This window comes from Budorcas taxicolor, chromosome 4 (genome assembly GCF_023091745.1).
Source record: "Budorcas taxicolor isolate Tak-1 chromosome 4, Takin1.1, whole genome shotgun sequence".
NCBI lineage: Eukaryota > Metazoa > Chordata > Mammalia > Artiodactyla > Bovidae > Budorcas > Budorcas taxicolor.
Window position 1 is genome coordinate 79,165,846 of NC_068913.1, and position 72,089 is coordinate 79,237,934.

The 72,089-nt window shown below is 42.8% G+C and overlaps 1 protein-coding gene across 1 annotated transcript; it reads right to left on the bottom strand.

Annotated features, from left to right (window-relative positions):
• Positions 1-4,632: 4,632 nt before the first annotated feature.
• On the bottom strand, positions 4,633-41,452 carry BLVRA (biliverdin reductase A). The gene is made up of 7 exons (XM_052638557.1): positions 41,422-41,452; positions 27,889-28,010; positions 24,801-24,920; positions 20,490-20,587; positions 15,229-15,336; positions 11,064-11,235; positions 4,633-6,355 (listed from the first exon to the last, which is right to left on the bottom strand). The coding sequence occupies exons 1-7, from the start codon at positions 41,431-41,433 to the stop codon at positions 6,097-6,099; spliced, it is 891 nt and encodes a 296-aa protein (XP_052494517.1). The 5' UTR covers positions 41,434-41,452; the 3' UTR covers positions 4,633-6,096.
• Between the last annotated feature and the right edge of the window lie 30,637 nt (positions 41,453-72,089).

Consider the following 72,089-nt stretch of genomic DNA (forward strand, 5'->3'; position numbering starts at 1 on the left):
CCTGCCTCTCTTCCTGGGCATCATTCTCTCACCAGGCCACCTACCCATCCCCCCTCCTTGCCAAGCGTTTTGTTAATTACTTGTGATGGATTCCAGCTTCTCCCACATCCAAAGTATCTAGCCCAAGAAGTCTGCTCTTGAGTGGCTGACAAACCCCTGTCCCCTCCCTCCAAGCCTGACTGCCTCCTTCTGAAGGCACTTTTATGGTGGGGGCACCACATGTATACAGCTGGCGGTGGGCTGTCCTTCCTGGTCCTTTGTTCCCCATGGGCTTTCAGCTCAGCTCAGCCTGGTCCTTCCTTTGAAACTATAGCTTCTTCAAAGAACTGTTTTGTACTCCCTTTTTTCAAGGATGAGGTTACCCATTCTGTAATCCAGGCAAGCATCTCAGTTTTAAGTTTTAGTTTCTCCTGGAAATCTGAGTCGAGTTCCCTGATGTGAACAGGAGTCCAAGGTCCCTGGAGATCTTCAACAACCTGTAACATCCTCCCTTGCTCTGTGAGCTGCTGAAAACTAGTCCTCCACCTAGGGCAGCACAGTAACAAGGCAGGCAGCGGACTAGAGGTGGGTTAGCATTGATTGGATAAGTCTCTCATGCCCCCACGTGGAACGAATGAGATATGGACTGACTATCTCGCAAAGAAAGGACCATTAAGAGGGTTCTTGACTCCGGCTGCAGTTCCCATACAGGGTACAAGTGGCCACTGCCATGGGAGCTTTATATCCATGTGAAGAAATCTGCCACAGGCTCAGGAAGGAGGTACAAGGGTTAGGCAGTGAACACACTTTCTGACATGCTTTTCTGTAGCTGTGCCCTCTTCTCAGCAACTCTGCCATCTTGCCTAAGTTTTCCTCCTACCTCATGCTGAGCCTAAACTTTCTAGATCCTAAGATAAAGAAAGTGAAAGTGAAGTCACTCAGTCATGTCTGACTCTTTGCCACCCCGTGGACTGTAGCCTACTAGGCTTTTCCGTCCATGGGATTCTCCAGGCAAGAATACTGGAGTGGGTTACTATTTCCTTCTCCAGGGGATCTTCCCAACCCAGGGATTGAACCCGGGTCTCCCGCATTGGAGGCAGATGCTTTAACCTCATTCCTGGGCCCTAGTTGCAGCCTCTTGATATCTTATCTCCACTGTTTCTCATTCAGTTCAGTCACTCAGTCATGTCTGACTCTTTGCGACCTCATGGACTGCAACACGCCAGGCTTCCTTATCCATCACCAACTCCTGGAGCTTTCTCAAATTCATGTCCATCGAGTCGGTGATGTTCTCATTCTTTGAGGCCTCTCTAACCTCCATAGAAATATCCCAAATTACCTTTCTGTGAAGGTCAGTTCTGTTGATCAAGATTCAGCAAAGAGATCTTGGGGTTGACTTTTTTATGGAAGATACTTCAGCTATGGCTCAGTGTGTTGCTTCTGTTTCTTTAACTCAGCTGTCATCATGTGAAAGCCTCTTCCTCTCCCAGGCGAGAGACTGTCTTTCAGTCACCTGCCTGGGGAGAACACAGGGGTCCCAATCCCCTCCTCAGGTTTCATCAGCCCGAGGTGCAGCTCGACTCGTGTTACTTTCTTGCTCATAGCCCTCCTAAAAGGGATGAAGATGATCTGCTTTCCTGTCCCTTCTCTTAAGATGTGGAAACCGAACCCCAGAGACACTGACCTTTTTCTTAAACCAAGGTTGCAGCTCCCTTTAGTGAAGTGCCTGGGGCTGCAGCCAGCCTTCTGCCACTCTCCTGAGCTTCCACCCTCTCTCACCCTGGAGTCTTCCAGGTTCAGCCCCTTCCTGCCTCTTGGCCTGGTCTCCCACCATGCTCTTCTGTGCTATCAAATTGCATGGCTGACTTTCCCCTAACGTTCCTTGTTCTCCTACTTTGTTATTGGGCTCAACCCCAATGCTGCTTCCTCCCAGAATTCTCACACACAAGTGCTCCCTCCTCTGGGGTCCCTTGGCTTCAGGCTGCCTGTCCTAGGACATGAAACTCTCAAGCTGGCATGAACCCTTCCCTTGTAAGCTGTCAGCATCCAGAGGCTGAGTCTTCATCACTGCAGTCTTCCTGGAGCCCAGTACCAGCAGTGTTCACACAGTGCAGACCTCTCAAACGTTGTTGTTCAGTCACCAAGTTGTGGCCAACTCTTCATGACCCCATGGAATACAGCACAACAGGCTTCCCTGTCCCTCACCATCTCCCGGAGTTGGCCCAAGTTCATGTCCATTGACTCAATAATGCCATCTCAATCATAGCTAAATACAAACGAATGAATCTTGGATGCATACTGAAACCAGGAAGTTACAGTGAACTTTGGGAAGTGTGTTCTAATTGCCCACTGTGATTTCCAGACTGTAGTTTGGACTTTATGACAGTGGCTTTACCTTTTACCTTGACATGAGTGGGTTCATGGGGACTGAACAGAAAAGTGCAGCCAGAGGGACCCAGAGCTCAACACTGGGAAATCTTTGCCATAAAGGGCCAAATGGTAAATATTTTCAACTTCATGGGTCATACAACTACTGTCAAAATGACTCAACTCTGTTGTTGCAGCATGAAAGCAACTGTGCCCACTACATCAACGAATGTGACTGTGTTCCCACCAATCTTTACAGTCAGTGAACCCCAGATGTGGCCTGCAGGCTGTACATTGCTGACTTAGATGAGGGAACCTGGCCATGTGGCTTAAATTCTGAGTCTGTTTTATCATTTGTTAAAAAGATTGAATGAAAAGTCCTTGTGTGTAAATGACAAGAGTAAGTGAACTAGGGGAGGTAAAACTCTTAGCACCAAGCCTGCAGCATCTTGCTTGCTTCAGTTCAGTTCAGTTCAGTCGCTCAGTCGTATCCGACTCTTTGCAACCCCGTGAATCACAGCACACCAGGCCTCCCTGTCCATCACCAACTCCCGGAGTTCACTCAGACTCATGTCCACTGAGTCGGTGATGCCATGCAGCCATCTCATCCTCTGTTGTCCCCTTCTCCTCCTGCCCCCAATCCCTCCCAGCATCAGAGTCTTTTCCAATGAGTCAACTCTTTGCATGAGGTGGCCAAAGTACTGGAGTTTCAGCTAGTCAATAATTCATATGGTTAAATGTCAGCCAGAGACTTTCCAATGTTAGCAGATCATTCTCATCCCACAACTTAAAAAAAAAAAAAAAAGAAAGAAAAGCTAGGCTTAAAGCCACTGGAAATTAATAAAAGTAACTTCAGATACCTGAACCTAATCCATCCAGGGCATGCTGGCCTCAGGCCTTGCTGGACACAAGTTTTGCACATGTTCTTCCTTCTGCCTGGAATGTCCTGCCCTCCCTCGCTTGCCTGTGCCTGCGGCGAGTCCTTCTCAACCTCCAGGCTTCAGCATATTCTTTCAGGAAGCCTTCCCTGACTTCTCACTTAGAAAATCTTCTCCCTACACAAGCTTTTATTTTTTAAAAAAAATATTTGGCTGTGCCAGATCTTAGTTGTAGCACACGAGAACTTTTAGTTACGACATGTGGGATCTAGTTCCCTGCTCAGGGATCGAACCCAGGCCCTCTGTCTTGGGAGCATGAAGTCCTAGCCACTGGACCACCAAGGAAGTCCCTGTCCTATTTTTCAGATTCTACTTGTCGTTTCTTTTGTGAGGAGCTGTGACTGGAGAGTTGAGTGCAGCCTTCAGAGAGAGGAGAATCTGGAAAAGGCGTCAGTGGGGGGTGGCCGGGGTGGGGCAGGAAACCAGGATGGTTCCAGATGCCCCGGAAGGCGAGGGCAGCTGTAAACGGAAGAGTAAGACCGCTGCTCTGTCTTCTCTCTCGCCTCTGTTTCCTCCCGTCTCCTCTTCCTTCTCCCTCTGCCGTTCCTTCCAGTTAGTACAATGAATGAATGTTTCCATCTTGGATCTCTTGACCAAACACAAAACAAGCTGGATTGTCAATATCAATTAGTAATCACATAGCCCATGACAAAAACTGTTTTCTGGACCAGGTTTAGTAAGGCTGCTCTGAACCCTCTGCTCAACTAGACCTCAACCTTCTGGCTTCCCCGTCTGTCTTTCCATTGCCCGGTTTTAGCAAGAATCCTAATAAATTCCTCAATAGCTGATCAGATTCCTCATCCCTCACCCTTCATATCTGATCTTGCCAGCCTGCCTTCGGCAAGAATCATCTCAAGTCAGAGTAGTCAAACCCCTCCCTCTCCCCGCCAACACCTGATGTTTCCTCTCAACGATTTTTCATCCACTGACCTGCTCATGGCTATAAATCCCCACTTGCCCACGCTCTGTGCAGAACTGAGTCCTGTTCTGTACTGAGGTCTCTCTTCCCCTTTTGCAACTGTTCTGAATAAAATCCGCTTCTACCTCTTTACTGTCCAGCTCTGGTCTTCTTTGCTACCCACCCTACTTCCAGTATCAAATAGGTCCAATATTTTGAAACAGTCAAGTTAAGAAGCCCAAATGGGAGAGACTACAGCACTGTATTTTGGTTATTGAATCTGTAACACTTACCTCATGCTAGATGCAGCTGAGCATACAAAAACAGATACCATACTTCCTGGCCTTGAGCAACATTTGATGTGGATAATAAAACAAGAGAACCAGTGGGCCAATATTTATTACAAATTATTTTATGCGGCAAATGAAAGAAAAACCGTGAGGATTTTTTTTTTCAGATTTAATATATTTGCCTGCTTTACCAACTAAGGTGATGGAGCGATAGAAACAGAGGTAGAAAATGGAGTTTGCCTCCATCTCACAGATTCCAAAATAGTTACAGATCACAAAGGCAAGTAGGGAGCAGGAACAAACCGAGAGAGACATTGACAGAAGCAAGACTCTTAACGCCAACTTAGAAGATGCAACAGGGCCACCAGTGACACGAAAGAGCAGCTTCCTGGGACTCCACTCTGCCTCAAGGTCAGCAGACAGAACCGGACATGAGTCCAGAGGAGCCAAGGGCTGCAGCTACAAACACGCGTGGCTTCCCTGGCCATCTCCTCCTGGGTCTCCAGTCTCCTCTCCAGGCAGCCTTCTTAATTCTCTACCTAAACCAGAAACCTAACCACGCACACCCTCGCCCCCCTGCTTTAAGTAACACCTTTTGGTGCCTCTGCACAGCCTAATAACTCCCCAGCCCTTCACCTGGTCTACAGGGCCCCCACCATCAGCTCTGCCTCCCTGGGACTCCCACTTCCAGACCCAGTGCCCCAGGGCACCGGCCAGGCTGTTCCTCACTCCCTTCTGTTCACCCTGCTCCCGGCCACAATGCCCTCTCCTCTGACCTTCACATGGTTGAGCTCTTCATCATCAGGACCTGGCATGGACATCTTCCCTGAATCCTTCTCCAGATGGCCAGGAGCACTCTGGACCTCCGGCAATGACTAGTTTATGTGACTTGCTTCCCTCTGGACATTGAGTTTTTGAAGGCAATGGCTACATCTTACTCATTTTTGGGATCCCCAGCACTAGGCATGATCACCCAGTGTGGTGGGACAGGGGTGGGGGGCACGTGGGTGGAAAGAAGGCTTTCCTGGTGGCTCAGATGGTAAAGAATCTGCCTGCAATGTGGGAGACCTGGGTTTGATCCCTGGGTCAGGAAGATCCCCTGGAGGAGAGCATGGCAACCCACTCCAGTGATCTTGCCTGGAAAATTCCAGGAATACAGGAGCCTGGTGGGCTACAGTCTATGGGGTCTCAAAGAGTGAGACACGACTGAGTGACTAAGACTTTTCCAAGGCAGGGAATAGGGGTCAAGGCACTGTTTCTTGGTGATTTAGCATATGAATGGGCTTTAAAGGCTGGTTCTGCTGTTTACTATCTGGGTGACTTCAAATAAGGTTTTCAAAGATACTAAGGAAAACATATCTGATAACACTCATCTGGCAGGGCCACTGGGAAGCCTGAGTGAAACCAGGCATCTTAAAGCATTTAGCGCTGCTCAACCAAGGTTGGCTGCTTGTTTTTTTTCATTCCCATGGGAGCCCCCACTGGAGGCCCCAACATAGCTGGTGACAATAAGCAAATCCTGTTTACCCAAGACATGTTTAATAGTAAGAATAGAGAGAAAGGTCAACTCTCGATAAAGATCAGGCTCCGGTTTTGCTGAGCAGAGCAGCACTGCCCCGTCCCCTCACTGCTTCGAGCAGCAGTGTTTCTGGATCTCTCCTGCAAGCCACAGGCAGTGCAGGATGCGTTTCTTCTCAGCAGCCAGCTCCTCTTCCGAGAACTGGCCCAGGAGTTTCTGGACAAATATATTCTGATCTTTCAGGAAAATATTCTTATTGATGCCTACGTTGGGCATATTCTCCAGGGACCCAGATCTGAAATGGAAGCTTAAACGTCTGTTTCGCTTTAGGCCAGGTGCTTTCTCTTCAATCCAGGTCAGCGGGCTGCGGAGGCGAGAGGCACAGTGTTAAATTCACTGAGGGCACATGGATGCTTGCTGGCACCTGAGCACCCCCTGCTAGATCCTCCTGTGAGCCCATCTCTCCTGCAGCAGCTGCATCCCGACCTCCACCAGCTCCCCAGAAGCCATGGCGACTGTTGGCAACTCTACTGACCAATGGTCCTTTTATTCAGTTTTGCCACCAGGCAGGGGAATCTGTGCAATGATTTTGGTGTGAATATCAGTTCATTATTCAGGACTTTCTACCCTGAGCGCTTAGGATGCAGACCTGAGGTTCTGGAGCAAACTGCTGTTTCCAAGTATATGTGCATTTTTATGGGAAAGAATTCTTAGAGTGCTTTCATCCCATTTCACAGAGGTCTGTGATCCCCCGCACATGCCAGAAAAGACTAGACACTCTCTGCCTGCTCGCAAAGCATTTGTTTCCATTTTACATGTGCCCCCCAGGTCAAGGTCAAGGTCAGCACTCAGAAAAATCTCCAGTCCTAATGGGACATACCCCACTTCTCTAAAGTTTCTCCTTTCTCTGGGTTTACCTCTTCTGTCTTTATAGTAGATAATAACTGTGTTACCTGCTTAATCAGAAACAGAGAAGCCTAATTAGGCCTTTGATCTAAAGAAGCTTCACTGAATAATATGACAGCAAAAATACAAAATCTGCTTTAAAAAGTATTCTAAAAACAATACAGCATTGATTTAAAGACTTTTACAAGAAAAAGAAAAAAAATCCATAATTCTTTCACCTAAATAAAAACCTCTTCAGTTTGAGACAATCCTTTCAAGTATTTGTCTATAGTCAAGGCTATGGTTTTTCCTGTGGTCATGTATGGATGTGAGAGTTGGACTGTGAAGAAGGCTGAGCACTGAAGAATTGATGCTTTTAAACTGTGGTGTTGGAGAAGACTCTTGAGAGTCCCTTGGACTGCAAGGAGATCAGCCCTGGGATTTCTTTGGAAGGAATGATGCTGAAGCTGAACCTCCAGTACTTTGGCCACCTCATGCAAAGAGTTGACTCATTGGAAAAGACTCTGATGCTGGGAGGGGTTGGGGGCAGGAGGAGAAGGGGATGACAGAGGATGAGATGGCTGGATGGCATCACTGACTTGATGGATGTTGAGTTTGAGTGAACTCCAGGAGTTCGTGATGGACAGGGAGGCCTGGCGTGCTGTGATTCATGGGGTCGCATAGAGTTGGACATGACTGAGCGACTGAACTGAACTGAACTGATGTGGTATATAAACCCTAAAGTATAACTAATTTTTGACTATGTTTATTTAAAAATATCATCCTACAGATACTGCTATCTGCATATCATGGACAACTGATTATATAATTCATTTACTATTTTATTATTGCCAAATATTCAAGCTCTTTCCAATTTTAATTTAATATGGATAGCCTGCATTCAAACTTTTCACACATATACACGTAAGTTTTCCTTCCTTCCTCTGGGAACAAAGTTTCAGGAAGTCTTAAGAGGACTTGCTCTGGCTACTTCTCTTTGCCTTCCCGTCCTTACTTCTCCTACAGGGCTGAGTCAGGGTCAAGGACAAGGCAATCTGGTTGGACGGCTGTGATATGAACAGAGAAAGGGTTCAATCCTCAGCAGGCATCAGGGTCTTGTCTCCCATTACCCTTCCTCGGATTCCTTCCCCCTTCCCCCCAGGGTGCAGGCGGGCAGGTCCAGAATGGGCAGTTTAGACCAGTGTTGCTAATGGACAAAGCGGAACTACCTTTTGTTTGTTCTCTGCCTCTAGAGGGATGGGACATAATAAAGCTAAATATACAGGTATGGGGGGACTTCCCTGGTGGCCCAGAGGTTAAGACTCTGTACTTCCAATGCAGGGGGCATGGGTTCGACCCCTGGTTGGGAAACTCAGGGAACTAAAGTCCTACATGCTGTGAAGCATAAAACAAACAAACAAACAGATATAAGGTATGAGGTTGCAAGAAAGGGGCCCAGACGGATCACTTAAGATTCTTTTGAGTGCTGCAGGAAGCTCAGGGTAAACGAACCCTCCCTTCAGCTTACCAAGACCTACACTAGAGAGTGAGTAAAATGTTTAAGAGAAAAATATGTGAAGTATATAAAGGGGGAACCATGCCAACACCCACACATGCTGGGAAACATCAAGAGAGATGTGGACAGAGAAACTTCCTCCTTTTGTGGTCCCGCCTACTCAAAACTTGGTTATGCTGTTTCCTGTTCATATATATATGTGTATATAAATATATATATATAATTTTTGGCTGCACCATGCAGCATATGGATCTTAGTTCCCTGACCAGGGATTGAACCTCCGCCCACTGCATTGGAAGCGGGGAGTCTTAACTACGAACCATCAGGGGGAGTCTCCCTGTTCACATATTTAAGTGAGGACATCAGCTGTTGGGGCTTTACTGTCAATTAGAGAGGAGCTAAAGGTGGCCCCGGGCCCATCCATGTTCTGGGCTTGGACAGCTCTTAGCTCTAGGCCTCCCGACCCAAACCACAAGCTTGGACTCAGATGGCTCCTCTGGTCCTCTCTGGAAACCTCCACTTGCAAATATCTGCATTCACGAGCCTGAGCTCTGACTACCTGCAAAAATGCTTCTTGCTTCTCACCTTCCACAGGAAGGTGTATACCCACAGCCACACTCCTCTAGTCAGCATGTGTCTCAAGCACTGCAGAGGTGGCAATTTCTAACTGTGTTCTTCTAACAGGATGAGGGGGTGGGGGGTGCACCTGGCTCTAGTCCCAGCCCTACCAACCAGCTTCAACAAGAGGACTGAAATGTGCACCTCTTCTATATAGGTTTGGGTTGAAAAAGTGTTTGAATGCTTATTTTTACAAAGTTTGGAAACTGCTAGTAAAATGGAAAGAACACAGGCTTGGAATTGAGCTGCATTGGGTTTTCCTGGATGATCTGGGGCCTGAGGCTAACGATACCTACTTCACTGATAGGTAAGGATGAGGTAAAGATAAGGCCTGATGTGTTTTCAATGATACTCCTTTTTTGTGCCCTTCCTGTGCATTGTGGAGGAGAAGGTGTGATCATTCGAGGACTGCAGACAGGCTGCTTGAGCATGATTTTCACATAATCATTTATTAGCTGTGTGCCCTTAGCGAGTTTCTTAACCTCTCTGAGTCTTGGGTGATCATAATTTCCCAAGTGATCATAATAATGCCCGTTCCAGACAGTTGGTATAAACATTATATGAGAAAATTCTTGTAAAAGCGCTAGGCCCTGGCACATTGGCGAAAACTCAGTAAACGTTAGCAAATACTAGCACTTTGTGCAACAGGGCTTCAGGCAATGACCCTGGTCTCACTGGTCCTTTTACTGTGACCTTTCAACATCATGCCTCCCCACCTCCTCAAGCCCTGCTGCAGCTCTGCTCTGTTCCACTATGTTGTTAGAAGGCGGCTCTAACTTAAGGAATTGTGTCTGCAAACAACTCGCAGAGGCTCCTAATGTTTTAAAGACTTGTTATGAAGCTTTTTATCTTGAAGGGTTGTTTGCTGGTGAAAGAGCTGCATTTTGTACCAGATGGGACCCATCATGATGTTGGTTTCCCAAATGGACCAAGAGGACTTGGTTTCGAAAAACAACACATCAAGGCTATTCAGGTAAAATCTGCAAACAGTTAGTGATTATTTCTGGCGTTGTGTTTTCTGTCATTTATCAACGTGCAGCAGTTTATGGAAGATGCTGGGAATCAAAGAGTATCACTACTACCCAACTGGAAGAATTATCAGGGTGTGTAATGAACCAGGATCAAATGGAGGCTTTAGCAATGGAGGAACCAACAGACACCACCTCAGTATGATCTTATAGTCAACTCGAACATCTTTGTACTATTTTAAAGTCTCTTGAACATTTTTAAATGAAAAAAAAAAAAAAGACTTGGTATGGAGAATAAAGAATCAGTATTTGGGGAACATTACAACAGTATGATGTGATAAAGCTGATAAAGAGCTGGGCATGATACAGGCAAGCTGAGTACAATATTAATGGCAAGATCTAGGTGGTAGCTATACAGATGCTCACTGCAGAGTTCTTTCAACTTCACCAGTGCCTGCAACTTTCACAATAAAATGTTGGAATGAATGCAGGTCACAGATATAACTGGACTTCTGCTCCTATATCTGATATTGTTCACTGTGTGGCTTAGGCAACCCGCTCATATCTGTGTGTTTTGTCTGAGTCGCTCAGTCATGTCTGACTCTTTGTGACCCCAGGGACTATAGCCCACCAGGCTCCTCTGGTCATGAAATTCTCCAGGCAAGAATACTGGAGTGGGTTGCCATTTCCTTCTCCAGGGCTCTCATAGGGAAAATTAGAATTGGATGCCTCAAGTCCCAATTACAATTGGGAGCTCCTGGGGACATCTTCATTACTAGAGTGTTCCTCCTCTGTAAGGCCTTCTGACTTCCAGATTGTTTAATTGTGAGCCATTCGGGGGCTCTTCTGATCTAAACATATCCAACATATCAGATCTGTATGCTTCTTTTAACCTTATGGGGCTACTAGGAGGAAGGCGTGAAGCAACGTAAGTGAGATTTCAGCACCTGTCCCACTGCAGAAGCAGATGGCTCTTCTGGAGTCGGGGGTTGGGGTTTAGGTCCCTGAGTCTCCCCGAATTCTCCCTCATGAACACACAAGGATGTCCTTATATTGCCCACTCCTCACAGCTTTTCCCGACCTACCCTTTGTTCTCTGTCTCCAAGCACACAGTCATCTTCATATACTGGTCTTCCTTTCGCTCTTCCAAAGTGGCAGACACGAGAGAAAGCTCCCCGAAGAGGGAGACCAGCCAGGTCAGGCGAGAGATGCCGCTAAATGCAGGGAAGCCAAACCGCTCTTCTTCCAGTGGGGCAGCTGTGGGGAAACACAGACAAGTCGGGGACTGGAGGGGAAAGGCTGATGATTTGGGGGTGACAGGGAGCCAACAGATGTGGCTGGGGATCAGAACACACAACCTTGCCTTATAGCGGGGGTATGCGAGATGATTCTTATGGAGACTTTCAGAGAAACGTCTCCCTTTGCTCCTGCTTGTGAAATTCAGTTTGTTGGTAAAATAAAATATTTCATTGGATATTGCAGGTTATCTGGCCCACAGGGAAATAAAAATGTTTCAGGCTTCTAACATGTATATGTTATGTGTGTATGCGTGTATATATATATATACACGCACACACACACACATATATACACATATATATGTGGTACACACATATACATCTATATTCTCTTAGTAACTTGAAGTAAAAGAAGAATTAACATATTTTAGTCCTGCAAGCCTATATTCCTATAAATATATAACTGTGTAAATTATAAGAGGGCGAAGGAATCGTGATAGCTGTAAGGAAAACAGTAATACCTATCGACTACATCAATATCAAGATAATTGATACAGTGGTGTTTTCTTAGACTTCAATATCTATCATCTCAGGTACAACAGTACATTCCAAAGAGGATCTGGGTGAGAAACCTGGTCAAGATGTTACTCTCCTCTGTTCCCAGTCTAAATTTTAAACATAACTTCAATTTATAAGATATCATATCTGTTACACTGATCTTTAAACCACAGATTTCTTGTAACTTGATACTGACTTAAAACAACTCATGAGTATGTTCTAAAGAAGATCACAAGCAAATCAAATAAAAAGGTAAATAACAGCAAACCAAGACTGTAAGTTTCATAGACTACATGGTTTGAAATAACTAGGACCTAAGTGTCAGACTTACACAGGAAACACAGCTCCCTCTGGGCTGGTCACTGTTTGCTCCTTCTCTTTGCAGAGGACTGAGGAGCTGTCACAAATCTGAGCCCCAAAGTCATAACTGTTGGGTCAACTCTGTGAAGCTACCCACCTCTGAACTTCATTAAAAAAAAATCTGTATGACAGGGGTAATGAATACCCACTTTATGGGATTATCCTATGAATTAACATGAAATAATGCATGTCACATACTTAGCACAATTCCTTGTGCAGATTGATGGTTATTATTTGTTGCCACAATGCTCATTAGATGGTCATTTTAAAGGATGAAGATGGATCTCAGCCTTGGAGAATGAACTTCTACAGTGGGGAAGAGAGTAGGGATGAGATGGTTAGGGTATTTGGGATCGACATGTACACTCCGCTGTATTTAAAATGAATAACCAGCAAAGTCCTACTGTACAGCTCAGGGAACTCTACTCAGTGTTATGGCAGCCTGGATGGGAGGGGAGTTTGGGGGAGAATGGATACATGTATATGTATGACTGAGTTCCTTTGCTGTCCACCTGTAACTATCACACATTGTTAAACGGCTATGTGAAGTGAAGTCACTCAGTCGTGTCCGACTCTTTGCGACCCGTGGACTGTAGCCCACCAGGCTCATCCATCCATGGGATTCTCCAGGCAAGAATACTGGAGTGGGTTGCCATTTCCTTCTCCAGGGGATCTTCCTGACCCAGGGATCGAACCCAGGTCCCCCGCATTGCAGGCAGATGCTTTAACCTCTGAGCCACCAGGGAAGCAATAAAGAGTTTAAAACATACAAAGCCACAGTCATCAAGACAGTATGGTACTGGCACAAAGACAGAAATATAGATCAATGGAACAAAATAGAAAGCTCAGAGATAAATCCACACACCTACGGACACCTTATCTTCAACAAAGGAGGCAAGAATATACAATGGATTAAAGACAGTCTCTTTAACAGGTGGTGCTGGGAAAATTGGTCAACCACTTGTAAAAGAAAGAAACTAGATCACTTTCTAACACCACACACAAAAATAAACTCAAAATAGATTAAAGATCTAAATGTAAGACCAGAAACTATAAAACTCCTAGAGGAGAACATAGGCAAAACACTCTCTGACATACATCACAGCAGGATCCTCTATGACCCACCTCCCAGAATATTGGAAATAAAAGCAAAAATAAACAAATGGGACCTAATTAAAATTAAAAGCTTCTGCACAACAAAGGAAACTATAAGCAAGGTGAAAACACAGCCTTCGGAATGGGAGAAAATAATAGCAAATGAAGCAACTGACAAACAACTAATCTCAAAAATATACAAGCAACTTATGCAGCTCAATTCCAGAAAAATAAACGACCCAATCAAAAAATGGGCCAAAGAACTAAATAGACATTTCTCCAAAGAAGACATACAGATGGCTAATAAAGACATGAAAAGATGCGCAACATCACTCATTATCAGAGAAATGCAAATCAAAACCACAATGAGGTACCATTTCACACCAGTCAGAATGGCTGCGATCAAAAGTCTACAAGCAATAAATGCTGGAGAGGGTGTGGAGAAAAGGGAACCCTCTTACACTGTTGGTGGGAATGCAAACTAGTACAGCCACTATGGAGAACAGTGTGGAGATTCCTTAAAAAACTGGAAATAGAACTGCCTTATGACCCAGCAATCCCACTGCTGGGCATACACACCAAGGAAACCAGAATTGAAAGAGACATGTGTACCCCAATGTTCACTGCAGCACTGTTTGTAATAGCCAGGACATGGAAGCAACCTAGATGTCCATCAGCAGATGAATGGATAAGAAAGCTGAGGTGCATATACACAATGGAGTATTACTCAGCCATTAAAAAGAATACATTTGAATTAGTTCTAATGAGGTGGATGAAACTAGAGCCTATTATACAGAGTGAAGTAAGCCAGAAAGAAAAACACCAATACAGTATACTAATGCGTATATATGGAATTTAGAAAGATGGTAACAATAACCCTGTATGCGAGACAGCAAAAGAGACGCAGATGTACAGAACAGATTTTTGACTCTGTGGGAGAGGGCGAGAGTGGGATGATTTGGGAGAATGGCATTGAAGCATGTATAATATCGTATAAGAAATGAATCGCCAGTCTAGGTTCGATGCAGGATACAGGATGCTTGGGGCTGGTGCACTGGGATAACCCAGAGGGATGGTATGGGGAGGGAGGTGGGAGAGGGGTTCAGGAGTGGGAACTTATGTACACCCCTGGTGGATTCATGTTGATGTATGGCAAAACCAATACAGTATTGTAAAGGGAAAAAAAAAGTTTAAAACATACAAAAAGGAATAAAATAAAGGATGAAGATGGATTCTGAAATGAGATTAGAGATGAATGGTTTTCCCACTTAACAATGTCACACTTCCCTTCCTGTAATGCAAGTCCGCAGGAAAGGTGGCCCAGATGCCTTAGGGTGCAGAGCTGGAGGCTCCAGCTTGTTAATTTCCTACTGCTAATGCCTTAGGGTACAGATAAATCTAAGGAGTCCGCCCAAAGGAGACTGCAGAGCTGGAAGCTCCAGGTCGTTCATTCTCTACTGCTAATGGCGGTGCTCCCAGAAAGACCAACATAAATAGCTGGATATATAGTAGACTGGATATTTTGGCTGCAGCTACTGTTCTGATAACTTGTTGGAGGAAGGAAGGGGCTATGCATATTCTATTTGCTGCACAGAGAAGTATAAAAATATTCTCTTCTCCAAGGAACCTTTTTCTCAGTCCTTTTTAAAAGAGAGCCTTCATTTTTAATCTGTAGAATATAATCTCCAATTCGTCAGGATTTCATGAGAGAAGCTTCTGTCTAATCGACTGGGCCAAAAGTATAAATGTGCTTCAGATTTCTAACACATATTTTACCCAAGGCCCACCAAGCAATCAAATCTCATTTGAGGAAAGAAGCAAAATAGATATTTTTATTGTCTGTGGCTATTTGGGAAAATTAAATTGGCCCGCAGAGACTCTTTGGCAGAAATGAATCCAAGATCACATCCTAGAGAGCTAGGAAAGAACTCAGCCTCCCCACCTCACCCCACCCTGCCTCACCAGTTACATATGACCTGTGATCTCACCAAGGACTGACCTGTGAAGAGGAGAGACCCTTTCAGCAGGTCCTTCCCCACCACTTCTTTCTTCAGGAATGCAAACTCCTCCATCAAGAGTTCAACATGCTCCTCATGCAAGACTTTCCCTGTCATGACCAGGATGGAGTGAAAAAGGCAGTTATCATCAACTGTGTTATTTGTAGGATATACACATGAAATTATTAGGGGATCAGCTGGGCAACTTACTCTTACATGATTCAAGAAAAAGTAGTTCTCTGTACTGTATTATATTTACTACTCTTCTGTAAGTCTGTCATTATTTCAAATAAATAATCTTCCACAAAACAAACAGTTATAGCAACAAAAATATGAGAGCAAGCCAGAAACAGCCATGGATTATGAAATAAGAACTTCTTAGGAGAAAATGAAAGGGCAGCTTGCAATTAATGGACTTGAAGTCTCAACTCATTCATTTTCTCACACATATTTCAGCAGCTTTCTAAAATAACTACTAATTTATGAAATTCTCAAGAACCATTTTGGCCTCATCTTTCAAAATAGAGTGTTTTGTCTATCTTAGAAATAATAAGTGTTTTTAAATTTGGGAGGAAAATGAGAAGTAACAATACCATGATCCTATTTAACAGAAAGAACCACTACTAAGATATTGGTTTATTTCCCTTTCGTCATTCTGCTGTGAATTATTTTTCATGATTGTGATCATACGTAGAAACAAAATTATTTTTAGTTTTAAAGTATAAACGTAAATTCATGTCATTGTAGAAAATTGAGAAAACGTGAAAGAGCATAAAGAAACAAATGAAACCACTCAGAATGCTACCAGTTAATCATTGTTGCCATTTTGTTTCATTTGCTTTTTTTCCCCTCCAGTGTATGTGACATGATGTTGACACTGATGTTTAAGCAATACAGAAAAGATCTCAGGTCCTAGCTGAGAGAGAATCGGAAAGGTAGTTTGGTAGTAGATAATCAATGTTACTGTGGGTATAAATGACCGACAGGACATGGGCACTAGGGAACTTTCTGGAATAATAAAAATGTTCTGTATCTTGACTGGAGTAATCATTACATGGGTATATATACTCTGTCCAAATTCATTTAACTCTGCACTTAAAATCTCTGAATTTATCACAAGGCAATTCTGTCTCAAATTACAAAAACTCAGATAATCAGATGAACACCAGAATTATTATTCAATTTCTTCAGTGGCTTTGGTGTTAAGCTACTTTTGTAGAATAAATAAAATGTACTTCTCAGAAATTCTTGGGTCATAGGGTTCGTGATTTGTAACTAGTTTAACCACTGATTCAAGTGCTAGAAAAGCTTATCTCACTCGTTATTTAAGTATGTCAGACTTGGCAAGCTATCCCATCTGATTGGTGAGGAAACAGATGGGGCTAGAGATTCATTTTATGTGTGCCCGCCCATGAAAACAGAAATATGATTTTCCATTATATTTGTGATATTTAAAATGCAAATGGTACTCTTAACCAGTAGTAAACTATATGATACCAATGCTGAAACTATTTTCTATGGCATCCTGGGTAAATATGTTGGAACAGTTATGATTCTTAGAAGAAGATGAGATCCATCTCTATAATTCTACCCCCTACCAGAAGAAGCAATACAACATAAATTTATTTTCTCTTTCTATGGAGTGCTTTTATTTTATCTTAATGTTTTTTCCTTTACAGTAAATATTTAAATTTCTCTAGTGATTTGTCCAAATTATGTGTAACTTTTTAAAATTTGTTTTTGTTTTGGGGGGCTATACTATATATACAATTTAGCACCTTCTTAACAGTTTTTAAAAATGTTTTATTTCATATTACTAAAACAAATTATGCTCATTATAGGAAACATGAAAAATAAAGAAAAATAGAAAGTAAATAAAATCATCCAAAATACCACTACCAAGAAATAACCACTATCAAAACAAATTGTCCACATATCTGTATTTGTTTTAAAGTGATACTACATGTAGTTCTGTTACTGTTTTGTATTTAGTCATGTATCATGTACCTTTTTTATGACAGTAAGAATCTGTGACTTTTAGAGCCTGAATAGTATTCATCAGATGAAAATACCATAATTAACCATTAACCATTCTCTTTTGAATACTGAATTTGCATGCCAATTTTTGCTCTTAAAATGTTGGCATGTACACTTCTGTACAAAATAATTTTTTAATGTATTTCTGTAAAATTAGGTTTACAAAAGATCTGAATTTTTTACTATTCTTTGATACATATTTTGACTTGCCCAAATTGTTAAATTAATGATGTTGCATTTGGGGCTTTCTAATTATTGTGCATCAACATTCCACTTGAGGTCAAATCCTCTCTTCAATTTTGATTGCTCTGATTCTTCTAAGTTTATTTTGTTTTTTAAAAAATTGTAGTAAGATGTATAATATAAAATTTACCCTATTAACCAATTTTCAGTCTATAGTCCAGTAGTATTAACTATAAGGACACTGTGTACTAAAGATCTTTAGAACTTTTTCACTTTGCAAAACTGAAATTTTGTACACAACTAAAATAACTCCCTCTATTCCTCCACACCACTCCCTAGCAGCCATCCTTCTATTTTCTGTTTCTACAAATTTAACTATTCTAGATACTTCATATAATCTCTTTGTGACTAGCTTATATTACTTACCATAATATTCTCAAGATTCTTCCATGTTGTAGCTTGTGACAAGATTCACTTCTTTCTTAAGGCTGAATAATATTCCATTGTATATATTCACCACATTTTCTTTATCCATTCATTCATCAATGGACATCTGAGTTGTTTCTACTTCTTGGTTATTGTGAATAATGTGCTATGAACCAGAGTGTGCAAATATCTCTTCCAAATCCTTTAAAGTCTTTTCAGATTATATCCAGAACTGGGATTGCTAGATCATATGCTAATTCTATTTATAAATTTTTCAGAAACCTCCATACAGTTTTCCAGAGTGGCTGAACCATATTATATTCCCACCAATAGGGCACAAGGGCTCTAATTAATTTCTCCACACTCTCACCAGCATTTGTTGTTTTGTTTCGTTTTTTTGTTTTGTTTTGACCATACTGTGTGGCACGTGGGATCTTAGTTCCCTTGCCAGGGATCAAACCTGTGCCCCCTACATGGAAGCTTTGAGTCTTAACTACTGGACCAAAAGGGAAGTCCCAGTTTCGTTTTGTTTTTAATAGTGGCTGTCTTCATGGGTTTGAGGAGATATTTCAATGTGGCTTTGCTTTGCATTCCTTTAATCCTTAGTGATGTGTGCTCAGTTGCTCAGCCGTGTCCAACTCTCTGCGGCCCAGTGAACTGTAGCCCACCAGGCTCCTCTGTCCATGGAATTTTCCAGGCAAGAATACTGGAGTGAGTTGCCATTTCCTTCTCCAGGAGATCTTCCCGACCCAGGGATCGAACTCACATCTTGCGTCTCCTGCATTGGCAGGTGGATTCTTTACCAGCTGCCATGTAAGTTTCTGTACCAATTATGGTTTCCCTGGACCCAGTGGTCTTGCAAACAGCAACATTAGCTCAAAGAATCGTGGCCATCACAAAGTATGGTTCTTTTAGAATTGAGAAATACATGCCCTTCAATAGTGCCTCAATACTCTATAATCTCTAATTTGAGTAAGGAAAAAATTCAGGCTGCTCTCAGAAGCACTCGGAAGTGAGATTCAATTCAGATCGATGGCCCCTCAGTTTCCTCCAGTGACCCTATGCTGAACAAGGAAATTGCAAATTCCATGTTCATCTATGCCTTTCTCTAGGGTGAATTCTCCAGTGTTCAAACAGATTTGCTCATAAAATATTTCCCACACTTAGTGTACTCTTAAGGCCTTTCTCCCGTGTGACAATCTTTATTGTATGCTTGTTGGTCATTTGCAAATCTTCTTCGGAGAAGTACCTTTTCAGGTTCTTTGTGTATTTTAAAATCAGGTTATTTATTGTTGTTGTTGAGTGTTAAGCACTCTTTATATAATCTGGATATTAACCCTTATCAGGTACCTGATTTGCAAGCTCATTCTCCCCTTCTGTAGGTTGCCTTGTCACTCTGTTGACTGCCTCCTTCTTTGTGCAGAAGCTTTTTTTTAGTTTAGTGCGAAATCCCACGTCTACTTTTGCTTTTGTTGCCTGTACTTCGGGTGTCACACCCAGAAAAAAAGTCACTGCCATGGCCAATGTCCAGAAGCTTTTCCCTACATTTTCTTCCAGGAGTTTTATACTTATTACACCTTACATTTAGGGCTGTGTGAGTTAAACTGGTATAAAGTAAAGGTACAACTTCATTCTTTTGCATGTGGCTATCCATCTCTCCCAGCACTTTCTGTTAAAGACTGTCCATTCCCTCTACTGTGTGATCTCAAAGACCCCTGTCAAAGATCACTTGCCATCTATATACGCAAGGGTTTGTTTCTGGGCTCTCTATTCTATTCCACTGGACTACATGCCTTTTAAAAAATGTTTCTTTATATTTGACTGCATCAGGTCTTACTGGTGGCATATGGGCCTCTCTCTAGTTGTGGTGTTCAGCAAGGCTCAGAGGGAAAAACGTGGACTTCAGAGCCCAAAAGGATTGAAATCAAATCTCCACCTCTCATTTAGTGGTCACATTACTAGCTTTGTGACCTGGTACAAAACTTTTTTTTAAAAGTATAGTAGATGTACAATATTATATAAATTACAGGCATACAATTTTTGAAGGTTATGCTCCATTTCTGGTAGAAAATTTTTGACTTCTGTGAGCCATGGATTCCTATACATAAGCTAGAGAAAATACCTACCTCCAAGGAGTTCTAAGAGAATTAAGCAAAATAACATATGCTTAGAAGAGTTTCCAAGTTCCCAGTATTAATACACAGTGCTCCTCTTGAGAAACAACAAAAACTATAAACTGTGCACATCAGACAATCAATTACCCTAATCTAGGCATTTTTCCATTAGCAATACAAGTATCACATGAATAAAAGCAAGATAATATTAGCATAAGTAGAAGCTAATTCATATTTTTCATTAGAGTAAAAGAAGCTGGTAAGTCTTGAACAAAAGTCTGCAAATTCCCATCCCTCCCTCTGCCCCGTGTTCCTCCACAAACACACCCCCACCCCCGCGCTTTATGTGCCTACAGTATGGGGACTGGGCTGGGAGCCCCTGGGCCAGTAACGTATCTGACACACGGTTGTTTATAAGGCATGAAGATGGTACCATAGAAGTCTTAGAGGCAGGAATTCTTAGTAAGAGGGTGTGCGCTCCAGACGCACAGAACATACATCACCTTTCTGCTCGGCCAACTCCCACAGGTCCTTAGCTGCCACCCAAGACAGTGTCATGGGGTATTCCACAAGGACATGCTTTCCAGCATTCAGGAATTGCCTTTGGAAAAGAGGGATAAATACAGATAAAATGCACTTCAATTAAACTTTGCTTAAGTACCCTGCAGGACAGACTGTGAAAAATGCACACAAGTCTCCGGGTAAGTGTGTTATGACAGAATGCAGATGAGAGTCAGGGCCAGGGGATGGGGAGGATGAACTGCATCCAAGCTATTTTCTATTAAGCAGTAAGAGAAAGGCGTTCTAGTTATGTGCTCACTTGAACATTCACCCATTCGTCCACTGACATATCCAACCAGGTACTGTTTACCAGTTATTCTGGAGGAGAAATACAGCCGTGTCAACAGGTAAATTGTCTATTACCACAGACAGTTCCCAACTCTGGGAGTTGGTGATGGACAGGGAGGCCTGGTGTGCTGCAGTCCTTCGGCAGCGACTGAAAGTGACTCAGTCTTGTCTAACTCTTTGCGGCCCTTGGACTGCAGCATGCCTGGCCTTTCTGTCCATCACCAACTTCCGGAGCTTACTCAAATTCATGTCCATGAAGTCAGTGATGCCATCCAACCATCTCATCCTCTGTCGTCCCCTTCTCCTCCTGCCTTCAATCTTTCCCAGCATCAGAGTCTTTTCAAATGAGTCAGCTCTTTGCATCAGGTGGCCAAAGTATTAGAGTTTCAGCTTCAGCATCAGTCCTTCCACTGAATATTCAGGACTGATTTCCTTTAGGATGGACTGGTTGGATCTCCTTGTAGTCCAAGGGACTCTCAAGAGTCTTCTCCAACACCACAGTTCAAAATCATCAATTCTTCAATGCTCAGCTTTCTTTATGGTCCAACTCTCACATCCATACATGACTATTGGAAAAATCATAGCCTTGACTAGATGGACCTTTGCTGACAAAAGTAATGTCTCTGCTTCTTAATATGCTGTCTAGGTTGGTCATAACTTTTCTTCCAAGGAGCAAGCGTCTTTTAATTTGATGGCTGCAGTCACCATCTGCAGTGATTTTGGAAGCCCCCCAAAATAAAGTCTGTTACTGTTTCCACTGTTTCCCCATCTATTTGCCATGAAATGATGGGACTAGATGCCAGGATCTTCGTTTTCTGAATGTTGAGCTTTAAGCCAACTTTTCACTCTCCTCTTATATTTTCATCAAGAGGCTTTTTAGTTTTTTTTCACTTTCTGCCATAAGGGTGGTGTCATCTGCACATCTGGGGTTATTGATATTTCTTCCAGCAATCTTGATTCTAGCTTGTGCTTCATCCAGCCCAGTGTTTCTCATGATGTACTCTGCATATAAGTTAAATAAGTAGGGTGACATTATACAGCCTTGATGTACTCCTTTCCCAATTTGGAACCAGTGTGTTGTTCCATGTCCAGTTCTAACTGTTGCTTCTTGACCTGCATACAGATTTCTCAGGAGGCAGGTCAGGTGGTCTGGTATTCCCATCTCATTAAGAATTTCCCACAGTTTGCTGTGATCCACACAGTCAAAGGCTTTGGCGTAGTCAATAAAGCATAAGTAGATGTTTTTCTGGAACTTTCTCACTTTTTCGATGATCCAATGGATATTGGCAATTTGATCTCTGGTTCCTCTGCCTTTTCTAAATCCAGCTTGAACATCTGGAAGTTCACAGTTCATGTACTGTTGAAGCCTGGCTTGGAGAATTTTGAGCATTACTTTACCAGCGTGTGAGATGAGTGCAACTGTGTGAACAATTGTGTGAACATTCTTTGGCATTGCCTTTCTTTGGGGTTGGAATGAAAACTCACCTTTTCTAGTCCTGTGGCCACTGCTGAGTTTTCCAAATTTGCTGGCATATTGAATGCAACACTTTCACAGCATCATGTTTTAGGATTTGAAATAGCTCAACTGGAATTCTATCACCTCTGCTAAGTCGCTTCAGTCGTGTCCGACTCTGTGTGACCCCACAGACGGCAGCCCACCAGGCTCCCCATCCCTGGGATTCTCTAGGCAAGAACACTGGAGTGGGTTGCCATTTCCTTCTCCAATGCATGAAAGTGAAAAGTGAAAGTGAAGTCGCTCAGTTGTGTCCGACTCTTCGCAACCCCATGGACTGCAGCCTACCAGGCTCCTCCGTCCATGGGATTTTCCAGGCAAGAGTACTGGAGTGGGGTGCGATTGGCCTCTATCACCTCCAGTAGCTCCATTACCACATGACAGCTATAAATAAAGACTACAAAACTTGTGGCAGCCAGCTCTGTCTGAGGCAACTGGAAAACATTTCACTAAGGCTCTGAACTGGGTCTTGAAATGTAAACAGGCATTTTCCAGGTGCCAGGGGATGAGGATATTTCACGATAAGCAGCATAGGCAGGGGCTTGGGCATTTATGGGGCTTTGTCCATTAAGACATGGTGTGAATTTCAGCGTTTCTGTGTGGCAGGGGAGGGGAGAGAGAGAGAAACGAGGTCCTAAGAGGAGCTGGGAGTCTGATGTAAGGGAAGGACCCAGAGTGCTGTGCTCAGAAGTTTGGCTTTCATGCTCCAGATATTCTAGGGGACAAACATTGATAAGTATGGGAATTATATGATTACTTCGTTCAGGTCTTCTCTGGTGCCAAAGAAGGTTAAGGGGCTCCACATAAAGGCGCTTCTGTCCACATTTACAGTGAGTATAATAAAGGGACAGCAGCTGACTTCTGGGCAACCACACTGTGGAAGTAGCTGTAGTTTAATGTCAGGACCTAAACAGAAAGCTGAGCTCTAGGGGCAGGTGGCACTGCCTTGCTGGCTGCCAGGTCTTCCATGGGGCTCTTCCTTCCAGGCTCCATTCCACCAAATGCCTGGAGAGCTGTAGGCTTTGCATTCAAAGGTGGGGCAGGGGGTAGGGTATGTGTGGGGGAAACATTTCATTTCTCTTACTCTATGAATATAATGCGACCTCCCCAATCTTCAGCTCAGTTCAGTTCAGTCGCTCAGTCGTGCCTGACTCTTTGCGACCCCGTGAATCGCAGCACGCCAGGCCTCCCTGTCCATCACAAACTCCTGGAGTTCACTCAGACTGACGTCCATCGAGTCAGTGATGCCATCCAGCCATCTCATCCTCTGTCATCCCCTTCTCCTCCTGCCCCCAATCCCTCCCAGCATCAGAGTCTTTTCCAATGAGTCAACTCTTCCCATGAGGTGGCCAAAGTGCTGGAGTTTCAGCTTTAGCATCAGTCCTTCCAAAGAAATCCCAGGGCTGATCTCCTTCAGAATGGACTGGTTGGATCTCCTTGCAGTCCAAGGGACTCTCAAGAGTCTTCTCCAACACCACAGTTTAAAAGCATCAATTCTTCGGCACTCAGCCTTCTTCACAGTCCAACTCTCACATCCACACATGACCACAGGAAAAACCATAGCCTTGACTAGACGGACCTTAGTCGGCAAAGTAACATCTCTGCTTTTGAATATGCTATCTAGGTTGGTCATAACTTTTCTTCCAAGGAGTAAGCGTCTTTTAATTTCTTGGCTGCAGTCACCATCTGCAGTGATTTTGGAGCCCAAAAAGATAAAGTCTGACACTGTTTCCACTGTTTCCCCATCTATTTCCCATGAAGTGATGGGACCGGATGCCATGATCTTCTAGGCCACCACTATTTCCTTAATCAACTCATGGCAAAAAACACTTCCTATTAAAGAACTCCTAGAGATATTTTCAGAGAGATTTCATGTTGTTTAAAGTACAAAGGATAAAATTTTGGAAGCTGAAAGAACTATGGCATTTCTCCAAGGCACAAAAAAGACATTGGCTCCATATCCTAAGTTATACGCTGAGAAGAAGGCAAATGTTGGTCGCTCAGTCGCTTCTGACTCTGCAGCCGGTGGATTATAGCCTGCTAGCCTCCTCTGTCCATGGAATTCTCCAGGCCAGAATACTGGAGTGGGTAGCCTTTCCCTTCTCCAGGAGATCTTCCCAACCCAGGGATCAAACCCAGGTCTCCCACATTGTAGGCAGATTCTAAGAAGGTAGGCACTAGTCAAACTACTCTCAATAAAATTTTTACAATGAAATAAGGCACTATAATTCTTTATGTGTCTAATGTTTTTAATTATGGTGAACTAAATATTAGTTCTATATTTTTCATGTCCTTATACCTTTATAACCCATATTGAGAGTTAACATTTTGATGATAATTTTTCAAAGTCCTGGATCCATCCCACTGATTATTAAGATCCCTGTGTAAGACGCTAGCCCAGGCATTTTCACCGTCCTGTACTACTGTGCAAGCAGAGGACTTGAACACCCACCTGATGTAGTCCTCGTGGCTGGAGCTCTCACTGCAAATAAAAGCAACCTCGACCTCTTGACTGGAAAGAGCCTCTTCCAGAGAAATTTGCGGCACCTCATCAATGCTCCCCAGCTCTCGTCTGTTTGAGAAGAACAGACAAGTGGAACTCAAAGCAGGCAGAACATCGGCTGAGAATAAATGAGTGTCATCCTGCTCCCCAGCTCCCAACAATGTCCTGGTGATCAGTTTTTGGAAATGAAGAAAGCAATTTCTTCCATCTCATTTCCAGGACACTTCCAGCACAAAGTAAGAAACAGAGCCTCCAGCACAGAGTAAGAAATTGGGGAACTGGCACTGAGTGCTGATACCACCGCTAACAGCCTGTATGATGTGGGAGCCTTTGAATTTATGTCATCTCTAAAATAAAAAGAATGGATTTCCTGTTATCTCATAAGAAGTAATCTCTATGGTCACTGCCACCTCCAAGCACTTGGCCAGACACTAGGACTGTCAAACCTAATCCAGATCCAAGACACTAACACTTCTGAGGGGCACAGTGCTGTGTGGCTTTGAGCTCCTTCACGTACATCATGGCCTTGTGTCCATCCAGCAGAAGGCGGGCGTCACTGCCTCCTTTATAGCCAAGCTGACAAAGCCCAGAGAGGCAGGGGCTCCACAGCTAACTGTAGTAGGGGCAGGACAGGAGCCTGAGCCTTCTGACTCCCACACAGTAAGAAGGACCCCTGCTTTAGAACACCTGAGAGTGCTGGCTGCACGTTGCCCCGGGGCCGAGGCTGGAGCAGAGGAGCAATCCTCCAACAGAGGTTGTCACAGAGGAAACGGGGCAGCTGGCAGGAGGCTTGAGGGCAGCGCAGAGCCCCCTTGAGTGGCAGCAGCCAGAGGGCAGCTGGGGGAGTTTGGCTGCTGAAAACATTCTGGTAGGTTCTTTCCTGTGGGGGCCACCCCATCTGCACTGCTTGGTCTGACCAATGCCTCTTGCTTGCCTCCCTGTGCCTTCCCAGTAGGGAAGCTGTGGTGAAGAGGAAAGGTTAAAATTTTACATAACCTCCTGCTCGTTCTGCCTCTGTAACTCAGCTTGCTCCTTGCAAAGTCTGGATCACAGAGGTCACGTAGTCTCAGAAAGACTTACAACACTAGGAACTGGAGCTTATCTCACTCACCCTTGTCCTGCTGTTTGCAATTGCCCAACCCTGCAAACCTGCTTAATCATGCCTGTCCATGTAAAGGTCAGGCATCCCCCTCCCCATCTTGACTACTGTTCCCACACTCACGAAACCCCTTAAACCACCCTATTAGCAGCTAGATTTGCCCACTATAGTCTGTCTACAAAAACTCTGTAACCCCTTTATTCGGGGCTCAGAGCTTGTAGTGTTGACTCTTTCGGGCTCACCGGCATAATAAACCTGAGCTCTCCAATTCTCCAAGGGTGGTGCTTGGTTTCTCGATTACTGGATTCTGCAACAGTGGGGAATGAACTAAAGTCCTCAGCTTCTAGCAAGCTTGGTCTGGTAGAGGGAGGAAGAGACTACATAACTACAACACAAGAATAACAGGTGGTGGGGTCTTCCCTGGTGGTTCAGTGGCTAAAACTCTGTGCTTCCAATGCAGGAGGCACGGGTTTGACGCCTGGTTAGGGAACTAAGATCCCACAGGCCATGCAGCATGGCCAAATAAAAATAACCAGAGGAATGCTGTGCCAGGGGTACAAGTGGGAGATTCCAGGAAGGCAAGGAACACCCAGTTCAGGGTTTCAGAAGAGGATTCCTGGGGAGGTGACAGGCCTTAGCAGGTAGGTTGTGAGGAACAGAGCATGTGGCGAGGGGACAGTGTGATAACAGCAGAGGGGTGGTAAAGCGAGAGGGAGGGAGGATGATGGCCATCCTATGGGACCGGGGTAGGTCAGGCATAGCACCAGCTTGCAGAGGAGGGCTGATGGGGAAGCAGAAGCCCCCCTTCAGCCCGGAGCCCTTGTACGTGAGACCCCAAATGCAGGCAGGGGAGCAGGGGGAGGAACAGTGCTGCTAAGCATGATGTCGAGTCTCCCATCTGTGGTGCTCCCTTAGAATCCTCCTGCGAGGGGAAGACTGACCAAGGGCAGGTTGCCAGCACTTCTGGGTTGCCTCTGTGCCCCCAAATTCACTTTAAGTCCTTAAGGAAGGGCTAGGTTCTGAGACAGGCAAACTGGAAGAAGGCAGGTCCCATAAATCAAAATAGGAAAGAACTTCTACATGGACCATCATGATGGTTACTTACGCTGGTCTAAGTACTGACATTTAGGTGATTTGTCTAAAGCACTAAAAAGCAGAGACCTGCCTGACTTGCTCTCTGCCCCAATGCCTGGGCTGATATAGGGCCTACCTCAGGTTCACAATGACTGCTGATAACTGATGTTACATGGTGTGAGTATTGTTAAGTAGTGTGTGTGGAAGTGGTGGGGGTCAAGGAGGAGCTGAGGGTGAGTAAGGGAAGAAGAAACGCAGTTAAAGTTAGGTTTTGGCTGAGTTACAGGAGATAAATGATAATCCTTAAAAGCAGGGTTCGGAATTATCAAAGGGGCAATGAATGCACGGTGTTTAAAAGCCAGGCTTTGGAATCGGATAGACGTGCACCGTCGTCCAGCTCTTCCACTTCTCCAGCTGTGTGACATCGGGCAAGTTACTTAACCTCTCTGAGGTTCAGCTTCTGGATCTGTCAAGTAGGTTGACATTGGCATTGATGTCAAATAACTGGTCAGGCTTACAAAGCCCAGGGCCCTGGAAGGCTGTCATAGTTAACTGATGGAACACACCTAAAGCCTTCTTTCAGGCCAGCCCACGTGAGTTCACTGCACCCCTCCTGTCACCGTCAGGCCCTGTGCTCACCTTCCCCACCTCTGCCTTTGCAGTCCCCTATAGGATGACTCACTGCACATCCCAGTTGCAGGGCCAGCACTGTTTACTTCCCAGACCTGTCTGAGATCTTGTGGGGCTGACCCTGCACAGTTCCCTGGAATGACCCCAGAGCTGGCTTGCTCTCTCTGGGGTCTGGAGAACCCTAATCCATTGCACCCAGCTCCCGGGGAATTACAGGGCACAAAGCAAAGCCACCTGGACACGAAGCCAATGAGGTTCAGGAACGCTGAGGAAGCGTGTGGACTCCGCAGGTCCCGGATCCGTACGGAGCCGGCTCTGCCGACGCCGACCACCACCACGCCAAACTTCCTCTCGGGCTGAAACACACGGGATTAGGTGGGGTTTAAAAATGGTCCAGGCTCATACTTACAATGTTTAACTTGAGTATTTGTGTCCTCCCTGCCGTGTATGGATGCTGAGCTTGTTTGGCTTGAGTACAATATCAACTGAAAAGACCAAATATTTTTCATTCTGAGAAAATTTAAAATCCAATAAACATTTATTAAAATCTAAAAGAACACCCCCCAGATGAAACAGTCTGGGCAGATAGCATAGAACAGCAAAACAGACACGTGGGCAGGACCAGTCAGGGACCAGACAAGCAAGCCAGGAGCCAACACAGATCACAGAAGCCACAGCAGGGAAGGGGAATGAGACTCCCTGAAATGCAGGGTTGGAGAGAAGGCTTCCCCCCAAATATTTCTGTGGCTGCTCTGACCTGTGTCATCCATGGAAAAGGCTCCTTGCACACTTGGCTCTCCACCCACTTCTACGGCCACCTCCCCCCTAATGAAAGATCTTCATCTTGAAGCTGTACCCAGCCCTAAGCTGGTACCTCTGTCCTCCCTAAATTTCTCCTCCAGTGGACGTACAAATCTGACGCAGCGGAGAGTCATACAGAAGTGACGGTGCTCAGTGAGATTCGGGGGGACGGGGCACATGGGCACACGGTCACCTTATTTCAGACTCCTCACCACCCTGGCTTTCTGGGTTCCAACTAAAGTCACTCTCACCCTACTGTGACAGCCTACTCATTATCTGGGTACAATGCATATAGTATTAGAATGAAAAATCAACTCAAGTTTTTCAAGTTATATAGCAACCTACTATAATCCAAACTGATAAAAATCCTCTATATATAAACTTCAAACCCAGTTCTTTTTGGATGCCTCCAAACACAGACACTCCAATGTCCCCCTTAGAGTCCCCTTTTCTGCCCCTTTGTCATCTGGGTATCACCATTTCCTACAGAGTTTGCCCCTCTTCCTGCATCCACTGCTCTGGTCTTGGCCCAGGACTTCTTTGCATCCTGCCTAATGATTTGATAAATCCTCCCCTGGTCTCACCCTTCCCATGGCTGGTACCCTGGGCTGCCAGAGCAGATGCTTCAGATGAAAACTAAGTCCTTCCCCTGATTAAAGCTCTTCATTTTCCCAACTGTTACAGACTGAATGACTGTATCCCTCAAAAGGCATACTGGGATCCCTGTCCCCCAATATGATGGCAGTAGGAGGTGGGGCCTCTGGGTAATCAGGGTGAGATGAAGTCACGCGGGAGGAGCCCCCACGAATGGGGCTGGCACTTTTCTAAGAGTCACAAGACAACCTGACTCCTCTCCCTGCTCTCTGCCCATGTGAGGACATAATAAGGAGTCAGCAGTCTGCAGCCCACAAAGGGGGCCCCCATATCTCAGCCTGATCTCAGACTTCTGGACTCTGAACTTCAAGAGAATTTCCGTGGCACTGTACAGCAGCCCAAACCATGAGACAGTTTGTAAGAAAACAACTGAAGGGGAAAAACAATCCAAGACCATGTTATACCAAACACGAGTCCTTCCACAACCCAGCTCCAGCCTGCTTCTCCAGCACTGCCTTTCAGTCACCTCCTCCACTTTACAACTTCAGGCTTTCGACCTTCCGAGAACACACAGGACTGTTCACTCCCTCCCAGTCTTTGCAAATCCTGTGTTTGCCTGGAAGGAGGTTCTCCCTACCATCCACAGGGGGATGCCTTCAAAGCTTTCAAGACTTGGGCAAATTAAACCATATGAAGGCTTTCCTGATGCTATCAGTTAGATTTTTTTTTGCATATAATAAAGATCACCCATTTCGTGTACAGTTCTATGGATTCTGACCAACACAGACTTACATACCTACCACAATCAAGATAGAGAACAGTTCTATCATCCTCTCCAAAATTACCCATACTTCTTTGCAGTTCCCCTGCCAGGCAACCATCGACTTGTCTACTATCCCAGTAGTTTTGCCTTTTCTAGAATATCATATAAGTGAAATCACAATATGCCGCCTTTGGGGTCTGGCTTCCACTTAAAACAATGCATTTTTTATCTGTGTTGTTACGTGTATCAATCATTTCTTTATATTACTGAGTACTAGTCATAATAGCTTGTTTATCCATTTGGCAACTGAAGAACATGATGCTTCTGGTTCAGATGAATTCATAATTAATTCAATTATGAATAAAGCTGCTATAGATAGTCATGTCCTACTTTCTATGTAAGCAGAGTTCTCATTTAACTTGGGTAAATACCTGGGCATGAGTTTGCTGTGTCATAGGGCAAGTGTAGGCTTAACTTTATGAGAAACTGCCCAACTGTTTTTTTTCCAAAGTATACCTTTATATTTTACCTGGAAGGAGCTTCTCCCTACCATCCACAGGGGGATGCCTTCAAAGCTTTCAAGACTTGGGCATCTTAAACCATATGAAGGCTTTCCTGATGCTATCAGTTAGATTTTTTCTTTTTTTTGCATATAATGAAGATCACCCATTTTGTGTACAGTTCTATGGGTTCTGACCAACACACACTTACATACATACCACAATCAAGATACAGAACAGTTCTATCATCCCCTCCAAAATTACCCATACCTCTTTGCAGTCAACTGTTTCCGCTGCCAGGTAACCATCGACTTGTCTACCATCCCAGTAGTTTTGCCTTTTCTGGAATATCATATAAGTGAAATCACAATACGCCGTCTTTGGGTCTGGCTTCCACTTGAAACAGTGCGTTTATACTGGTCTGCATTCTGTCACTGAGGTCTGAGGGGTCCAGTGGTTCTGCATTCTTGCCAGCACCTGGTATCACCAGGTCTCCTCCTCTCTCCATTTTAGCCATTGTAATAGGTGGGCTGTGGTCTCTCCTCGAAGTTTCTATTTGCAGTTCCGTAATGACTAATGCGGAGAAGGCGATGGCACCCCACTCCAGTCCTCTTGCCTGGAAAATCCCACGGATGGAGGAGCCTGGAAGGCTGCAGTCCATGGGGTCGCTAAGAGTTGGATACACCTGAGCGTCTTCCCTTTCACTTTTCACTTTCCCGCATTGGAGAAGGAAATGGCAACCCACTCCAGTGTTCTTGCCTGGCGAAAGGGACAGGGGAGCCTGGTGGGCTGCCACCTATGGGGTCGCACAGAGTCGGACACGACTGAAGCGACTTAGCAGCAGCAGCAGCAGCAGCAATGACTAATGATGTTGAGCACTCTTTCATGTGTTTATTTGCCATCTATAAATCTCCACTGGTGAGGTGTCTGATTATTCCACAGGCTATATCAACTATCTACAACTAGGCAGGGGATGCCAGGCCTGTCTTTAAATATACTGGGTCCTTAAACCCATCTTCTCTGGAAGCCATCAAGCTTTTTTGTTTTGTTTTATTTGCATACACTATCCAATTGTCCTAATATCATTTATTGAGAAAGACCAACCTTGTTCTGTTGAAATGCCTTTGTACCTTGGGGAAGCTGTCTTGATCACTATAGTTTTATGGTAAGTATGGAAGTCCATCACCGTGAATTCATTTTCTTTTTCAAAATTATGGTTCTCCTGCCTTTACATATAAATTTTAGAACTGATGACTAGATAAATAAAATGAAGTAAAATAAAAATTCCTGCCAGAGTTTTGAGTGGGATTATATTGAATTTATGGATATGTTTGAGGAAAAAAACCCAACATCTTCAGTAAAATGAATCTTCTAATCCATGAATATGGCATATATATATATATATACATTTATTTAGGTCCTTGATTTCTTTCATTCTGTCAGTTTCAGTGGATAGATTCTGCACACATTTTCGTTAAACTTATACTTAAATTTTTATGATTTTTAGTGCTGTTATAAATTTTATTTATAAATGAAATGATGCTTTACCTTCCACTTCCAATTGCTCATTGTGCGTATATAGACATACAGCTGATTTCTGTATACTGACTTGGCATCTTGCAATCTTACTGAACTCACTTATTCTAGCAGTTTTTTTGTAATTCTATTACATTCTCCACATAGACCATAGAGTGAGATGTGACTAGAAATGATTTTACTTCCAATCTGTATGTGCTTTACTCACTTTTCTTGCCTGACTGCCCTGGGTGGGTATGATTTTGAATAGGAGCAGTAAGAGAGGGCAATCTTGCTTACCTTTTAATCTGTGGGGATAAAGTTTCTTCTTTCACCATGGCTGTAGATTTTTTTGTAGATATCCTTTATCAGGATGTGGATATTTCCATTTATCCATATTTTGCTTACATTTTAAAATCATAAGTGGTCTAATTTTGTCAAGTGCCTTTTCTGTGTCTATTGAGATGATCATGTGATATTTTTCTTTTTAAAGTCCGTTGATACAATGACAACTTTCATTCCTAGGATAAACCTCACTTGGTCATAATGTATTATCCTTTACATATACTGTTGATTCTATTTGCTAAAATCTTATTTTAAATGTTTGCATCTGTGTTCATGAGAGTTGTTCAGTCGCTAAGTCATGACTGAGATAACATTATACCATTTCTCTTACAACAGTATACTTCCACTTCCTCTCTCCCTGACTTTGCACTACTGTTGTTACATAACTTATAAACTGCTCAAGGTGCCAGTCAGGATTCAGTAATGTGTTCTAAGCACAGAGTTTTAACACGGGGAATCAGAGGTTTACATCACCACTGCAACCACTGGGGAGCTAAAGCCAGAGAAGCCGTCACTGACCATCTCCTACTGCAATCAAGCAAGTGATTCTCAAGAGTTTGCCTGGAAGCCAAGACCAGGAAAGCATCTGCAGCCTGAAGCTTGGAAGAGCAACTGTGCTCTCTGAATAAGTTTCTTTCTTCAGCCTCCAAATCTCCCAGGAGCGCCTCTCACTGGCCAAGTTCACACATGAAATGGAACTTTGGGAAATGTAGTTCTAAGCTTGTGGCCACAATGCCCAACTGACAACAGGCCGTTTAGTCCAGTTAGTGCCTTCTGGGTTACAAGTCTAGCTTTTAATTTTTATTTTTGACAGTATCATACACAAAAAAGCAGAAAGACAGTCTTTAGAGAAATCTGTACTGAATAGCCAAAATACAAGTCTGATCAAATATTTGCTTCTTCTTTCACTCAGAAAAGGAAACAAGCAATTTCCTTATGAGGCTGATCAAATATTTGTTTCTTCTTTCACTTGGAAAAGGAAACAAGCAATCTCCTTATGAGGCTGAATATTTATGGTATTCCTAAGATTAAGTACTAAATTACTACATTACAGAAAATAACGAGGATCATAGGTTTCTGTTAGCTTTAAAAGGCATGAGGTTAAGAAACAGCTTCCTTATCTGTAAGGAGCCAAGTCACTTTTTCCATTTTAATAATTAATGATACACACACACTTGTAAACCTGGCTTACATACTGTCTGACTGAAAGTGCTTTCAAATTTCGTTTAGACAACATTCCTTTGCAAAACTGATACCAAGAGACAAGATATGGGTGAAAATGCTGACATATTAACAACTGAGTTCCTCATTGGGAAAGAACTTCATTTTTGAGAAAAATGACTTTGCTAGACCATTTCACCTGTGTCTGTTCATATTACATGAGGCATCAAGGCACGTCCTGAAAGGAAACTGCAAATCAAAGAGATGAAGGCTTCTGGTTTTCCACTTCACACGTAAGGAGCTTGAAAGCTGCCGCTCTACCCTGACAAATAAACAGCTAACCAGACTGAAAAGCTCACTAAAACCAACTCCTGTAGGATCCTTAAGAGAGGTGAGAACATGAGGCAAACTGCTGCCCCCACGACTGGAGAAACAGAGGGACTAATGCAGAGAATAACTCGGCGGAGCAGAGACTCTAGAGTGGGAAGCGCAGCAGGAACCAACAGGAAAGTCTGACCTGTAACAGACAAGTGACTGGGGGCTCGGCATGGACAACTCTGAGACCTAGAAACCCCAGAGGGACCCAGTCACAGGAAGCCCCTCTCAGCTTTGTGACGTTTACCTCCAGGAGCTTGACCAGGTTCTCACAGTAAATACTGGAGACACTTCCTCTCATGTTTCCAACAAGACTGGGTAAAAGCATCACTCTTGAAATTCACCAGTGCTTTGTATTTCCTAAGGAGACTGCCCTTACAGGAAACTAGTTAACCAGACCCTTACCTGCTGGGGTATTATTAGACCCTAACTGACTGCAGGGTAGGAAAAAACAGTTGGCCCTTGAACAACATGGGTTTGAACAGTGCTTATGTGTGGATTTTTTTCAATTCTAAATTATCACTGTACTAGACAATCATGGCTGGTTGAATCTGTGGATACAGAACTGTGGGTATGGAGGAAATGTGCGTATGGAGGGTGGACGATGAGTTACAGGCAGATTCTCAACTATCCAGATAGTCAGTATCTCTAACCCTGGTACTGTTCCAGGGTCAACTGTACAAAACTCCAGGCTACTCTAGAATTCCACTTGGGAGAAGGGAAACACCCAACCCTAGCCCACACTAGCCATACTCCCCCACCTAAGAAGGGCAGGAAAATAAGCTGAAAAATACTTCTGTGGTTCATAGTGCAGAGCCACAGGCTCACCAGAAGACTGAGACTCGATCACAGGACTGTAGAATGTGTCCCCTCCCCCTACACTCCCCCACCATGTGAGGCCCATTTAAAGCAGTTCCTTTCATATGATACATCATGTCTGGAGATCAAGAAAATACGACAAGCCATAACAAGACAAAAAACACAATCTGAAGAAAGAGAGAAGCGTCAAAACCAGACATAACAGGAGTGTTGAAATTACCGAGACTGGGAATTTAAAACAACTATGATTACTATGATTAGGATCTAATGGATAAAGTAGAAAACATCTAAGAACAGATGGGCAATGTAAGAAATTGAGAGAAATCCTGAGACAGAAGAAAAAAGAAATGCTAGAGATCAAACACAATGTAACAGAAATGAAGAATGCCTCTTATGGGCTTATTAGTAGACTAGATACGGCACTGGAAAGAGTCCGTAAAACTGAAATAGCAACCCCCGAAAACTTGAAAAGCAAAGAGAAGAGAGACTGAAAAAAGGAAGAGAATACCCAAGGACTGTGGGTCACTACAAATGGTGTAACACTCATGTAACAAGAACACCAGAAAGAGGAGGAAGAGAGAAAAGAACACGAGATATATTTGAAATAATAATGAATAAGAATTTCCCTAAACTAACGGCAAGACACCAAACCACAGATCTAGGAAGTTCAGAGAATGCCAAAGAAGATAGATGCCTGTCCCAAAAAATGATGTTCAGGCATACCATTTTCAAATCACAGAAAAGCAAAGATAAGGAAAAACCCTGAAAGAAGCCAGGGGAAAAACCTTACCTGCAGAACAAAGATAAAAATTATATCCAACTTCTCCTCAACAACCATACAAGGAAGGAGAGTGGAGTGAAATATGTCATGTGTCAAGAAGAAAACCTTACCAACCTAGAATTCTGTACCCTGTAAAGTTATCCTTCCAAAGTGGAGGAGAAATAAAGACTTTCTTAGACAAACAAAAATTTGAGGGAATTTGTAGTAGACCTACCTTGCAAGAAATATGACAAGAATTTCTTTAGAGAGAAGAAAAATATTACAGGTGAGAAACTCAGATCTACCTAAAGAAAGGAAGATGGATTAAGTGAAGGTAAAATACAAACTTTATTTTTCTTATTCTTAATTAATCTAAATAAAATAATAACAGCAACAAAGTATTGAATCATTTATGCTTATGTATATATTTACATTTATGTAAATGCACATACATAAGTGAAATGAATGACAGCACCGATCCACAGGACAAGAAGGAGGAATGGGATTATTGTTATTCTACAGTACTCACACGACCTGTGAAGTGGTACAGTTATTATTTGAAAGTGGATTTGAATTAGTTGTAAATGTATACTGCATGCTCTGGCACAACCAATAAAAAAGTTTAAAAAATGAAGTATAACCAATATGCTAAGAAAAAAGAGAATATGGAACCATATAAAATACTCAGTTTAAATCACAAAAGGCAGAAGCATGGAAGACAAAAATAGGACCAAAGAACAAAGTCAGTGAATAGAAAACAATAACAAATATTAATCCAACTGTATCAGTGATCACTTTGAATGTTAATGGTCTAAATGCATCAATTAAAAGATAAAGATTGTTGGAGTGGACCAAAAATCAAGGCTCAACTCTACGTTGCCTACAAGAATCCACTTTAAATACAAAGGGTTGGGAAGATCAAACCAACCAAGGCTTGCTCTGCCAACTCAGAAAAAAAAATTTTTTTGTTTTGAGATAAGGAGGGTAGAAAAAATGTAAAATCACCATAGAACTTCAAGGTGGAAGGTATGAGGGCCAAGTGCTAGGTTCCCACTCCAAGAGGGGGTATGATGATTGCAAAGTCAGGAAGGACAACCTAATGTTTTTCAATCATTTACAAGAATCAGTAAGTTTGACCACACATTGGCTGGCATGGGAAAACAGGCATACTCATATGTTGCTAGAGGGTGAGGAGAACAGGCAACCTTTGTGGAGAACAGCTTGGAAACATTTAACATGCAAATACTCTTTGTTGGGCATGGGGGGGAATTCATTTTTAAAGCACATACATAAGTGAAATGACTCAGGTTTATTGCAGCCTTGCTTGTAACAGCAAAAGACTGAATATAAAGTATATGTTATCAATAGCAGGCTGGTTAGATAATTATGGTATACTTTGAAAATGGAATGCTACATAGCTATAAAAAAAGAACAAGGAGGTTTTTTATGTACTGGAAGGGACTGATCTCCAAGATACATTGTTGGGTGAGAAAAGCAAAATACAGACCAGTGTAAGATATGTGCTCTAGTTTATGTTAAAAAAAAAAAAAAAGGAGGGCAGGGCAATGGCTGAAGGAAAAAAAATACTTGTATATGTTTTTAATCTCTCTGGAAGGACCGACAAGAAACCAGTAAAGGTAGTTGCCTTGGACCATGAGAACAGAGTAGCTGGGAGAGAAGAGGACTTCTCAGGATCAAGTTTTCGTGTGTGTGTGAAATTCTTTAAAATTTTGAATCATGTGAATGTATGTTATTCAAAACAGAAACACTTCAGATAGATATAAAAATCCGAGGAATGCTCTGAGTAGATGAGAACTCTACAGTTTGTACAGAGTTGGGCGTACACCCTGCTCCCTTCCCGGGCCCTCACTACAGAGCCGGGTGTCCTCTGCTGTCTGCCCTCCAGGACACTCTGCCCCTGGTGGTGCCCACTGCCCCCAGATCAGCCGACACCCCACAACTCCAGGCTGCGTCTGCTCTCCCCACTCGCCCTTCCAGTTCAGCTGTAATCTGGGTTTCACTACAAACCTCTCTGCCTCATTACAGGTCATCTCAGATCTTCACCAACTTCAAGGGCTCTCCCTAGGCTGCATTCTCCTGGACCTCACTCCTGTTTGATACTTGAGGGGACCTTCCTAAAATTCACTCCTTCCCTGTCTTCCCTCACCTCACAGCGAGATTTCCTTTTCAGCCTTCACCACTTTCCCTCTTCATCCTGCACCCTGGTGGTGCACGTTCCCCCATGCTCAATCCTGTGCCCCTGGTCTTCTCTCCTCCCCGTATTCCCCGAGCAGGGGAGGGGTGCCTCTCCTTAAGGTTTCCAAGACCACCGTTGTGCTGAAGGCTCCAACATCGTGCACGGTGAGCTGTCCTCTCCTCCAAGCTCTAGACCCAGGAAGGAATGCCAACTGGGCATTTCCACCTGGCCGTCCCACCCTGACCTGGATCCTCCTGTCCTGTGCTAGACTCCAACCATCAGCCTCACTTGACAGACTGTGCTCTGAACTTCCGGGCAAAGGCCACGGGCTCCGCAAATTCTATCAGGCACCCAGCGTGACGTGCTGGAAATCCCGGGAATCTTTGCTGCCTCAGACAAATCCTCTGAAACCAAAGGGCTGACTGCAGCTGAGAGCCTGTTCCTCCCTCCCTGCTTCAGCCAGCCTCAAGTCACTTCAGGTTTCTCTTCCTCTGCATTTTTACTAATCCACGCAAGCTCTGGATTGCTGTACATGATGACTAGACAGTCTCTGAATCATCCCATCACTGAGCCAACTGCCACACAATGAGAACACATGGTGTTTGAGGCACCAGGTCAGATGCTGTGGGGATGCTAAGATGAAGGAGGCGCACGGACAGTTCTATTCAAGTCAGAGAATGGAAGGTCACAAAAGAAGTGATCATTAAAGGGCCATGGAAATTCACACAAGGGAGGTATCACTTCCAGAGACAGAGAGAGCTCTGAGATGTTTTACCGGAGCAGTGAGGACCATGTCAGGCTGCCCAGGGATTAGACAGGAAATGGCAGTGAGAAGGGGGTCACAGAAGGTGGTCACAGGGTATTTAAGGAAGAAGAGAAAGCAGACAAGTTAGAGAGGGGTCCCACGGTCTGGGAATATTTTTAAAAGGTTAAGAGAGAAAAGCCACCAAAAGAAGGAAAGTCGAAATTATAGAACAGAAGGGGTGGTTGACGATTGACAGAACTATTACTGAGCCAGGCTCCATGAGCTTAATAAGAGTGCAAAGTTTCTACTCTGTGCACAATGTCCAAGACCATGAGAATTAGAGCGAGTCATGGCGCCTTCGGATAAGAGGGCAGAGGCACCAGAAAATGGTTAACAGAGGTCAACCCTGGGGTAGGGGAGCCTGGGGTGATGAGTTAGTGAGGATACTCACTTTTGACTATTTAACATTTTGTAGCTTTTGAGTTTTGTTCTAGGTCTGTGTATGGACACTACTACAAAAATGAATTTTTTATAAAAACTTGTTCTTTGTTTTACACATATATATTCTTTTTTTATATTCTTTTCTATTATGGTTTATCACAGGAGATTGGATATAGTTCCCAGTGCTATACATTAGGACCTTGTTATCCATTCTAAATGTAAGAGTGTGCATATACCCACCCCAAACTCCCAGTGCATCTCTCCCTCCCCACTTCCCCCTTGGCAACCAGAAGTATGTTCTCTATGTCAAGGAGCCTCTTTCTGTTTTGTAGATAGGCTCATTTGTGCCATATTTTAGATTCCACATACAAGTGATATAGTATGTGTCTTTCTCTTTCTGATTTACTTCACTTCAGGAGGATCATCTCTAGCTGCGTCTGCGTTGCTGCAAATGGCATTGTTTCCTTCTTGCGGCTGAGCAGTGCTCCATCATACGCATGCCCCGCATCTGCTTTCCCCGTTCATCTGTCGATGGACATTTAGGGTGTTTCCGTGCTGTGACTTGTGAATAGTGCTGCTCTGAGCATAGAGGTACATGTTTCTTTTAGAATTATATTAAAAAACTACTTTTAAAAGATGAATTTCAGTATAATACTAGGAAAAGACTATAGCAGGTTGAGCATGTCAACAACCCTCCTTCTGAAGGGGATGAGAAAATAGGATTACAGTAGCTTGAGAAGACCTCAGGTGTTGTTTCCTTCTGAAAAAGTGAAAACTAAAGCAGTTGGAAATGCTGACGGGAAAGAACTGGTAGACACAAGTTGAACAATGCAGCTGGTCAAAGAGGAATTCAGAGAGGTGGTACAGAATCTGAACAGGCAGCAGATCTTTGGTTCTGAGTGTGGACAGTGTTGCTTATCATGCCAGTAAACAGAGGATGTTGAGGCTACCAAGCCAGCAACCTCTGCAGCTACCCGCAATGGTGCACCCGCAGGGGACTCAAGATGGGAAGGAATAGGATACTGGTCTAGGGTGCTAAGGTGCATGTCAGAAGAATGATTTCAATAAGCCTAGACTCTTGCATCTTCTCATACACACACAAGTGATAAATTCACTAATTTGAGATAGTTGCTTTCCTTTAATTAATAACAATCTTTTGATCACCTTCCAAATACCTGTTTTTTTGTTTTTTTTGTGTGTTTGTTTGCAAAAACTTCTATATATCCTTGGCACATCCCTTACCTCTTTAGAACAGTCCCTCAGAGCTATAAGAGAGGCCGTAGCCCAGGCTTAAGTTTTCAGTAAGTCTGCCCATAAAACATAATTCTCAACTTTGCATGTTTTTCAGTTGACCCACATTCACAAGAAATGTCTGGGAAGGGATGCAGTGGGTCCTCTCCTGAAGTCCATTCCCCTTCCTTTTTCCCAGATCCAGCTCTGGTGTAGAGGAGAAGATGCTCTAGCTGAGAAAATCCTGGCTCCTCTGACACAGTAATTGGTCCAGGAATGGGGATATGACCCAGATCTGGCCAATGAGGCCTAAAAAGGCACTTGGTGGAACTTCAAGAAAGGAGGCTGCCACTCTTCTGGGAGAGCTGCAAGAATCCATCTCTTTCTCCCACTCAGAGTGAATGAGGATGCATGTAGCCCCAACCGCTGCTGGCAGCCATTCCTATAACCATGAGGGCCACTATCTCCCAGATGAAGCCAACACCTGGATGACAGCAAAGAGATGAAAAGACCCTGGATCTTTGATGAGATGGCTGAGCCACTGGATCAGCCCGCCCTGGAGCCTGCCCTCCATCTGGACTTCCAGGACAAAAACCACATTGAATTGGGATTTTCTGTACTCGCAGTCTGGAGCTCTCTCACTGATAAACACCCCTTCCTCTAGGAAGAAAAACAAGACAAATGGGGAGGCAGAAACTGAGAGAGATGATGTCTGATGGTTCCAATTTTTCTCCACAAAGTAAAAGACTAAGAGTGAGGAAGGAGCTGGGAGGAGCGAGGAAGACCGGACCTGGTTATTCAGGGCAGAGGGAAAGAGAGCTGTCTGGGGGCCAAGGAGGGGACCTGGTGGGCATGCTGAGTACCCAGATGAGGATTTTGAGAAGTTTGTCAGCTGCAAATAGCATGAAACTGTGCCACTCACCCAAGACCACCATCCTGTGGGCACGGCCTCTGGGCTTGCCATGCAGGATCGGGGGACAAGGGGAAAGGAGCTGGGGGCATGAGCACAGCAGCAGTGAAGGAGAGGACCCCAGGGTCTAGCTGGACCTGAAGGGAGTGAAAGCAGAAAGGGCTGATTGGTCAGGAAAACACAAAGGTACAAAGAAACAAGGCATCTCACTGGACTGAAGAACAGGTTCAGTGGGAGTGAGAATACAAGGAGGTGATGCAGAGGAAGGTCCTTCTAAGCAGAGTCAATCGTCCCCAGAATAACACTAGGGCCCAGCAGCTGCCATGCTCCATTGTAGCCCACTCCACCCCAGCCCATGAGTGTTGTTTCAGGATTAACTGAGGTAGATAAATTCTAATCTAACTAAAGTTGGACAGACACAGATAAGAGCTCAGAAGGGCCTAATTCTTCCCATATCACCCAGAGCCATGTGCGTGGCAGGATGCAGGGGACATCTTTTCAAGTTTGTGCTGATGTTTCCAAAAGCTCTGGAGGGAAAGACGCTCTGTGAAGGAGGAATGAGGCATGCTGCAATAAAAGCATCTTTAAATCGGTCCTCTTAGAGAACTCACCTCTGTGTTCATCTTGGTCTCTTTCTGTAGAAGCTGTGAAAACAAAAGCAGAGGATCAGGACCTTGGTGGCACTCACCCCCAACTCTGTGCAGACACTCTCCTTGATCACCTCCCCTTCTCCCCCACTTCCTGTCCAATTGGCTCTGTCTCCCTCAAATGCCTTCATCACCTTGCCCTCCAGTGAGGGGACCCAGGTGTCTGTGCTGAGGCAGGTCCTCGCTGCCCACCCTGGGACATCACACCAGTACTGTTTCTCTAAAGGATACTGCCAACCTCTAAGGTGTTCTCCTATATTGGAAGGGATGCCTCTGTGTACTTAAAAGAATGATGCATTTCCCAAAGTTGGGGCTTGGAGAGAGGAGCTTCCTGTCTACCCTTCTTTTATGGGGACAAATAAGGCAGTAAGAAATATATACCTTCTTTTTTCCCTCCTCGCTGAGTTTCCCAGGGACTTAAATATGTTAAAAAATCAGGACTGATGCATATACACTACTATGTATAAGACAGATAACTACTAAGGACCTACGGTATAGCACAGGAAACTCTATACTCAATATTCTGTAGTGACTCATATGAGAAAAGAATCTAAAAAAGAGTGGATATATGCATATATATATTAATTGATTCACTTTGCTATACACCTGAAACTAATACAATATTGTAAATGAAAATTTACAATTAAAATTGGACTCATATGAGAAAAGAATCTAAAAAAGAGTGGATATATGCATATATATATTAATTGATTCACTTTGCTATACATCTGAAACTAATACAATATTGTAAATGAAAATTTACAATAAAAGTTAAAAAAAAAATAGTTCAGTGGGCTACTCTGAAGCCTTGGCATTAAGGAGGAGGAAGAAGGGAGGAGACAGGTGAGCAAGAGTCACAGGGAATAAGGAAAGAAAAAGAGAAGATGAGGGGAAACGAGAGAGAAGGCAAAGAAATAAGGAACCTGTACAGAATACTGGGGCTCCAAAGTTTGGGGGTTCCAAACTTTCATGGGCTCCTGGGGCTGCCTGCTGGAAATGTGCTTTTCTGGCTTGCACCCCCAGAGCTTCTACTCTGGGGAGAGAGGTTAAGAGTGTGCATGTTCGACAGGTATCTAGGAGACCGTGCTCAGATGGTCAGAGAACCACTCTTGGAGAATCACTAGAATTGAGAGTGGAACGGATGGGTCCCAAAGAGTGAACTTTTTCATTCATTTTCAGAACAGTTAGAATTTTCACTTGATTTTAACTAGGATGGTGAGTGAGGGTTGGAGGACAGAAGTGATGGAGAAGGGACTAAGGAAGCCTCTCCAGCCCTTCCACCTGGGGTGAGGGGTTGTCTGGGATGCCAACAAAAAAGATGCTCCTGAGGAGCTGAGAAGGGGAAGGAGAGCCCTCCAGGGCCTCCAGAAAGGGAGGCTGAGGTAGCCCCTGTCCTTGGACCAGTCCTGCATTTGATTTTATTCTCTTTCGGAATATAAGAAGGGTTACATGTAGTGAAATGAACTGACTGGCAACAGCAAAAATAACACCCATCTTGAACAGCCTTGACTCCTGGCAATCCTCAGATCACCTAGGCTGTGCATTGAAAATAACCGGTTTTCAGTATTTCCCTTCTGAAAATAACAAGTTTCCAGTAATTCCCTTCCCTCCTCCCTTCCTGTTCCTCCTTCCTGCTTTTGACGGTGGGTCTCATGACCCAAGCTGGTCAGCACACATGTCTCTCCTTTGGCCATGTGGAAGCTTTCCAAGTTTCCTGGAAAATCTGAATAGAGGAACTTGTTAGAAATCAGACCCTAGAAAGCAGAGAGTGAGTGATAAAGAGGGTGAGCTTTCTTCTCAGGTCCTCGGGAGTCAGTGTGGGTATGATGTCTTCTTGTTCATAAAACACCTCCAAAGAATAACCAAGACACTGATGGCAAAGCCAGAAAAAGCCAGAACTAAGTCAAGGATGTGTGCTGGGCAATGGTCTAGACTACAGAGGCTCCCGGAGGAGCCTGCCCCTCACAGATTCCTCTCCATCACTCTATGGCAAGTTACTTATCCTGTTGAGAATGTTAGTGTGAGTGTTCCTTGGGGCTTACATGTGGGTGGGGAAGTCCGATAACAAAACAGGAGGAGGTGGATAACAGTTGTGAGACTGGGTCAGCTACTTTATCTACATGAACCTAATCTTTGAAAACTGACAAAAAGGCTAATAATATTAACTCCACTTTACATATGAGGGACCTGAAGTTCAGGGTAGGTTAAAGCACTTGGCCTCACAGTCAGCGTGTTGTGGTTCTGAGTTGTAACTTTCAGCTTCCTGGCTCTGGAGCCAAACGCAGAATGCTCCAGAGATCTTTCCAGGGCTGTCTGACACTCAGCCAGAGAGCTGCTATAATAAACAGGAGATAGAGGGTTTGATCTGGCTTCAGTCAAGGACTGCTCAAGTGACCCCGGTCAAACAGGTTCCCCATTTGTAGGCTAAATGGCTGGACTTCATCTTTAACGTCTCTTCTAGCTCTATAATGCTCACTGATTCCCAAAACAGGAATATCTGGTGAGTCCTGAAACAGTGCTCAGCCTCAGTTGTGAAATGACTTTACCCAGAGCCTCTATCAGACTGACAAAGAATTCAGAATGTTTGCCACAGAGTGTTAGTCATATATGTTTTTTTTTTTTTTTGCCATGCTTTGCAGCTTGTAGGATCCTAGTTCCCCAACCAGAGACTGAACCCAAGGCCCCAGCAGTGAAAGTGCGGAATCCTAACCACTAGACCACCAGCGAATTCCTTAACATCACTGGGGAACTATAGGTAGGTATCTCCACAGACAGCAGTTTAGCAACATCCATTAAAATTCCAAATGCAAGCAAATGAACTCTGACCTGGCAATTCTACTGCTTCCCCCTTTTTTTTAATTACAAATTTTTTTTCAAGATTTAACAGTTAACTTACAATGTTGTGTCAGTTTAAGGTGCACAGCAAAGTGATTCAATTATATATATCACACATATACATACATAATTTATACGTAATAGCCAAAACATGGAAGGAACCTAAATGTTCATCGAAGATGTGGACATATACAATGGAATAATATTCAGCCATAAAAAGAATTGAAATAATGCCATTTGCAGCAACATGAATGGACCCAGAGTTAATAATTATCATATTAAGTGAAATAAGTCAAACAGAGAAAAATAAATACCATATAATATCATTTATATGTGGAATCTAAAAAATGATATGTGAACTCATTTACAAAATAGAAAAAAAACCAACTCAGAAATAGACTCACAGACACAGAAAACAAACTTATGGTTACTAAAGGGGAAAGAGGGTGAGGGATAAATTAGCAGTTTGGGATTAACATATACACACTCTTATATATGAAACAGATAAATAAAGACCTACTGTATAGCATAGAGAACTATACTCAATATTTTGTAATGACCATTGCTTTCTATTTCTGTCTCTAGACCCCAAACCACATTCAGGAGAAATCAATAAATTTCCCTGAGTCCTTTGTCCTTTTTTTTCTTTAATTCTTTATTTTATATTGAAATATAGCTGATTAATAATGTTGTGATGGTTTCAGGTGGACACCAAAGGGTGAATCCTTTGTTCTTGTAGAAATACTATTGCTTGCCTTCCCTTTCTAATAAGAACTTCCAGAAAAGCTTTCCTATAAAGTCTATAAAACATTACTTATGAACTTTACTGCTTTCCCACAGGATCTGGGAAAAGCAAAACAAAACAGAAACAATTTGCAGAGCTACACATGCATAAGAAAGAACCCCACCTGGAAATCCTACCACCCTAGGCACCAGCAGTCTACCACCAAGGATGAACTGAATCACCATTTACAAAGCACATTCAGCAGGAGTATCCTGGACAGACACTTTCCATTCTCCTCCTCCTCCAAGTCTCAACTTCCTTTGTAATAAGACGGCACTGCTGGGGGAGGCAGCAACCCCAGGCTACCTTTTAACACCTGTCCTGCCCATTTTCCCCACTGTCCTGCCAAGACCATTACAGTCTGAACAGAACCCAAGGGGGACTTTATTCTATATTTTAACATATTCCAGAAGATCTAAGACCTAACCCTATAACAAGATTTACTTTTTTTGGTACTCTTTTATTTGTCTTGGAGCACAGTTGATCTATACTGTTGTGTTAGTTTCAGGGGTAGAGCAAAGTGTGTCAGTTATAGACATACAGATACGCATTCTTTTTCAGAGTCTTCACCCTGTACATTATTACAGAATATTCAGTAGAGTTCCCTGCGCTACACAGTAGGTCCTTGTTGGTTATCTATCTTATAGTAGTGTGTATATGTTATGTATGTTAATCCCAGACTCCTAATTTATCCCTTCTCCCCAACATTTTCCCCTTTGGTAACGGTAATTTTGTTTTAGAAATGTGTGAGTCTGTTTCTCTTTTATAAATAAGCTTATTTGTATCCTTTTTAATATGAGAGATGAGATGGTTCGATGGTATCACTGACTCAGTCGACATAAGTTTTGAGCAAACTCCAGGAGATGGTGAAAGACAGGTAAGCCTGGTGTGCTGCAGTCCATGGGGTCACAGAGCCAGACAACTTAGTGACTGAACAGAAACATCCTTTTTAAAATTAGATTACACATATGAGTGATACCATGTTATATTTCTCTTCCTCTGACTTACTTCACTTAGTATCATAATCTCTAGGTCCACTCATGTTGCTGCAAATGGCACTGTTTTGTTCTTTCTTATGGTTGGATATGTGTACCATTGGATATGTGTACCACTGGATATGTGTACCATTGGATATGTGTACCACTGGATATGTGTACCATTGGATATGTGTACCATTGGATATGTGTACCATTGGATATGTGTACCACATCTTTTTAATCCTTTCCCCTGTTTATGCTGCTTCTATGTCTTAGCTATTGTAAATGCTAATGCTAAGTCACTTCAGTCGTGTCCGACTGTGCGACCCCATAGACGGCAGCCCACCAGGCTCCCCCGTCCCCCTGGGATTCTCCAGGCAAGAACACTGGAGTGGGTTGCCATTTCCTTCTCCAATGCATGAAAGTGAAGTCGCTCAGTCGTGTCTGACTCTCAGCAACCCCATGGACTGCAGCCGACCAGGGTTCTCCATCCATGGGATTTTCCAGGCAAGAGTACTGGAGTGGGGTGCCATTGCCTTCTCTGCTATTGTAAATAGTGCTGCAAAAATCACTGGGGTGCAAGATTTACTTTTGATTTTTATTTCAAGGGTTTAATATTTTAAGAAGATTTAAAACATTTTAATATTTAAAAGCTTAAAGGCTTTAAGTTCCTGACTTTTAGCATTATGTTTAGAAAGACTTATATATACATTTTTTCTTTTAGATTTTTAACTTTTTCCCCCTTTATTTACATGTTTAGTTATAATCAATCTAAGTTGTTTGGTATATGGCATAAGAGAAGAATACTGTAATCTTCCCAAATAGGTAAATTGTTCTCATATCATTTATTCTCATAAATTTATTTATTCTCATAAAGATTCATTCTTTCCCCCAGTGGCTCATATTTAAATTCTTATGAATATGGTTATTCTTTCTTTCACATTATTGACCCCGATTTCCATACCTATAATATATTATTTACAGGACTGTGGCTTTATAACATATTCTGCTTTCTGGTAGTTCAAGTTTTCCCATTAAATTGTTCCACATTCTTATCTATTCTTGCTCACTCAGACTTCTAGATTAAATTTAGAACAGCTTTGTCAAGTTAAGAAAAAAAATTCCACAGGGACTATGCTTGTGATTGCATCAAATTGATAAATTAAATTAGGATTAATCATTCAGCCTTCCCACCCAGAAATATATGGTATGCCTCTGTAGGAGAAGCCACTTGAAAACAGAAAAAGAATCTCAAATTAGTTTTTGAATTACTGCATAATTACAAATGACAGCTCAGGCTGCAGTGGCTCACTAGAAAGTTAATTGAAAAAAGTCAACACTTTGGCATAAATAACCTGCTTAAAGCATTTTCAGGTAGGTAAGCCTCTCCTCAGATGTCCTGCAGCAGACAAGCTATCCTCTGGGAAATGGGGTTACAGATCATTATACTAAGTGAAGTAAGTCAGAAAGAGAAAGACAAATACCTTATGACATCACTTATATGTGGAGTCTAAAATATGACACAAAAAGGAACTTACCAATTAAACAGAAACAGACTCACAGACATAGAGAACAGACTTATGGTTGCCATGAGGGAGAGGCAGCAGGGAGAGATGGATTTGGAGTTCGGAATGAGCAGATGCAAGGTATTATATATAATGGATAAACAACAAGGTCCTGCTATATAGCACAGGGAACTATATTCAACATCCTGTGATAAACCATAAAGGAAAAGAATATGAAATAGAATGTATATGTATGTATAACTAAATTACTTTGCCATAGAGTAGAAATTAGCAAAATATTGTAACTCAACTATATTAAAAAACAATAAAAAATTTAAAACAAAGGCCAGTTCTAGACCTGGCTTGGGTATCCACTAGTTGTGTGACTGAGGCCGGGGCACATGGTCTCTGAGCACCCTGAAAAAGGGGGGCAGATGAGTGTAAATGAACTTAGATGACCCCTAACACACTCTTTCAGTGCTGACATGCCATAAATTCTAACTCACTTCTATTTATTGTTTCTTCTTTGGTTTAGCTTTCTTCATGTTTGGCTTGGTTCCCTGGAGGTTATTAGCTTCTCTTGGGTTCACTTAGGGCTTTCCCTTGTGGCTCAGTTGGTAAAGAATCTGCCTGCAATGCAGGAGACTTGGGTTTGATCCCTGGATTGGGAAGAACCCCTGGAGAAGGGGAAGGCTACTCCAGTATTCTGGCCTGGAGAATTCTATGGACTGTATACTCCATGGGGTCACAAAGAGTCAGACACGACTGAGTGAGCTCACTTAGGGGCAGACAGACACAAGTAATCGAGGACAAGGCTCAGGTTATCAGATCTAGGGAAGCTGCTGCCCAGCTGCCCTGAGTCCCCGTCATTAAGCAGGTAAAGCATTCCTCAGCACTCTGTTTGAACATGTCACTGTCCTTCCCCTCCCAACTTTCAAAGCTCCTCCCACCTGCTCCATGACCCTCCTATTCCTTCTAGTGGCCATTTCAAACCCTTCTGCCTTTCACTGAGAGTGATCTTGATATTCAATTCAGTTCAGTTCAGTGGATCAGTCGTGTCCGACTCTTTGAGACCCCATGGACTGCAGTAAACTCTCGGAGTTTACTCAAACTCATGTCCATTGAGATGGTGATGCCATCCAGCCATCTCATCCTCTCTCGTCCCTTTCTCCTCCTGCCTTCAGTCTTTCCCAGCATCAGGGTCTTTTCAAATGAGTCAGCTCTTCGCATCAGGTGGCCAAAGTACTGGAGTTTCAGCTTCAGCATCAGTCCTTCCAATGAATATTCAAGACTGATTTCCTTTAGGATGGACTGGTTGGACCTCCTTGCAGTCTAAGGGACTCTCAAGAGTCTTCTCCAACACCACATTTCAAAAGCATCAATTCTTTGGTGCTCAGCTTTCTTTATAATCCAACTCTCACATCCATACATGACTACTGGAAAAACCATAGCTTTGACTAGACAGACCTTGATATAACAGGAGAAAAATGTTGTATCAGGAGTCAAAGCATTCTTACTAAGAATGAACAGCTGGTATCCTAAGGGTATATCCATCCTTTAAAAGAGCAGCTTATTCACTCAAATAATTGCAAGCAATACAATCTGAGTGTAACTCAATTTTAAAGGTGGGTTGAGAGAAGGACATTCCGGGGCCCATACATGCTGTTAGGCACTGATACCCAAGAAAGTCCAGGTCAAAACCTTGGTCCCCTATTGCTGAGATTAGTTCTTTCTGGCCAAGTGCTTTTGAAAACCATGAACTGCTGGAACATCCGAGCATAGCACAAACGGCAAGTGTTTTGGGGCTGGGACAAAGGAATATAAATCTTCCACCCGGAAAGAAACTGTGTAACTCTGGTTTCTAACTATCTATTTATGTCTAAAACTTATTTATTACTTGGCTGCATCAGGGCTTAGTTGCAGCATGTAGGACCTTTGACGAGTCGCGCAGGGTCTTTCCTTGTGGCACACTCACTCTCCGGTTGTGGCGTGTGGGCTCAGTAGTTGCAGCACTCGGGGCTCAATTGCTCTGGGACACGTGGGATCTTTGTTCCCCGACCAGGGATCGAACCCACATCCTTTGCATTGCAAGGTGGATTCTTAACCACTGGACTACCAGGGAAGCCCCTGGTTTCTAACACTTTAAAATCTCAATAATTATGCTTTTCAGGATTGTTAGAGGGGATGCGTTTTCTTTCCCCTTAGCAGATCAGTTAAGACTTTCACAAGCAAAATTTCACGTGTTATGTGTCACCTCCATGTTAATTGTATAAATCATATTATGCTCTACAACTGAGCATATGTTTTTCTGCTATTTTGTGTCTGTTCTGTTTTCCTATGTTGCTTTTTACCAACTTTACAGAGATATCATTGACAGATTACAACCTATCAGTTTAAGATGTATCTATGATAGTTTGATTCATGTATATATTTCTCATGCAGTTTTTTTTAAGAGGCTGCAAATTCTCAGATTTCAGATGAGAAAATTTAAGGCCCCCTTTCAAACTCTGAAGTATTATGACATGGTTTCTGTGATGATAAAAAAGTAAACAGTTAAGCTATAAAAACAATCATTCTGTACAAGACATATAGAAAATATCAAGCTATTCAGGCACAAGCAAAGATATGTTTTAGTATACCAGACAACACAACTGAGTTGGCATATGGAGGATTAAAAAGCGTAAAGAAATCCTGCAATAAAGTTGACCAAGATGACAACATAGAAGGCTCCTGGCTCCCCTCCTGCTATGGACACACTGAGTATACAGCTACAGTGGGAGCAGTCCCTTCTGAAAGAGATCCAGAAACCAGCTCAGTGACTTCTATACATCTGGTGAATATGCAAATATTCACATCAAAACAGGTAAGAAAGGCTGAGTCAAATGGCAAGGTCCTACTGTATAGCACAGGGAATTATATTCAATATCCTGTGATAAACCATAATGGAAAAGAACACATAGAAAAGGAATGTATATGTATGCATGATCGAATCACTTAGCTGTATAGCAGAAATTAACACAATATTGTAAATCAACTAAATTTCAATTTTAAAAAAGATCTTTACAAGGAACACTACAAGGGAATTCCCTGGCGGTCCAATGGTTAGGACTCTGTGCTTCCACTGCTGACGGCCCAGATTTAATTCCTAGTCAGGGAACTAAGATCCCACAAGTCACATGGCATTGGCCAGAAAAAAAAAGAAAAAAAACTATAAGACATTAATGAAAAGAATGGAAAAAGACACGAAAAAATGAAAAAAATCTGTGCTCATGGATTGAAATAATTAATATTATTTATGTCCATACTACCCAAAGTGATCTACAGATTCAATGCAATCCTTATTAAAACTCCAATGGTATTCTTCACAGAAATAGAAAAGCAATCCTAAATTTTGTATGGAGCCGCCTAAGATCTGAAACTGTAAATCTCCTGGAAGAATACATAAGGGGCAAGGAAACTCCTTAACTTTGGTCTTGGAGATGATTTTTTTGGATTTGACACCAAAAGCAAAGACAACAAAAGCAAAAATAAACAAGACAGACTACAGGAAACTAAAAAGCTTCTGCAAGGCAAAGGAGGCCATGGAATGGGAGAATATCTCTGCAAATCATGTATCTAATAAGGGGTTAATAACCAAAATATATGAGGAACTCCTACAACTCAATGGCAAAATACCCCAAATGGTCCAATTTAAAACTGAGCAGAGAAACTTAATAAGCATTCTTCCAAAGACATACAAATGGTCAACAGGTACACAAAAGGCTTTCAGCATTCAACATCATTAATCATTGGGGAAATAAAAAACAGAGATTATCTCACTAGAGAACGAATACTGGTGAGGATGTAGAAAAAAGTGAAAGCTTGTGTACTGTTAATGGGAATGTAAACCGGTACAGCCACTACGGAAAACAATATGGAGATTCCTCAAGAAATTAAGAACAGAACCACTGTGTGATCCAGCAATCCCACTTCTGGGTACACACCCAAAGGAAACAAAATGATTATCTCAAAGAGGTATAAATGTACTCCCATGTTCATTGCAGCATTATTTACAATAGCCGAGACCCAGAAACAAGCTAAGTGTAGACAGTGAAAGGATAAAACTGATTCATATAGAGTCAGCCCTGCATACCTAAGGCTGTGTAATGCACAGATAAGGAAACTGACTATATTCATTATATTGCACCATTTTATACAAAGGACTTGAGGACCCAAAGATTTTGATATCCACAGGGGCTCCTGGAACCAATGCCCTACAGAGAGTGAGAGATGACTCTATATGGAATATTATTCAGCCTTAAAAAGGTTAGAAAATATTGTTATTTGTGACCACATAGGTGAACTCAGAGAGCATCGTGCTAAGTGAAATAAGCCAGGCAGAGAAAGACAACTAATGCATGGCATCACTTATAAGTGATTCCATCACTTAATGCATGGAATCTACTAGAAAACTGGTACCCAGTGTAGGAGAAATAGGGAGAGATAGGTAAAAAGGTACAAATTTTTAGCTACAACATGAACAAGGTCTGAGGATCTATTGTAAAACATGGTAACTACAGTTGAAAACAGCCATGTATGACTGACATTTGCTAAGAGCAGAACCTAAATGTTCTCACCAAAACCAGTAAATGTGTATTAGTTTACTCCATGAAGAGAATACTTTCATAATGTTATCTGTGTATCAAACATCACACTATATATACTTTAAGTATCTTAGAATGTTTTTGTCAATTATACCTCAATAAAGCTGGAAAAAAAAATCCTGCCTTAGCTAAAACAACATGGCTTGACATTACCACTTAAAACAGCCAGAGATCAAAAGCAGCAGTGGCTACATGTGTTTGTGTTTTCTTTTTCAAAAACATCTTTGCCTATCGCCTTTTATTCCCACAGCAACCCTTAAGAAGTTAGAGCCCTCAAACTTTCATTCTGCAAAGACAGGAAGACTGTAAATCACTTGCTGCTGGTGGTTCTCCATCTGCCCTCCTCCTCCCCACTCAGGAACTGGCTGACCTCCCTATGTTGCGTCTCCTGGCCTGCTTCACCCTCCAGCTTCCGCCTGGCACTGGCCAGAGAAGGAGATCAGAGGAGGGGAAAGGTGTAACACAGAACAAACCTGACTCCCTGCTTGGTCACTCTGGATCTTATCTCTTTGCCAAACAATGTTGCCTCTGGCCCGAAATATGCAAGGCAGCACATTCTCAAGGCTTTGCCTCCCAGGTTTGCTCTTTCAAGGCCTAACAGTTTTCATTTATATAAAGATAAAAAGTTGCACAACAGAGGATCACACTGGTCCTGTTGGAGGTTGACAGCAGACCTACATGGACAGCTGCAAGAGCGAAGCATTATCACATCCCCTTCCTGGTCTGGTCCGCACCAAGACTTCTGCAACAACTAGCTACACCCCTGCCCACTTTGAAGCCCGGATTCTAACTCAGGGGTAAGATGGTTCCTTGGGACACTAGGTTACCATCTTCTCTCTCTGCTGGGTTTCCAAAAAGAGTCACTATACTTTGCCCCAACACCTCGCCTCTTGATTGAGTGGCCAGTTGTGCGGCTGAGCAGTACGGGGTTTGGACAAAAGGAGAGGCTGGTGAACTTATCTCCGACTTGTCCTGTCCCACTAAGCTGCTGGTCCAGCAGCGGCTGACTTCTGCCAAGGCCCCCTGCAGCCCTGGGGGGTGAGCCCTCCTTGGGAGCTGCACCCCGACTCTCACCTCCAAGCTCTGGAACCACAGTCCTTTCCCTGCCCCTTCAGACAGGGGTGGGGATGGCATCCCACCAACCCTCTTACCTGGGTGCCTCACTGTCATTTGTTGGTTCCGCGAAACCTCTTCTATAGAGTCCCTTCAAAAATGTCTTGCATTTTTGTGTTTTTTTTTCCTGTTTCCATTCTAACCAATATACTTGCCCACCAAAATCTCTCCGTAAATGAATGGTACAGCCAGGACTAAACAGCTTCCTTGGCTTAAACTATGCCTCTCTTTCCATCTTAGTCTTTCTTCTAAGCACAAACTGGAATATGAACCTCTCTAGAGCATACTATGAATAATATGGCAATTTCCAGTAACCCAATGGTCTCAATTAACATTTCTGATTGTTGAATGAGAAGCGGGGAGTGAGCCAGCATGCTGCTAACCATCTTCGTTAGCAGCCAGCATGCTGCTAACCATCTTCGTTAGCAGCCAGCATGCTGCTAACCATCTTCGACAGCCTCCCACAACAAAGAGTTATCCAGCTCCAAACATCAACAGTTTCAAGGTTGATTACTCCTCCTGCAGAATGACCCACAGCTGTGACTTTCCTCCTGTCTGAAATGCTCTCAGATGCCTATAACCACTGCTCTCAAGCCAGGCCACTGGCAGAAGTATGTTGAGTCCTGCCCCAGGTCACAGGTGCCTTGCACCAAGGCCTCAGAAGTGGAGCCCAGAACCCAGGTCACCTCCAAAGCTGATTGAGCCCCTCTGTAACTGTTGTCCAAAGCCCCTGATATCACTGACAAGCTTCCTGACTCCCAATTAGGCAAAGATGCCCACTCCTGTAAACACACTACAGCGTCCCAGTCAATCGCCTAACGCCAACCTTTCAGCAGGAATTTTCTTTGTCTTGAGGCTATAAAAATTGGCTATGAACACATGAAAATTGTTGGCTTTCCCTGGTCTGTCAGGAGGTCGGCCCACTGTGCTCACGTTATCTCTGCCCACATTATCTCTGCTCTTTGTTCTTAATAAACTCACTCCCTTCTGAAATGCTCTATGTCTGAAAATTCTTTTCCAACTTGTGCTCACACTGACTCAACAAAGAATGGGGGAAGGATTAGGGAGATGGTGACCTTCTCAGACAGGGCTGGGTGCTGGCCTGAGAGGTCCAAGAGTTAAGGTAAAAGTGACCTTTACCCCTAGGCTGAATTTTCCTTTCTTGAAGGGAGCTGATACTTTGGGGCCTACCAAGGAAAATAAAATGACTACATGGGGCAAAACTCTGGAAAAATACATCAAAATAGTAATTGTAATTATGTCTCTGGTAGAATTTTTAGTGATTTCTTTGTGGTTATCTATATATTTTAAATTTTGCAGGTCTTCCCTGGTGGTCCAGTGGTTAAGAATCCACCTTTCAATGCATGGGTTGTAGGTTCGATCCCTGGTCAGGGAACCAAGATTCTACATGCCACGTGGCAAATAAGCAATGAAGACCCACCGCAGTCCAAAAAAGTTAATAAAATAAATTTTGCTATAAAGGTTTGTTAACATTTATATAATTATTTAAAACTCTAAAAAGAAGCTATTATGCCATATTCACTGATTCCATCCCTCCCAGCCCCAGTTCCTCGAGTGCATAGAATTTCACATGGCAATATATCAGGGTGCTTTAATAATGAAAACCAGAAAATTGTGTTTACAGCCAATTATAAGGAATGACTCTACTTCCTTCGAGGTCATCCATATTTGAGGAATGAATGAATGAATGAAATATTCTTTACTTTCAAATGACATGTACTTATGCAACTGACCAAGTTTACTTTCCTAGAGGCAAACTTGAGATTCAGCACAAAAGCAGTATAGACCTGCAATGTCCTATATGGTAGCCACTGTAGGCTAATTTGTTTTAGTCATGTCTCTCTGCAACTCCATGGACTATAGACCGCCAAGCTCCTCTGTCCATGAGATTCTCCAGGCCAGAATACTGGAGTGGGTTGCCATTTCCTTCTCCAGGGAATCTTCCTGACCCAGGGATCAAACCTGCGTCTCCTGTGGCTCCTGCATTGCAGGCAGATTCTTTACCGCTTGAGCCATCAGGGAAGCCTCAAGGTAGCCATTAGACACACACTATTTTTTTTAATTGAAGTATAGCAGATTTACAATGTGCCAATCTCTGCTGTACAGCAAAGTGACTCAGTTATACACATATTAAATATTCTTTGTAAAATATTCTTTTCCATTATAGCTTATCCAGGAGACTGGATACAGTTCCCTGTGCTATACATTAGGACCTTGCTGTTTATCCATTCTAAATGTAATATTTTGCATATACCAACCCCAAACTCCCAGTCCATCCCTATCCCTTCCCCCCTCCCCCCTGGCAAGCATAAGTCTGTACTCTATGTCTGTGAGTCTATCTCTGTCATTTGTGCTATATTTCAGATTCCACTTATTAGTCATATCGTATGGTATTTCTCATTCTGACTTACTTCACTTAGAATGATAATCTCTAGTTGCATGAGTGTTTCCTTTTTTGTGGCTGAGTTAATACTCCACTGTTTATATGTATCTTATCTTATTTATCCATCCATCTGTTACTGGACATTTATCTTGTTTCCATGTTTGGCTGCTGTGAATAATGCTGTTACGAACATCGGGGTGCATGTTTCTTTTAGAATTACAGTTTTCTCAGGGTGTAGGTCCAGGAGTGGGATGGCTGGATCCTATGGTAATTCTATTTTCAGTTTTCTGAGGAACCTCCATACTGTTTAACAAACACACACACTATTTAAATGTCAATTAATTAAATATAGAACATTTCCATTTTCACAGCAAGTTCACACTTTATTTTTCCCCCTGGACTTACTTTCTCTCTTACATTATCTTTGCTCCCCATATCTGGTTCCATTTATTTTCTGCTGACTTGCTACGCCTCTACATGATTTTGTTGCAAACCACCCTAGTTCCTTTGTGGGACAATTCAGGATATCAGTACTTCTAAATATTTGTGTCTAGATAACCTTGTTGCTGGGAGCTCAGCCTTAGTTTTTCTAGAGTGCACTTAAATCATGTAACCCGCAGAACAACGTTTAAAATGCTAAGAGTTTCCAGTTTCCAAAGAGGAAAGCGCAGTCAGGAAAGGTTAAGTGACCTGCGGAGGATTCATACCAAGGAGCAGAACCCCAGGCCGGCGGGTCCCTGGAGTCCCAGCCGGCCGAGTTCTCACCCCCGCTGGAGATGCCGAGCAGAGCAGTTCGCTGCCGCCCCACTACGCCACATCGCCCGAACACTAGCTGAATACCTCTACATAAAAACCGAAACCATCACCAATTTACAAATGAAATAGGGATGAAACGTTCTTAATACTCGGCCTTTGTTTATTTGACTCAGGCCCTCCCAAAGAGCCCGTAGCGATCGCCGGCCAGCCGAGTCTCGCTTGCGCCCGGTCCCTGCCGGTCCGGGGGAGGTGGGCGGCGCCGAGAGCTCTCGGCGGGTGGCTGGCCAGGCGCGGGATCTCCCGCGCGCCTCGGTTTTCAAGCTCCTTCTGGAGTGTTTCGGAAAAAGCCTGACCCCGATTCCCCCGCGCGCCTTACCTGTCGCCGGGCACAAAGCTGAAGCTCTCTGCGCCACCTCCGGGCTCCGCGCCACCACCCACCCTACGAACACTGCAGGAGCGCGGCTGGGATTGGCTGCCGAGTCGAGGGACGAGGAGAGGCGAGCGAGGAAGGAGGAGGAGAAACCGGGCGGGGTGGGGAGTGTGTGGGGAAGGGGTCCCGCCTACGCCTCCTCCCCCGAGGGCGCAGCCGCAGCACTCTGCTAGGTTACCCGAGCCGCAGGACTGGCTGTGAACTTGTCTAGGCGGCAGTCTTCAGCCCAGCTCCTGCCCTGTCACTTGCGCCTTGCTTGGCGGCGCCAGTGGGCAGAGGGCGCGCATCCGCAGGGGAGCGGGGAGCCCTAGGCTCGTGCTCCGGGCCCGCAGAGTGTCTGGGGCTGTGCACCGTGTGCCCCATCCCTAGTGGGGGGCATCGGAGCCCCCTCCTCTGCCCCACTCCCGCCACGGGAACCCGCTGGATCCTTTTTGGGTTAGTAGCTCCGGCCCTGGTGGAACAACCAGGGAGGCATTTTTTTCTCCTCTGTGTGCATGTTGAAATACCTGTAACATAACATTTCCATCTTAACCATTTTTAAGTGTATACAGTTCAGTGGTATCAAATACATTTACTTAGTTGTGCAAAAATACCACTATCCATAACTGTTTTCATCTTGTGAAACTGAAGCTCTATACCCATAGAACAATGACTCCTTGGTTATTTCTTGCCCCCTGGTAAGCACGATTCTACTTTCTGTGTTTATGATTTTGACTGCTTTATCTCGTGTATGTGGAATCATACATTATGTATCTTTTTCTGACTGGCTTATTTCATTTAGCATGATAACCGCAGGAGTCATCCATGTTGTAACATATCGCACAATGTCCTTCCTTTGTAAGACTGAACAATATTCCATTGAATGTATAATATATTTACATTTTGCTTATCTGCTCATCCACTGATGCACACGACTTGCTTTGTTGGGTTAGTTATTACAAATAATGCTGCCATGAACATGTGTGTACAGATATCTCTTTGAGACCCTGCTTTCAATTCTTTGGGGTATATGCCCAGAAATGGAATTGCTGGATCATAGGTGGCTCAGAGGGTAAAGCGTCTGCCTACAGTATGGGAGACCTGGGTTTGCTCTCTGGGTGGGGAAGATTCCCCTGGAGAAGGAAATGGCAATCCACTCTAGTACTCTTGCCTGGAAAATCCCATGGTCTGAGAAGCCTGGTAGGCTACATTTCATGGGGTCACAAAGAGTTGGACACGACTGAGCGACTTCACTTCATAACTTCATAGTAATTCTATCTTTAATTACTTGAGGAAACACCAGTTTTCCATAGTGACTATACCATTTTACATTTTCACCAATAATGCACAAAGTCCTAATTTCTCCATGTCGTTGCAAACACTCATATTCTGTTTGTTTGTTTGTTTCAGTAGTAGCTATCCTAATGGATGTGAGGTGGTATCTCAATTCAGTTTTGATTTGCATTTCCCTAATGATTTGGAGGGCCTAGAGGAGCTATCCCATGTTGAAGGTCAGGAAGGGCGGTGGTCTATGTCTGACGCAGGATACAGCATGCTTGGGGCTGGTGCATGGGGATGACCCATAGAGATGTTATGGGGAGGGAGGTGGGAGGGGGGTTCATGTTTGGGAACACATGTAAGAATTAAAGATTTTAAAATTAAAAAAATAAAAAACTTAATACTAAAAAAAAAAAGAAGTGAATTATGACTCGCAAAAAAAAAAAGACTTCAAATCTGTAATGTTCTATTTTTAAAAAATAATCTGAAATAAATCTGGTAAAAGTTAAGATTTATTAAATATGTATGGTGTATCATGGATGTTATTTATTTATTTAATTTAAATTTATTTTAATTGGAGGCTAATAACTTTACAATATTGTATGTTTGAAATAGTACATAATAAAAACAAAAAAATTTTAAATAAATTAAAAACAAAAACATTTAAAAAAAAAAAGAAGGGCGGTGGTGAGGAGATACCCCTCACCCAAGGTAAGGAGCAGCGGCTACACTTTGCTGGAGCAGCCGTGAAGAGATACCCCACGACCAAGGAAAGAGAAACCCAAGTAAGATGTTACTTGTTGCAAGAGGGCATCAGAGGGCAGACACACTGAAACCATACTCACAGAAAACTAGTCAATCTAATCACACTAGGACCACAGCCTTGTCGAACTCAATGAAACTAAGCCATGCCTGCGGGGCAACACAAGATGGGTGGGTCATGGTGGAGAGGTCTGACAGAATGTGGTCCACTGGAGAAGGGAATGGCAAACCACTTCAGTATTCTTGCCTTGAGAACCCCATGAACAGTATGAAAAGGCAAAATGATAGGATAATGAAAGAGGAACTCCCCAGGTCAGTAGGTGCCCAACATGCTACTGGAGATCAGCAGAGAAATAACTCCAGGAAGAATGAAGGGATGGAGCCAAAGCAAAAACAATACCCAGCTGTGGATGTGACTGGTGATAGAAGCAAGGTCCAATGCTGTAAAGAGCAATATTGCATAGGAACCTGGAATGTCAGGTCCATGAATCAAGGCAAATCGGTAGTGGTCAAACAAGAGATGGCAAGGGTGAACATCAACATTATAGGAATCAGTGAACTAAAATGGACTGGAATGGGTGAATTTAACTCAGATGACCATTATATCTACTACTGTGGGCAGGAATCCCTCAGAAGAAATGGAGTAGCCATCCTGGTCAACACAAGAGTCCGAAATGCAGTACTTGGATGCAATCTCAAAAACGACAGAATGATCTCTGTTCGTTTCCAAGACAAACAATTCAATATCACAGTAATCCAAGTCTATGCCCCAACCAGTAACACTGAAGAAGCTGAAGTTGAATGGTTCTATGAAGACCTACAAGACCTTTTAGAACTAACACCCAAAAAAGATGTCCTTTTCATTATAGGGGACTGGAATGCAAAGGTAGGAAGTCAAGAAACACCTAGAGTAACTGGCAAATTTGGCCTTGGAATGCGGAATGAAGCAGGGCAAAGACTAATAGAGTTTTGCCAAGAAAATGCACTGGTCATAGCAAACACCCTCTTCCAACAACACAAGAGAAGACTCTACACATGGACATCACCAGATGGTCAACACCGAAATCAGATTGATTATATTCTTTGCAGCCAAAGATGGAGAAGCTCTATACAGTCAACAAAAACAAGACCAGGAGCTGACTGCAGCTCAGATCATGAACTCCTTATTACCAAATTCAGACTTAAATTGAAGAAAGTAGGGAAAACCGCTAGACCATCCAGGTATGACCTAAATCGAATCCCTTATGATTATACAGTGGAAGTGAGAAATAGATTCCAGGGCCTAGATCTGATAGATAGAGTGCCTGATGAACTATGGAATGAGGTTCATGACATTGTACAGGAGACAGGGATCAAGACCATCCCCATGGAAAAGAAATGCAAAAAAGCAAAATGGCTGTCTGGGGAGGCCTTACAAATACCTGTGAAAAGAAAAGAAGCAAAAAGGAAAGGAGAAAAGGAAAGATATAAGCATCTGAATGCAGAGTTCCAAAGAATAGCAAGATGAGATAAGAAAGCCTTCTTCAGTGATCAATGCAAAGAAATAGAGGAAAACAACAGAATGGGAAAGACTAGAGATCTCTTCAAGAAAATCAGAGATACCAAGGGAACACTTCATGCAAAGATGGGCTCGATAAAGGACAGAAATGGTATGGACCTAACAGAAGCAGAAGATATTAAGAAGAGGTGGCAAGAATACACAGAACTGTACGAAAAAGATCTTCACGACCCGGATAATCATGATGGTGTGATCACTAATCTAGAGCCAGACATCCTGGAATGTGAAGTTGAGTGGGCCTTAGAAAGCATCACTACGAACAAAGCTAGTGGAGGTGATGGCATTCCAGTTGAGCAATTTCAAATCCTGAAAGATGATGCTGTGAAAGTGCTGCACTCAATATGCCAGCAAATTTGGAAAACTCAGCAGTGGCCACAGGACTGGAAAAGGTCAGTTTTCATTCAAATCCCAAAGAAAGGCAATGCCAAAGAATGCTCAAACTACCACACAGTTGCACTCATCTCACATGCTAGTAAAGTAATGCTCAAAATTCTTCAAGCCAGGCTTCAGCAATACGTGAACCGTGAACTTCCTGATGTTCAAGCTGGTTTTAGAAAAAGCAGAGGAACCAGAGATCAAATTGCCAACATCCACTGGATCATGGAAAAAGCATGAGAGTTCCAGAAAAACGTCTATTTCTGCTTTATTGACTATGCCAAAGCCTTTGACTATGTGGATCACAATAAACTGTGGAAAATTCTGAAAGAGATGGGAATACCAGACCACCTGACCTGCCTTTTGAGAAATCTGCATGCAGGTCAGGAAGCAACAGTTAGAACTGGACATGGAACAACAGACTGGTTCCAAATAGGAAAAGGAATACGTCAAGGCTGTATATTGTCATCCTGCTTATTTAACTTATATGCAGAGTACATCATGAGAAATGCTGGACTGGAAGAAACACAAGCTGAAATCAAGATTGCCAGGAGAAATATCAATAACCTCAGATATGCAGATGACACCACCCTTACGGCAGAGAGTGAAGAGGAACTAAAAAGCCTCTTGATGAAAGTAAAAGAGGAGAGTGAAAAAGTTGGCTTAAAGCTCAACATTTAGAAAACGAAGATCATGGCATCTGGTCCCATCACTTCATGGGAAATAGATGGGGAAACAGTGGAAACAGTACCAGACTTTTTTTGGGGGGGGGCTCCAAAATTACTGCAGATGGTGACTGCAGCTATGAAATTAAAAGATGCTTACTCCTTGGAAGAAAAGTTATGACCAACCTAGATAGCATATTCAAAAGCAGAGACATTGCTTTGCCGACTAAGGTCCGTCTAGTCAAGGCTATTGTTTTTCCTGTGGTCACGTATGGATGTGAGAGTTGGACTGTGAAGAAGGCTGAGTGCCGAAGAATTGACACTTTAGAACTGTGGTGTTGGAGCAGACTCTGGAGAGTCCCTTGGACTGCAAGGAGATCCAACCAGTCCATTCTGAAGGAGATCAGCCCTGGGATTTCTTTGGAAGGAATGATGCTAAAGCTGAAGCTCCAGTACTTTGGCCACCTCATGCGAAGAGTTGACTCATTGGAAAAGACACTGATGCTGGGAGGGATTGGGGGCAGGAGGAGAAGGGGACAACAGAGGATGAGATGGCTGGATGGCATCACTGACTCGATGGACGTGAGTCTGAGTGAACTCCGCAGGTTGGTGATGGACAGGGAGGCCTGGCGTGCTGCGATTCATGGGGTCACAAAGAGTCGGACACGACTGAATGACTGAACTGAACTGAACTGAATGATTTGGATCTCTTCTTTGGAGAAAAATCTATTTTGTTCATTTTGAATCAGGTTGTTTTGTTGTTGTTGAGTTTTAGTTCTCTATATATTCTGGATATTAATGTTTTATCAGATAAATGATTTGTAAATATTTTCTACCTTTCTGTGTGTTGCCTTTTTACTCTTTTTACTTTTGATGCACAATTTGTCTTAATTTCATGAAGTCCAATTTGTCTATTTTTCCTTTTGTTACCTGTGCCTTTGGTGTCATATCCAAGAAATCATTGCTAAATCCATGTAGAAGTTTATGCCTTACATTTAGGTCCTTTATCCATTTTGAGTTAATTTTGTATATGTCAGGTAGGGGTCCATCTTTATTCTTTTTCATTGTCGATATCCAATTCTAACAATATTTCCTGAACAGATTGTACCTTCCCCCATTGAATGGTGTTGGCTCCCTTGTCAAAAATAATTTGACCACATTTGGGGTTTATTTTTGGATGCCCTATTCTATTCCATTGGTCAATGTCTCTGTGTTTATGCTAATACCACACTTTTTTGATTAGTGTAGCTTTATGATAAGTTTTAAAATCAGGAAATCAGGGATGAAGTCCTCCATTTTAGCTCTTTTTCAAGATTGTTTTGGCAATTTGGGTCCTTTGAAATTTGACATGAAGTTTAGGGTGTTTTTTTTTCTATTTCTGCAAAAAAAATTGTTGAAATTTTCATATGGATTGCTTTGAATCTATAGATTAGTTTAATTATATTGGCATTTTGATAATATTGTCTTTTACTTCATGAACATGAAATGTACATCCATTTATTTATGTCTCCTTTAATTTCTTTCAGCATTGTTTTGTATTTTTCATTGTATGAGCCTTTCGCCTCCCTACTTAATTCCTTCTGTTTGATGCTGTTATATATAGAATTGTTTTTGTAATTTCTTTTCAGATAGTTCATTGTCGGTGTACAAAAATGCGACTAATTTTTGTGTGTTGGCTTTATGACTTGCTACTTTGATGAAAATTTATTAGTTCTAGTAGTTTCTTTTTTTCCTTGATGGATTGGGGCTTTCTATATATTAGATCATATCATCCATGAACAGATGCACTTTTACTCCTTTTTTTCCAATTTGGATGACCCCTTTTTTTTTCTTACTTAATTGCACTGGCTAGAATTTCAGTATTGTATCTAATAGAAGTGGCAAAAGTGGGTATCCTTGCCTTGTTCCTTGTCTTATAGGAAAAGCTTTCAGTCTTTCACCATTGACTATGGTGTTCACTGACAGTTTTTCATAAATGACTTTTACTATGGTGAGGTAGTTTCATTTTACTCTAGTGGACTGAGTGTTTTTTATCATGAAAAGGTGTTGAATTTTGTCATGCTTTTTCTACATCAATTGGAGTGATCATGTGTTTGTTCTGCTTCATTCTATCGGTATGACTCATTATATTGATTGATTTTCATATGTTGAACCACCCTTAGTTATTGTGAATAATCCTTCTAATTTGCTGCTGAATTATATTTCCTAGTATTTTGGTGAGCATTTCTCATCAATGTTTATAAGGGATATTGATCTGTAGTTTTCCTTGTTTAGGATGTCTTTGTCTGTCTTTGGTGTCAGGGTAATGCTGGCCTCATAGAATGAGGTAGGGAGTATTTCCTTCTCTTCACTTATTTATTTATTTTTTCTGGAAAATTAGAGAAGGATTAGTATTCTTCTTTAAGTGACAGCTTCACTGTGAAGCCATCAGGTCCAGGACTTTTATTTGTGGAAGCTTTTTACTACTGATTCAATCTCCTTACCAGTTGTAGCTACATTTCAAATTTTCTGTTTCTTCATAAGTTAGTCTTGGCAGGTTCTGTGTTTCCAGAATCTGTCATTTCATGTAGGTTCTCCAATTTGCTGTTGCACAGTTGTTTATACTGTTCTCTTACAATCCTTTTTATTTCTGTAGCATCGGTAGTGTTGTCACTACTTTCTTATCTGATTTTAGTAGTTTGAGTCTTCTTTTTTTTCTTAGTCCGTGTAGCTAACGGTTTGCCAATTTTGCTGATCTTCTCAAAGAACCAACTTTGGGTGTCATTGACTTTCTCTATTGTTTTTATATTCTCATTTTCATTTATCTGTGATCTAATCTTTATTGTCTCCTCTTTTCTAGCTTTGAGTTTGTTCTTTTTCAAGTTCCTTAGGTTGTTGATTTGAAATCTTTCTTATTTTTTAATGTAAGCATTTATAGCTATAAATTTTCCCCTTAGCACTGCTTTTGATAAATCCCGTAAGTTATGGTACGCCATGTTTTCATTTTTATTTATCTCTGAGTATTTGCTAATTTCTCTTATATTTTCTTCTTTGATCCATTGGGTGTTTGTATGTATATTGTTTAATTTTACAACTTTGTGAATTTTCCAGTTTTCTTCTTGTTATTTATTTCTAATTCCATCCGTTGTGGTCAGAGAAGATACTTTGTATGATATCTATGTTTTCAAACCTATTGAGACTTAATTTGCAGCCTAACATGTGATCTATCCTGAAAAATGTCCAATGTGCATTTGAGAAGGTGTAGTCTGTTGTAGAGTGCTCTGTGTATGTCTGTTAGATCAGTTGGTTTACTGTATTAAGTCCTCTATTTCCTTTCTTATATTCTGTCTTTTTTTTTAGCCATTATTATGAACGGGGCATTGAAGTCTTCAACTACTATTGTAGAACTGTCTATTTCTTCTTTCAATTTTGTCAATTTTTGCTTCATGTATTTTTGATATTCTATATTAAAGTGTGTATATGTCTATACTTGTTAAATCTTCTTTCTTGAATGAATCTTTTATGAATATATAATGTGCTTGTCACATAATCTTTTTGGATTTAAAGTCGATTTTGTCTGGTATTATTATAGCCATATCTGCTCTCTTTTGGTTACTGTTTTCATGGATTATCTTCTCCCATCCTTTCTCTTTCTACATGTTTGTGTCTTTGGATCTCAAGTGCATCTCTTATAGACAGGATAGACTTGCATCATGTTTCTTATTTATTCTGCCAATATGAGTCTTTTGACTGGAGAGTTTAATCTATTTAGATTTAAGGTAATTACCAATAACAAAGCTCTTTTGTCACATGCTAGTTGTTTTCTATATACTTTTTTGTCTCTCATTTCCTGCATTGCTGTCTTCTTATGTGTTTAGTTGATAGTAAAATGGATACATTTCTATCTCATTTCCTTTTGTGCATATTCTATAGCTATTTTCTTTGTGGCCACCAAAGAAGATTATATTTAACATCCTAAAGTTATAACATTATAATTTTAATTTACTCTAGCTTCACTTCAATAACATGCAAAAACTCTGTTTCTTTATAGTTCTTTCCCCACCTCCTTCAGCTGTTGATTTTGCACATTTACATCTTACACATTGTGTGCCCCAAAACATAAACGAATAATTATTTTAAATCATGTAGAAAACAAAAAGTGCAGTTACAAACCATTGTTGCAATGATATAGCTTTTATAATTGCCCATGTACCTTTACTGAAACCATTATTTCTCCATACAGTTTTGCGTTACTACTGAGTGTCCTCATTTCTCCTTGCAGGAGTCGCTTGAGCATTTCTTGCAGGGCAGATCTAATGGTTACAAACTGCCTCAATTTTTGTTTATCTGGGATTATCTTAATTTTCCCCTCAACTTTGAAGGACAGTTTTGCCACATTTAGGATTCTTATTGATATGCTTTCCTTTTAGCACTTTGGCTATATCAGCTCACTTCTGGCTTCCAAGTTTTCTGAAGAGAAATTTGCTGATAATCTTTTTGAGTAGACTTGTATGTGATGATTTTCTCCTCTCTTTGCTTCTTTTAAGATCATTTCTTTGGCTTTTGTAAGTTTGATTATGCGTATGTTGGTATGGATATCTGAGCTCATCTTATTTGGAGTTGGTCAAATTTATCAGACGTTTATGCTCATGTCTTTGACCATGTTTGGGCATTTTTCAGTGACTGTTTCTGCAAATATTCTCTTTGCCCCCTTCTGTTCTTCCTGGTCTCTCACATGCGCATATTGTTCTGCTTGAGGTCCTGTCGGTCCCTCAGGCCGTGTTCATTTTTCATTTATTTTCATTCTGTTCCTCATAGTTGATAACTTTAATTGTCCTATTAAGTTACTGATTGTTTCTTCAGTCTGCTCAAATCTGCCTTTGAATCCCTCTTGTTGATTTTTCATTTCAGTTACTGTACTTTTCAATTCCAGAATTTCTTTCTTACTTCATCTTAGGCTTTCTATGTATTGGTATTTCCATTTTGCTCACATATTGTTTTCTTGACATTTCCCACATATCTCTCTAGTTCTTTGAGCATCTGTCAGACAGTTGTTTTAAAGATTTGTCTAGTATATCTGCCATTAGATCTTTTTCAGGGACAGTTTCTGTTCATTTCTTTTCTTTGAATGGGCTATACTTTCTCTGTATGCCTTGTGATTTTGTGTGTGCATGTGTGTGTGTGTGTGTGTGTGTGTGTGTAACACTGATTATTTGAATCTAATAATGTGGTAATGCTGAAAATCAGATCTCCCCCTTTCCCCAGGGTTTACTGATTTCTGTTGTTTTTGTTTTTATTGATTGTTGTAGGTTACTTGTGTGATGAGGATCGGCTTAATGTGTAAATTTAAGGTTTTCTCTGGTCTTTTGTGAGACTTTTCCTGGGTATGTGTGGTCACTTTCCAATTCCCCGTTTATATACAGTTGTTTTTTATGTCCTAGTCTTTAATGTCTGGCCCCCTAAGGGGGAAAAAGCAAAAGAGGAAGGGGAGGTGGGGAGGGAAGGGCCCTTTTAATCCTCTGTAGGTCACTTCAGTTGGGGAGGAAGGGCTTGCACCAGTGAAGGGAGGAGCAACTATGGCTGCCCGCCTCTTTGATTGCACCTCTGTGATCATGAGTAGTAGTCTGTGCTCAGAGACAGATATTCAGAGAACAGGCTCCTGCCTCCTGCAAGCTCTATATAAGCCATTCCAGGAATGTGTGCACAGCTGTCTGCCATGCAGCTGGGGATGGAGGATGGGGAGCTGCTGCTGTGCTAACAGTTGAAATTGGCTGAAATTAACCACAGTTTGCTGTCCAAATCTTCCCCTGAAAGTTGAAAGCCTTCAGCACACTCCAGAGTTCCAAAATAATTACCTCAGACAGATTCTGACAGTGCAGGTATTGTCTAGACAGGCAGACAGATTCTTGATGTGTCCTATTCTTTCCATAATCAGGACTGTGACCTATAGGTTGACTGGCATTTCCCTCAACAAACAGTTTTCACACTTTACCCTGGGCTGTGTCTGACTCTGCGACCCTATGGCCTGTAGCCCGCCAGGCTTCTCTGTCCACGGGATTATCAAGGCAAGAATACTGGAGTGGGTTGTCATGCCCTCCTCCAGGGAATCTTTCTGACCCAGAGATCAAACCCACCCACACTTCATGCTTTGACCTGACAAACCTGCTTAACCAAGTGAGAAGAGAGAAAGCAAGGCTGCATCTTGCATTTAAATTCCCCTGTCTCCTAAGCGCCATGCTCTTCTCTTTCACAGTCCACTTAATATTTCTCCTTGGATGTCTGAAATACATTTCCATCTTAACATGCACAGATCTGTACCCCTGATTTTTCCTCACAAATTTCCTCTTCCCAGACTTTACCAACTCCATCCTTCCAGCTGTTCGGGCCAAAAACTTAATGTTACCTTTGACTTATCTTTCTCTCACATCCCACATCTGTGGGCCAGGAAATTCTGTTGGGTGGACCCTCCGAGCATATACAGTCTGACTACTTCTTACCATACCTCCTTCATCTCCGACCTGAGTCACTGAAGTCTTCTTCCTGGCCTTCCTGCAGTTTATCCTCACATAGTAGCCAGAGTGACCTTGAAAAAAATAAAAGATTACGTACCTCCTCTTCCCAAACCTTCCAGTGGTTTCCCATTTAATTCAGAGTAAAAGCCAAACCCCTCAAGGCCCTAGATGATCCTTTCCTAGTACTTCAGTGACCTCAAACACTACAACCCTCTTTGGCTAATTCAGTTACTCTGGCCTTCTTGCCATTCCTTGAAAAGTCAGGCAGGCTTCTGCCATAGGGCCTTTACATTGGGTTGTCCCTCTCTGGAATACATGACTAATTCCCATTTCCTGATCTTTGCTTAAATTCTATCTCAGTGAGAACTATCCCTACCACCTTACTCAAAATTATCATCTCCCTGCTCCTAATTCCTTAATTTGCTTATTTCTTCTCATAGCATTTATCATTTTCTAATATACTCTATTATTTATTTATTTACTCTGCTTATTGTTTCTTATCTGTCTCTTCCATTCACCTACTCCTACTCTTGCTTCTTGGGCCACGATATGCCCTTTCTTGGAAAAAAAAAAAAAAAGAAAGAAAGTTAACTGCCATGAGAAGGATGCTGTAGCTTCACAGGCAAGGCCTAGATCATAAGCCAAAACTCTAGGGTCTGAATGTGAGATAATTTTAAATAAACTGCATGGAGAAGAGGGGTGGTTCCCCATAAGGAAATGCTGTGTTCTGCTATCAGGAGAAGAGATGCTGGCTAGGCAAAAGCCACAAGATGTTCACTTGCTGAGTCAGACTAGCTCACCCAGAGAAACTTTGGGAAAGCCTATGAAAGGGGCCACACGTGTCCTCAAGTGTAGGGTGTAAGGATGAGGCTGCGACGGACTAAAAAAATGCAAAATGCGCGAGCTGCAAGTCAAATTTTATTTGAGGCAGTATGAGGACTGCAGCCTGGGAGACAGCACCTCAGATAGCTCTGAGAAACTGCTCCAAAGAGGTAGAGGGCAGGGAGGACACTGCATATGTGATTTTGGTAAAGGGGCGTACATTTGCAATCAAGCACATATTTTTTTTTAAGAAAGTTTCTGCTGATCTTGTGAAACTTCTTCTAGTCACAAGAAACAATTGTTACACATGAAGGATTTTAGTGCTTTTCTAGATAGGAGGAGATATAAGAATTGGGCTCATAAAATCAGCTCCCACGAATATCTATTTGAGGACCTGCCCTGCCAGTTTTCCCAGAACACAGAGTGCCTCATTTCTGCTCTCCATTCTGGACTCCTTCGGGGGGTGTTGGAGGTGAGCAGCTACAGCGGCACATGATTTAATCCTGGTAGAGGTAGATGGCAAGTGCCCGAGGCAAGTGCCAATTTGTAGTTGATACTGCCAAAGCCCTTTCTTGTAGTAATGTGTCATGAATGTGTTGTTTATCTTAATCCTTGTGTAGTTTGATTTTATGTTCATTTTCTACTTTTATGAGTAAGAACTTCCCATGATAAAAAGTAACCTTCTCCAACCTGAAGGAGTTTGTGGAGGTTGGAGGTGGGGAACAGTAACAGGCTGCCTCGGGCCACAAGTAGCAGGAGCCCCCTTTCAGGCAGCATTAAACAAGGGGCTGTGTTAGGGCTCCAACTCCACTTCTCTGTTATTCTGTTTGCTCTTCCCCCCTCTCCCCAAGAGTGACAGATTTTGTATAGATTTTGATTAAGAAATCAAGACACACTAGATGCGAAATTCTAGGACCAGATCTCCAAGGATACGAGAAGGAATCAAAGGGGAGGGATGATTTGGTAATGAAATCTCTGATCGGTTCTTGCTGTGCTGTGAATTCCCATTCTCCCCATTTGAGGGAAACTGCAGCCAGGATCATTCCCCCAGGCTTCCAGAAGACCACTTGGAGAACTTGATAAGTGTGTCAGTATACTTGAAGAACCCTCTGGATTGTCATCTACTCTCAGCTGGGAAAGACACGCTGCAGCCAGCGGGGGAAGCAGAGCCAGCAGCATGCTGCTTGGCTGGCACCGGTCAGCGTGCAGAGAGGGTCCATTTATAGGATGCATTCGTGTTTCCCATGGTCAGGTGTAAGTCATGCAGAAGAGACAGTCTTTTTGGGTCCAGTCCAATAAAGCCGCCTAGAGAGGCAGAGGTGAAGGTGAAGGTGAAGTCACTGAGTCGTGTCTGACTCTTTGCAACCCCGTGGACAGTAACCTACTAGGCTTCTCCGTCCGTGGGATTCTCCAGGCAAGAATACTGGAGTGGATTGCCATTTCCTTTTCCAGGGGATCTTCCCGACCCAGGGATCAAACCCAGGTCTCCCGCATTGGAGGCAGATGCTTTAACCTCTGAGCCACCAGGGAAGCCCCAGAGGGATCCCTCTGAAGAAGGATCCTATGCCACCAGGGGAAGACAGAGACTTCAAGAGAATACCATCAGCTAGACACCAACCAGAAAATGCCTGGAATATCTGGCAGCTAAGCAACAATCAGAACATTTTGAAACTAAACAGACTTACTTAGGTCACTACCACAGAAAAATGGATACAATACCTGCATTTGACCTTGTGAGGTCTATAAGATAATGGGCCCTGAGAAAAACTGCCTTCCTATATGTAGCCAAGCCAAGAATGTAGGTGAAAGGGGAAAGAAACTAAGCAAAAGGGGCATTATACCAAAACCTGAGATGAATGACCATATTTTAATATATGTTACCACTCTTTTGCTAATAAATACATGATTTAAATAGCGCCATGGCAGTTCTGTTTAGACTATATAGGATTAAAGGAGGAACTAATCATGTAAGCCTTGACATCTACCCAGGAATGAAAAAGAAGGTGGTTTTCTCCCCTCCCCACTTTTTCCTTGATTATTAAAATGCAGCCCTAGTTCTCAGGGCTGTGCTCCCTTGCCTGCTTGTTGTATCTCTCACAAATGTCCTATGCTAATAAACTCACTCTTTCCTGTCACTTAGCCCCACATTGAATTCTTTTTGGTCTCAGGTTCGAGACCAAAGGACCTGACTATCAGTAAGTCCTGACAGCAGGTGAGCAGTTTTAATTAAAAGACAGTGCGTTCAAGTCCCCTTCTAAGTCAGGGATTGTGGATTCAAGTCCCAATCTGCAGTGCAGCTGTGTCTGAATTCCCATCCTGTGGGTTCAAATCCCAGCCTGAGGTTTGGCTGGATTCAAGTACCGTCTGAGGAGGAGTGTGGTTTCAACAGTACATCTGCTTAGGGCAGGAGAATTGCTGGAGAGAGGTCATTGGTGACAGTCACCTCCAAAGAGTTTGTAAAAATCCCAGTCGAAAATTAAGATGATATATGTGTTTCTCAGGGCTTCCCAGGTGGCACTAGTGGTAAAGAACCTGTCTGCAATGCAGGAGACTTATGCAAGAGATGCAGGTTTGATCCTTGGTTCAGGAAGATCCCGTGGAGGAGGGCATGGCAATCCACTCTAGCATTCTTGCCTGGAGAATTCCATGGACGGAGGAGCCTCGGTGCTATAGTCCATAGGGTTGCACAGAGTCAGACATGACTGAAGCAGCTTAGCATGCACACATGCATGTTTATCTCAAAATCTTATAATAGGAACTGTTCACCTAGGTTCCATTTATTATTCCTTGCCAGTCAGAAACATTTCAGGATCTCCCTCACAGAATCAGTGAGTTGCTTATAAATTCATTTGGCTTTATTGCAGAAAGTCTGCAAGTGAGAGGTATTTTTCTCCCTGTGTCTTGTTCCATCCAAATATCAAGCCCTATTTGATCTTAAGACCCAAGAGATCTGATTTCTACTTATGGTCTCTTAACAGAGATGCAGAATCAAGCTCCAGTTCCCTTGCCCCAAGCCGTCTGAGTGCAATTTTAAGGCTTTATGTTGCTCCTTGGTTAGAATTAGTCTCATGGCTCCATCTAACTCCGTAACTGGCTAGACACTATGGGATACTAAAGGGAATGTCTGGAGGCTCTTACTGTCTCTGCCACTTAAGGGCATAGAGGGGTTCATCCTTCTGTAATTATTTATTGAACACGTGAAACAGTCCTAGGTGGCATTACTTGGAGGACGTTGTAGTTTTAGAAGAATCTCAG

Excerpts from the sequence above, each read along its gene's own strand:
- BLVRA (XM_052638557.1), bottom strand. Across the intron at positions 24,921-27,888 it reads CTCATTGGCTTCGTGTCCAG|ACGAGAGCTGGGGAGCATTG; the intron begins GTGGCTTTGCTT and ends CTTCTCAAACAG. Across the intron at positions 20,588-24,800 it reads AGCCACGAGGACTACATCAG|GCAATTCCTGAATGCTGGAA; the intron begins GTGGGTGTTCAA and ends TCTTTTCCAAAG.